General features: G+C 41.5%; 1 pseudogene; it reads left to right on the top strand.

The window, feature by feature from the left end:
* The first annotated feature begins 59,472 nt into the window (after positions 1–59,472).
* Positions 59,473–62,006, top strand: LOC133378771 (ZW10 interactor-like; annotated as a pseudogene).
* Positions 62,007–72,089: the final 10,083 nt, after the last annotated feature.

Genomic DNA, 72,089 nt, shown 5'->3' with positions numbered 1-72,089 from the left:
CACAGTATCTCAGAGAGGAGGTCAGGTCTCCTGCTCCCCTGGTGCATTCACAATAACTGCCCGATTTCCCTACTTTTTAAAGTTTGATAGAAATATCTGTGGGCTATAGGTACATTCTTAAACCACATTTTTTTTGCCTATTAGTGAATATATATTTCATGCTGTCAATAATTATGATCAGAAAAGCAGCCTGCAAATTTCAGTCTGCGAACACTGACACCTGTTTCCCTAGCCTGGATAAGTATCCAGCTGTGATCTGCCCTCAAATATTAATTACAAGCGAAGGCTGCTGCAGCAACTGTGATAAACTATCCTTACACAGCTCCTCATTTTCTGACAGCTAGTAGTTCTTGTTCATAGCAAAGAGCTGAGGGCAGATTCACACAAAGGGTTTATGACTGCAGTCTGCCCCAGAATGAAAACAAAACTCCTCAAATTGGTTATGCTCAAAGTATTTATTAAACTTGGCAGAATGTAACTTTTAGGATACAAAAACAATGATCACACACATATACTGTTCTAACAGTCCACATTTGAAGTCTTTTTCACCCTCTCCCCCTTTTTAATTTCTGCTTGTAGCACTTTGTTGTGTATAAATGAGAGGTCCTAATGAATAGCAACCTGAAACTGAGGGATTTTCATTCTTTAAGGAAATTAACCTTGTTTAAAGGAAATGAGCATTCAGAGACTGAGTGGAAAGCCATAATTTAAATGATATCTGAAGCCAGTTTCTTTATGCAATGTGTTATTAAAACAGTAAGGAGAAAGGCTTTCACAGAGCAGCCTCAGAGAACACTCAGAATCTACAAAGTATATTCACGTGCATGGCTCTAATATATTAATAAATTATGCTAATTAGAAACAAAGGATTAGAGGAAGCAAAGTCAAATAATGGGGCCAAGCCCCAGGCTCTTTCAGCTCTGTCTCCAGTCCGTCACATGTAGGATCTTTGGAGCCAGTTAACTACAATCTTGTCTCCGTTAAAAGAAACAGCATTTCCTTTTTTGCTTCAGAAAATGTGACGTCACTACCGGCCGGATGGAAGACTTTCCATGGACGATGTGCGGGGGGAGGGGAGCGGGATCAAATGTTTTCCAAGCTTTGCAACTGGTCAGCTCTCTAGCATATATTCAACAATAATGTAACAATTACTTTCTGGTTGGTGGGGGAACCTCACAAATGAAACAATAACAGATAAGGAAGAAGAAAACACACCCATATATATTGGGCAGATCTGCCCATAATATTTAATATACACATGCACATGGATATTGTGCTACTTTCCATAACCCGCACTACACAACTATGTGAGTGGTGTGTGTACACTGCATATGTGTATGAGACATCTTATTTAGATGTCTGCCTTTGGTTAGAACAAATACTGTATTATTGCAGTTAATATGGCACTGCCCTTGAAGAGGAAATGACTATTTGAGCTTATAGGCTTTTTGTTCTAGTAATCTCTCTCTCTCTTGTGTGTGTGTGTGTATGTGTGTACACACACACACACACAGAGGGAACTTTGGGAAAGGTGGAGGTGTGGGAGGTACCAGACATTAGCTAGCTTTGGTGGTTGACTGGAAGACTGTACTGACCTTTCCAGGACTGTACATGGTGCTTGTCTTGACCAATAAATGTTGTTTGAGATTAAACGCTACATTTGCTCGAGTGTAACATTTGGGATAGAAAAGGATAACCTAGGGCAGCCTTCCCCAACCCAGGGCACTTCTGATGTTGAACTCAAACTCCCATCAGCCCCAGCCAGCATGGCCAGTGGTCTTGGACAATAGTACAGTGGCAAATGATAGTATAGTGCAGGGTCCCTTCATGATAGTCACGCCACACCCCCTTACAGCCATGCCCCCCTACAACCACACCCTCTTCTAAGATTATACAACCTTCTAAGATTATATAATAAAATGCGTTTTCAGTCTCTTACTTTGTTTGTAGTACTTTCCCTTACTGATGCTTTGCAAAGATCAGTGCAGATCTCCATGTGTTGCCAGATCTACTATTTTCTGTATACATATATTGTTTATAAATGAAGACGCTGTAAGGTAAGGAACTTCCTTTGCTGAGTTTCCCTTCTTGGTTGTCATACTAAGACTAAGAGTGCATTTGGACAGAGCTTATGAGTTTTAGGAGGAAGGTTAAGTGTGGAAATTCCTGATCCTAACCTCTGATGTTGGCTGCCCCCCCCTCTGTGGCATAATCTTTTGTGTTTCACCTTACCATGCACAACACACATATACAGAACATCATTAAAAGCTGAAACACCATCTCTCTCTCTCTCTCTCTCTCTCTCTCTCTCTCTCTCTCTCTCTCTCTCTCTCTCTCTCTTACTTACACACACACACACACACACACACACACACACTCCTCCCACCATGTATTTTTTCTCTTTCCCTCCTCCTTCCCTGCTATTCCCGGCTTTGAACTGAAACAAAACCACACATCTTCACCTCCCCCCTTTTTTTTGCTGCTGGGTTCACAATAAGGTCCTTGTTAACAAACAAACATACTGGAGGTCATGCAGGAGAGAGACAGAGAGACAGAGAGAGACCTCGAGAGAGACCTCTTCAGCCCAAGTTCTCCCCTGCCCTTCTTCCATTTCCACTTTCCCTTGCTTGCTAGCTTGTTCTCCGTCATGGAGTAGAAACACACTCACTGTCCTGCTGGTTCCAGTACATCTCCACCTCTCTCTTTTAAAAATGGGCACACGACACTAGTCAAACCATGCCCCCTTTTACTGTAAAACCTGATGGGAGTACTTTTTTAAAAAAATCAGCTTCAAAGGAATTTCGCAACTGATCAGCAGATAAACGCATTCCCCCTCCAGATGTGGCTAATGGAAATGCTTTGATCTGGTGACTAGTATGTTTACAGCCATAGTCAGGGCTGGCGCCAGAGGGTGGCCAGGTTGGACCCTGACCAAGAGCCCTTGTGGCCCAGAGGGCCCCTGAAGGGCCCCTGCTTAGGGTGCAAGGTGGTGCTCCCATTCCATGATCCACTGCAGCGTCAGGTCCTGCAACCTGACCCGCTCTGGATTGAGAAGAAGGAGCTCCCAGGCACCGCCTCAATACAGACAGTGCAGGCTTCAATAAGCCCACACGCATGCCCCACCTACCTCTCCCATCAGTGTGAATGCTGTGCATGCTGTGCGTGCATGCCTGCCATCACCCATGATGGCAGCAGGGCTTCCCTAACAGGCAATGCCCCCGCCACCATCTTGGTTGATGGCAGGCATGCATGCTATAAGTGCACATCATTCACACAACACGAGAAGTAGGTGGGGCACCCAGGCAGGCTTATTAGCCCTGTGCCACCTGTATCAGGGGGGTGTTGGGCTACGACACCATGGGCCTGGGGCAGGCTGGTGCCCAAGGACCCAGTCATGCCTGGCCCTAGCCCTGGCCATAGTCTCCATACTACTCAGTCCTTCCCATATGTGCCTTCTCCCACAACAACAGATGTCCCTAGGAGCCACTCAGCATGTAAGGAGAGTGTGTTAGTTACTCAGAAGAGTCTTCTCAGTGACTGACTTGCCTCCTTTCACTCTGATTGGCTCCAGTCAGCAGGAAAGGATGCTGGAGACATAGGGACTGGCTGCAAACTATTCAGATCTCCTGACTCCCAACTTAGGAACCTTGAGATCTATAGTTTTGAACATTTAAGAAAGAATTCTTTGTACTTTCACAAAGCAGTTTCATTTTCAGAAAAGCCATTTAAGTGTGCGTGCACACATGGGCTGGCAAGGCCCTGTGACACTCTGGCCCTGCTCCTGCCCTGCCCAGCATCAGGCTAGCAGCAACAAGGAGCTGCTTCCATTTTTTTCCTGCTGCTCTGATTTCTACCCTGACTTCCAGGTGGAGGTGGTCAACAGCATTCCTTCCTCTAATTGCTTTGCCACAGTGACTAAGTGCCTATAGCAACAGCCGCTTAGCAGCCTAATGAGCCTTTGAATGTTGCTTCCATGTTTTGCTTTCTAATTGTCTTTACAATATAGATGTCTGGTTGACTTACCTATTTTTAAAAAATAAAAGTTAAGAGTCTGAGGCCCCTGCTGGCTTAAGACCTGGTATATGTGTACCCTTTGGCAGTTCTGAACCCAATTGTGTGATACAGTGCAGGTGTTTGGGGGATCCAACTTGCACATACAAGAGGACAAATAGGAGGCCAGGCTGCTGTTAGTGCTGCTGCAGCATAATAATAATAATAACAACATTCTGATTTATTATCCATCCTTCACCCTAAGGTCTGTGGCTGAGTCATTACAATTTAAAATACAACATTAAAAACAGTTTAAAACAAACAAACAAATTACATGTAAGATCTATGTGACCTTTTGGTACAAAGGCAAGTCACTCTGACACTGCACAGAGATTCATATATCCTCCAGGGCAGGGTGATTCCCTGGCAGCAAGCAGAACCTACTGTTCATTCTTCACTTCCCAGGAACAGAGTGCTGCTTTAGCCATGACAGAATAGGGAATGGAAGTGGGCTGTCACAGATCTAACAATGACCTTTCAGTCACTGCCTGAATCATGCAGGCTACTCCTGTTGCTACAATGTCAGCCTACAGACAGAAGCAGCTGAGTTTATAGGAAGGAATTTCTGAGAAAAATTCTGATTTTTTATTTTGCCCTCACCCTGAAAAAGAGGGCAATTTTGCAAAATGCCCTTTGCCCCGTGTGTGAGTGTGTGTGGTGGCTGCCACCCCACTCCACAATATCCTGGAATGATGCTAGGCCTGGCGCATTGTGGAAAAGGCACAATGGTAGTCAAGCTGCTAGTGCAGTTGCTGTAGCTGCTGTTTGCAGCAATATTACAAGTCGGGGTTCAAAAAGCTTTTTTCAACCCAAGGGCCACATTTGGACAACCATCTGGGGCTCATGTGCCAGTGGTGAGCCTAATCAGAGGCAAAAAGTGGACAGAGTAACAGATGTGACTCTTACGTTTGTAGACACACTGCACAGAGATTCATATATCCTCCAGGGCAGGGTAATTCCCTGGCAGTGAGCAAAACATACTATTCATTCTTCACTTCTCACGAAAAGAATGCTGCTCTAGCCATGACACAATAGGGAATGAAAATGGGCTGCCCCAGATCTAACAATGACATTTCAGTCATTGCTTGAATCATGCATTCCAGCCACGCAAAAGCAGAGGTTTCCAAACACACATGTACATCCCACAATATTCCATCCAAGCAACCAAGATGAAATATCACAGTTCAAGGACACATTCCCAGCCAGGCAAAAGCATTTGATGGTGCTGATCAGGGCTGGTGAAGGTCATAGCCTAGGAAGAATCCCTAGGCCCAAATAGAGAGGCCCGGAAGGCCAAATTCAGCCTCCAGAATGGAAATTCCCTACTTATGCCAAAATGACAAAGTTGGGACCAGGCGAGCCTCTCTTGGCTCAGACCAGCACCCACAACCAAAAAGGTCCTGGTCATTGTTCGCCTGCCTTCTGATATAGGTGCTTAGTTCCTTTAGTTCGCACACTGTTTTGTAAATATCACACCTCCTTTTGGAAATGAGTTTTTCCAAGTCTAATGAAAATGTGCAAGGACTAAATATCAACCCATCTTGTTACCTGTTCCCTGGATTCCGCATCTTTAAGTGTGTTTCTCTTTGCCTTGAATATGTGAATTCCAGTAATGGAACGCTAAGCATTCCTTTTTGTTGAAATAAGAGAAAAATCATGAAGTGCTGTTTGCAAAGATTTAAGATAGGAAAAATGTATCCCTGCTCCATGTTGGTCCATAATCCAAAGTCACTCAATATGGAGAACTATCACTGCCTTCTTTCACAGGAGGGCACAGATACTCTTGGTGGGAGGGGGAGAGGAAAAGTTAGGCTGGACAACTGGAGATGGAGAAAAATTCATCTCCTCCAGGAAATAAGTTCAAGTGTGAAAAGTCCAATCCAATAGCTTAGAAATTTTGCACAGCAGGACTTAATAGAAAGAGACGTTTAGGTAAGCAAGTGCACTAGCCCAATTCTCTTATTAGAAAATATCTCAAGTGTAAGAAAACCCACTCCCGTAGGTTTAATATCTCTAATAAGTGGCCACCTTTTAGCCCCAGGAAAGGGATAGGTATTCATCTTCTTAAATTACTTTTTAAACCAATTTTTCTTCTTCCCCCTCCCCTCCCCCTCCCCCTTTTTAAGCAAAAGGGGAGGGGGAGGGTGGTGAAAGAAAACAGAGGCAATCCAGATGCCTTTCAGTGCTTTGATCAGTTTCTATGCAGACAGCCAGGCTGCCTCCTAGCACCTCTTTAACTACAGCTTGCCAGTAAGAAAATGAGCTGTTTTAACTCTGCAATTATAGTGCCTGCTGAATGCCTGTCATCACAGCAATAGGAACCTGATCTGAACTGTATATCCACTGGAGAGAGAATTACAGCAACCAGGGCAGAAAGTTAAATACCCCCTATGGCTGTGAGACTCGCATAAACGAAAGAGCCCCCACTCCCCCCCATCTTCCTTAAGCAGAGGAGCAGCAGATATATAAAGCGCAGACAGATGATGATGGGGCCTTTTGAGCTAGTCAGGGGAATAAACACTCTAGAGAGAGAGATGCCGCCCTTTCAATGGAAGAATTCTTAGAGGAGAATCCATTTGAAGTAGAAGAGTTGCCAAGGCATCAATAAAAATATACTCTGTGCAATCCTATACATGTCTATCTAGAAGTAAATTCAACTGAGTTCAATGGGACTTACTCCCAGGTAAGTGTGTATAGGATTGAAACCTAAATTTTAAAAAAATACTGAAGAGGTTCACGTTCAGTAGCAATGGCAGCCTCTCCATGGGGAGGGAGGCATTTAGGATAGTGCTTTTGTTCTTCAGTAGCAGCTCCTTAGGCAGAGTTAGGGAATTGTCATTTCATCAGCCGTAGACGGGCTTGGTAGTGGGTGGTATCCCCTCCCAGAATGTACGTTTGAGACCCTCCTTTAAAGAGGTTTCTTCTCCCATCCCTCAAATATGAAGCCTTTCTACTCCTGCAGAGATGCTTTGACTTCTAACAACATGCAGGGATCTGGGCCAAATGAAATATTGTCCTTCCCAATTTAGAGATGAGAAAAGCAACCAGCCCAGCTGATTAGCAGTTCCTGTGGAATATAAGGGAAAGTCACAGAATAATTAACTTCTCAGTTGTCTGTAAATCCGAAAGGCTTGCAAACTTGGAAAGTTCTCCTCTTGAGCTCCCTTCTGTTTTGACTCACCATCCCACCCACCCCTGCAAAAAACATGCCCCCAAACAGTGTCAGCTCCCTGCACGCTCCAGCACTTATCCATCCTCCTTCCCAGTTCCTGAACAGATTTTCTTTCCTGAACAGCTGTAACCTCAAACACCCCAGTCCAGCCAGCAGAGGATTCGACAGTGGTGGTGGTGACGGCGGAAGAAATGTTCACTTGATTCCTGATTCATTGGGGAAAGGCCATGGCTCGGTGGTAGAGGACTTGCTTTGCAAGCAGAAGGTCCCAGGTTCAATCCTCAGCTTCTCCAGGTAAGGTTGCAAAAGAAAGACTCTGGCCTGAAAAACTGCTGCCAGTCAGTGCAGACAATACTGATCAAGACAGACCAAACATCTCGCATGGTATAAGGCATGTTCCTGTGTTCAGTTACATACTTTGGAGTTGCACTGTGGACTGCTAGGTAGTGACTGAAAGGTGGCAGATCCAATAAGAAGCAGCAGCTAGCGGACCATAGAGCTTAAGAGCATGAGGTGACAGGCAGGAAGTTCTGGGTTCAAATCTCACAACTAATATCAGTTTTAAATACTTGGGAGGTAGAGAAGTGCTGTACTAAGTATCAGGAAGCTAAAGTAGCTCCTTTGGTTCCTCTGTTTTTATACTGCTGTTTCTTTCCATCCAGCAGTTCTTCAAGGCAATAATCCTAAACAAGCATACCAGGAGAGCCAGTGTAGTATAGTGCAGTGCAGTGCAGTGTTGGACTTGGAGTAGGGAGATCCAGGTTCAAATCCTGACTCAGCCATGAAGCTCACTGGGTGATCTTTGGCCAGTCACCAACCCTCAGTTTAGCCAACCTCGCAGAGTTGTTGTGAGGATAAAGTTAGGGGCAAGGAACCATATACACCATCCTGAACTCTATAGAGGAAAGGTGAGTTAAAGATGGGGTAATAAAATAAACAGAAAGTCCTGAGCAACACAGTCCAACTTGTTTCCGAGGTCCAGTTCAGTTACACTGTCCCATTCTTCTATAAGGTTGCATACATGGGCCATCATCATGTGGAGAAGGGACAGTGGTTGGCTGCGTATTTGAAAAACTGGTGGCCACATGACATTCATGATTGCAGCAACATGCAACATTTTTCCTAGCCATGGAGATGGCTGCAGGCTGCCCATGTATATAGACCATTTCACATTAGCTTTTCTTCTCTGTTTGTGTCCCCTTGGCATGATTGGGTCAAGGAGTGTGTCAGTATGAACTGCCACTGAGCAGACATGTAAAACTACCACACTGCACACACATTAGCTATATATATATAAAAGGTAATGGTAAAATCATGGTATAGGCAGCATAAGGCCTAGGAGGCTTTAACCAAGAACTTCACGTCCCATTTTTTCCACACTGCTCCCATTTTAAACATACACATTTAAAAATGGACAGTGAATTAAAACTGGGAACCAAATGGACAGAAGGAGGCAGGAAACTCCAGAAGGTACACCAGTGTGCTTTGGGCCCAGGGCAGGCATTCCAGAAGCTTTCTCTCTCATCACTCAGATCATGAGACAAATATTTATAGATCCAAAGTGGATGGGCCCAAATACAAGTACTAACCCACACATTTATCCCTAACCTAGGTTCAGAGAGGAGTATCACATTTGTGAAGTGTAATTCCAGCACAAAGTTAGATACAATGCAATGTCACTGCACTGTTTGTGTATATCATACAAGGTGTATGTGTGCTTGTGATTAATCAGGATTAAAATAATAACCCCCACCTCTGGTTTGCTATTGTACCCTTAGGCTGGAAACATATTTCACATTTTTACAATCTGGATATATGTGCAATTAGATATTACATTGTGCAAGTCATAGCAGTGTAACACAGAATTCAAACATAATCTTTCACAGTTTACCATATAGTGTTATCAACCTTCAGATCCTTCTTCAAAGTCCATTCCTTAGACAGATCCTTTTCTAATTCTCTCCTCCCATTCCGTTCCACAACAGCATGTGCTTCTAGGAGAAATAAAATGGGGGATTGTACAAAGTCTCATGCCCCAGAACAAGTGATTTGTATAGTCACATCTGACCGCAGTCATCTGTCTTGTGGCCCCCAGTCCAGTAAGGTACACTGTACATTTAGCCCCAGGTGCATGTATTTCCCTCCATGTAGCACACATTTACCTGTGTAATGCCCAATCCAAAGGATGATCCAGAGATAGTAGCCTGTTTCTGTGTAGGGACTACCCTTACTTGATTTGGCAAAGAAGCAGATCCCCAAAATGCTAGGCTGGTCCATGGTGAAATGAATGGAACACTTACCCATGGGTTACTTTGAGGGTCAGGAATTATTTAATATACCTCAAGCTGGCAGTTGTTGTCATATAGATGGTGCTCATCTTGGATTAGAATTTGATCCATAAGTTTTGATGTATAAAATAATGTCCTTTTGTACCTGAAAAATATGTAATTTCTGCATTCCCTTCAAAACACAATGCTAGAATAATTAACTCAGCACACATGCATTTATGTTATAATTTGAGATAGTACCTAGGATAGGCATCTAAATCAAGAGTATATACATATATACACACAAACTTACTGTGTTTGATTTTATTAAATATTGGAAATGGATTCATGAATGAACATTTTTTATTCAAAAAACAAACTGTAAGGTTGCTTCCAGACTTGTTTACACAGCATTCATCCTCTTTGTTTGCACAAAGTTTGCAGGGAGGTTTGATGATGTCAGCTATTTATTGAGTATTGATTCTGATTTGTTTGCAGAGAGGTTAGACAATTTTGCTTCAAACAATCATTTCCCCATACTTTCCAGTGCATTTTCCCATCACTCTATTATTGCAAAAAGCCACATTTTATGGGGAAGATTTGTTGCTCAAGAGCACCAAATCAACTTTAATTGCACAACCTGAATTTGCCAGTATGTGATTGAATCCCACCCCAAAATAGTGATAGTCTGGAAACACCCTAGGAGAATCCAAATTGTTTCAAGAAAGACCTTTAAAAGCATACCATTTTCATGACTGTTTGCTGGTGTTTCTAATGGGCTGGGGACTGAGGCAGAAGAAGGCAAATCAGACATTCTTTTCTCGTTTGGATTTTAATCTGAGTAGAAGATTTGAGGGCCTGTGAACCTCTCCTCTTCTTTGAAATGAGCTTTACAAGCCCTTGAAGCTCATATCTGAACCTGAACTTGGCCAGCCTTCTCTATGCAGCACCCTGCAAATGTGCCCTCCCAAATCACTGAAAGGGGGAGCGACTGCTTTTCACAGAGAGAGAGAAAAAAAGGCAAAAAGAACTCCACACCTTTGGCTTAGTGTTTTACAAGACTTAGAGCAGAATCCTTCTAATGTTTTCTCAGAGGTACGACTCACTGGATTAAATTTAATTTATAATGCATACTTAATAAAGAAAAGCATATTGAAAAGCTGCTTTGACATTTTCGGGTGGAGTCTTGGGAACATAACGCTTTATAAGGCACATGAGTAATTGGACTGATATTCTTAAGTACTGAGCATGCATCAGTTCCTTTGATCTGAGTGGAAACCACAAATATAGATGTGAAAATGTGTGGGCGGGGAGAAAGTGAGCCATAATTTGACAGTAAGTGAGACAGAATTGCTTTTCCCAAGTTTTAAAAGTCCCAAAGAACATTAGATTCTAAATAACATGGAAACATTGAAACCATTGAATTCACTGTATAGTGCTTTCATGTCTTATGAAGCTGGCACAATATTGGTGCATCCTAGAGACACCCAAGGCTAAATTTCATAGGGTGTGCGCTCAGAGAACAAAGGAGATGGAAAATGGATAACGAGTTCATGGCTATCATTCTCTTCACAAAACCAGGACAATTTCCTTGCCACCTGCCTTGCCCTGGAATTACTAAATTCACACTGTATTGACTCAGAGTGGCTTCATATTAGGCTAAAATACAAGCCCAGTTTTGTAATGTGTGGAAATATCTTAATTTGTTTCTACTTCATGTCTATGTGTTTAACAGATCCATGCAGAGTACAGATGAACCATTCCAGTAATGGACTGCATTCCTGCTTTATGGGAATCCTGTCTGACCTCTCCATATTGTGTGCATAGTTACACCACTTCATTTCTCAACCCTTGGTTACTCAGTACTTGCTGGTTCACAGCTGAATGTGGGAGCACATTCCACTGAAAAGCATTGGAATTAGAGGCATTGTCATGCTCGATCTGTGATGGCTCATGAAAGTCATCATTTGATGCTGCATTTGATTTCAAACATTAAGTGATGAGCATGCTTCAGTGAACTAGTTCCTACTGAGCAAGATCATTCTGTCGGTGAGATCAGACAATGCGCACCAGTTATAAGTATTTACTAGGGCAACAAGAGTTAATTTGAAATAGTGTTGAAGCACTAGAGTTCAGACCACTTTTTAAAAAAAAATTATTAGCAGATACAGAAAGAGAAAATAATTACTTTGCAATGATCATACAACCAACTCTCTTTCACATTCCCACAGTCCAGTACCACGACCAGCGTGAATGCATGTTATGTGGTCCCAGAGAGTGGTCTGAAGCCACATGAGGCCACCACCTTGCTGAAACTACACAGGTATGGGATTGGACGGGTGACCACTTGGGAATGATGTGACACTTTGGATTCCATGATGGAAGAAAGGCATATAGTAAAATAAAATAAAAGTATATAACAGTGAATCTTTCTGCATATTTCCTCTAGTCTAGACCCCATTCAGATGAAACATTTTCAACGGCCTATAGGATCATACAAGAGTTATGTGAAGCCCCAGCATCTGGCACTGTGATGATGGAAAGGCAGGAATTACTGATTTGCCATGTATCTTGCTGACTGTTCCAGTATGGGCAATTTCCATCCAACATCTGTCTAATTTGTAGGGTGTTTAACTGGGCTTGTGCACCCAATACTTGAGGTGCTCAGGGAGAGCTTCAGGTGTAGATTATGTCCAGAGCATGGTCAGAAGGCACATAATAGAGCAATCCTACTGAAGCGAATTAATTCATAGTTTGATGAGAACCCTAGGGATGCTGCCTTGAGTTCCATGTAATAAATACACTGGCTCTCCTACACAGCACTGTTTCTAAACTGGGCACTTTTTCCCTGGTAAAATATGTGACCTTATTAAAAGCTTTGCAGATGTATAGAGCAGTGTCAGAGTTGTCAATATCAACTAATCTAACAAAACATACCACCTTGCCTCCTCTTGTAACAGCACCTTGATTCACTGAAATCAGCTGGTGAAGCTTTTCATGGCATGGAGCTAAGCATTGCCATCTTCCAAAGGTGACTCAGCACCACTGGAACTCCCTTCCCCAAGATTGTCACCTAGTCTGTAATTTTCTTAAGCAGGCCCTGAAGCCCTTTTCATTCTGTCAAGCTTTTTCCTGATTTCGTTTATGCAGGCTTATTTGTTTGAAGTATGATTGTGTATTTTAATGTATTGTTTGAATTTCTATTCCTAAGCTGCCTTGTGAGACCTTTATACTAAAACAGGGATGGAGAACCAGTGGCTGAATCCTCAGCCTAATTTCATGCAATATTATCTGTGTTATGTTATGTTATGTCATGGTTTATTTCTGTGCTGCCTTTTGGTTAAAAAGGCCCTCAAGGCAGCTCACAAAAAATAAACACAAATACAAACTACACATCAGAAAAGAATAATACAGTGTACAAAAATTTAAACAAAATATTAACATTGTTAAAAAAGCAACAGCAACATCTTTCAATAACAATACAATAACAATCAGCACTTTCCTAATCTTTTGACGATGTCTACTAGTTCTTACATCAATGCGTTGACATCAAAGCGTGGTGCCACTAGGGTGTCCTGCTGGTACTGCACCTGCCAGTCCTGATACAGAAAAGGGAACAGGAGCAACCCCAGCTTTTTGCCAACAGAGACTGTGTCCACGGCAAAATAGTACTTTAGCTTGATCACGTGGATGAAGTGATCGATGTTCCGGCCCACAGTCTCCTTGCCCATGTGTGTCTGTGTGTCTGTGAGTGTGTGTGTGTGAGAGAGAGACAGAAGCAAGGATCAAATGGTCAAGATAGAGAACACTAAAATCTGAAATTATGCTCTAAAATGTGGATTTTACGAACTTCCGGGAAGGGTGACTTAGCCTGTGCCTGCTTTTGAGACGGGCTCCTGCCTCAAAAGAAGCTTATTCAGATATATCAGTCAGTTTTTTCTTTTTTTTTGACTGATTAAACTTCTCCCGGGTAGGGAGAAACGAAGAGATTAACCTCAAAGCCTATTTTTGTTGGGACGACCAGATCTCATTAATTTATGGGACGAGGTCCAGCCGACGAAGGTGGGACGGATTTTCAACAGCAAGCTCTATCTGATAAAGCGAACGTTCACCTTATCTTCTAAGAGAGAACGCACTAACAGGCAAGCACCCTTCTTTCTATATTTTTCTTTTACTTGACTTAAATTGTTGCTGTTTAAAAGAGATTTGCCAGATTGATCGGTTTTTGACATCTCACTGGGGAGCCATAACTTCTCTCTGCTACGCACTAATTAATAGCTTATCTCTGTTTTTGTTGCAAAAAGCTGTCCTGGATCTGCATTCTAAAGATATACACAGAAGAGGGATTTCTATTCCAGATTTTTATTTTGAAGAATATTATATTGTCTGAGACTACTCTCTTTTTGGTCTATTTTATTTTGACGAATCTGTTTCTTGACGACCGCCATTAATTGTTTCGATCCTGGGAACTGCATTTTGTTTACTTAAGTATGGAGAGATAAGGCTGTCTGCTCTGTTTATACTGTGATGTCACCAAGTTTGGAGTATTAACCCAATTGTTGCTGAAATAAGAAGTGGTTTTCCTATATTTTTCTTTTAAAATGGCAATTAAGAAAGTGGCTGAGAATCTGGAAATAACTATGTTTCAGAAAATAATGGATGAGATTGAGATAACGAAACAAAACCTGCGACAGGGTTGTAAGGAGCTGAAAATTGAATTGAGTAAAATGACGCAGGAGATTAAAGATATAGGGGTCCCTGTGAGAGAGGTGACCCTGGAAGGGGTCCCTGTGAGAGAGGAGACCCCGGAGATTGGAACAAACGTGGAACAGGAAAAAGATTTGGAGTCTATGGACTTTAGAAATAAAATCTATTGTTTGGAGACACAGGAGATTAAAGACATAGGGGTCCTTGTGAGAGAGGAGACCCTGGAGACTGGAACAGGGGTCCCTGTGAGAGAGGAGACCCTGGAGACTGGAACAGGGGTCCCTGTGAGAGAGGAGACCCCGGAGATTGGAACAAACGTGGAACAGGAAAAAGATTTGGAGTCTATGGACTTTAGAAATAAAATCTATTGTTTGGAACTCAATGTTATCTCTGAAGAAATTAATGAAGATTCTAGAGATAAAGTTATCAATGGCATGGATAATCTTCTGGACTGGAATGATGTGATGGAGCCCAATATAGAGAAAATCTATGGAATTAACTGCAGCCATGTGACAATGGAAAAACTTTCAAGAGATGACCCAGTGTATTTTGAAAAAAAGAACAGAGATATGATTTTACAGCAGTATTTCAGCAACCTATTCAGAATGGATGGCAAGAAAATATTTGGGATAGAGGTAATTCCCATCAGACTCTTATTATATGACTATGGCTTTGACAGCAAGATTATTATGGAATATTGATAATGGAAGATTGGATACTGAAATTACTGGACTTAACAAGACTACTGAAGATGGAAGATGGAAAATGGAACTAATAGGGATAATAGAACAATGGCTACTGAAATTACTGAACCTAACAGATTCTGATGTGATGGATTAATTGAAATGTTTATTTTGACTATGGTTATGACAATAAGATTATCATAATTAGTAATGAGATGGATTAATCGATATGCTTATCTGGAAAAAAAAATTGATAGATATATTTCTTAAAGAATTGAAACCTCTCTTTGACTTTTTGTGGAAAGAATAAAGTAATGTTTATGAGATTTGATGATTAAGTAAGATAACTATTGGAGGAAAGTGATTTTATAATATGACTTAAGAGACAGGATTGCTATATATTATAGACTTATAACTGATCTGATCCTTGACAAATGGGAAGTCAATATTTTACTCTTTATTTTTTATTTTTATTTTTATTTATTTTTTTTATTTTTTTGTTTAACTATTTTTGATTTTGTTTTTTGTCTTTGAATGTTTTATGATTTCGTCTTGTATGTTTTATGAAAATTTGAATAAAAATTATTGAAAAAAATAAAATAAAATGTGGATTTTACCTGGGTTTTTTTTTGTTTGACTTTTATTTGTGATGTTTTAAAGATGTTGAGAACTGCTTAGAGATTTTCTTTCAAATATTGTGTGTTAATTTTGTATGGTTTTTAACCCCATCTTTAGTTGTCATTTTTTGAACTGTTTTTAAAGCTGTTTTGGTGGTTTTTATGTAAATTCCCTTGAGACTTATGTGGAAGGTGATTCATAAATTCGTAAGAAAATAAATCAACAGGAAGTGTTATCTAAATTACCGAAATAAATATGGCATTCTGCAAATGCTGCAAACTCCACCTACTCTGGGCTCTCTTTTTGCATATTTGTTTTCTCTGTTAATGCTCAACATTCCATGGTTACTCAACATGTGCTGTTTTGCAATTTAATGCCCCGTTAGATTTTTTCCTTAAAAAACGTTTTTGTACTTCCATAACCTTCATTTTGCTAACTCCATATTTTCCCTAAGCATGCTGATACCTTCCTGATGTTTCTCAATGGCCCCATTTTGATTCCAATTCTATTTGCAGCACTCAACAACCAAGTTCATTATTAGAGGGAGTAAGATCTTCTTTATCCTTTTTCTGTGTTTCCAGATGGGTATCTCTGACAATTTATCCCCAATATATGCCTGGAATCCAGCTTTTAAGATGATAAAAAGAAATTGGCTGGCTTTTGTTCTTATTATGAATATTTCACATGCTCTTATGTACACCCACAGCTCCCGAAGTATCACCATTTCTTTCCCTGCTGAGACGCTAATATCTGAAGCAATGAAACCTGATCTGAAATGTTTGCCTTTGAAATGATGACAGACACTACTAGGGCAGACATAACAGCCTGCGACTAAACACTTCTTTGCTGCAGACTGAGACGCCCTCTACTGAGGAAAGAATTTTTTAAAACCACAAAGAAAATGCGTAATTTTGTAGCATTTCTTGGTGTTTCTTCTCAGGCAATATTTAAATTTTAATGATATAATCCGGGCCTGTGCAACATCTATAGACCACACTGAGAAATGTATATTGAAAGGCAGTGTAAGCATCATATATATATCTACCAGGCCATGTTTAAGGTCTTGTTATTGGCATACAAAGATCTGAACAACATGGGACCTTGTATGCCCAGAAACGCCTTACCATGCATACTCCTGCCTGGTCACTTTGATCCATTGGACAGACCAGAGCTTGGAAAAGTTACTTTTTTGAACTACAGCTCCCATCAGCCCTAGGCAACATAGCCACTGGATTAGGCTGATGGGAGCTGTAGTTCAAAAAAGTAACTTTTCCAAGCTCTGGTCCGACAGACACTGTTTAGTAGTATTGTCCTCCTGAGGTCCACCTTATGTACACTAAGACCAAGGCCTTTAGTGGAACTTCGCTTGCACTTAGGAATACGTTTCCAATGACTATCAGGCAGGCACATACAGTATTCGCATTTAGGTGCCTGCTTAAAACGCATCTGTTCACTCAGGCTTTCCCTGGGATCCAGCTATGTGATGTGTTAGGTTATAATTTTGTTGTTGATTTTATGCTGCTCACCGCTGGGATATTTTCTCTCTCTTAATGTTGGCGGTATAGACAGTTTGGCAAATAAAAATAAAGGGGGGGGGAAGTGACATGCATAATGCAGCTCAGCAGCTGCGTTTGTGTGGCTTGCCAGGTCTCAACATCCCCCTCACTCTGTTTTTGCAGTAACAGGCAATAGCAAAACCATGAGGTTTGTTTTAAACTGTTTTAATATCGTATTTTACATTGTTGTGACCCACCCTGGGACCATACGATGAAGACTGGCTTATAAATTATAACAACAATAATAATAAATGTTAGGTTAGGAAAGGTTGGGTGGTTGTACAGGCCTGCTGTAATCCAAAGAACGATCATGACAAGAACTTAGAACTGTGGCCAAAATGGATTTAATTGATCCTGGTCTGCATTTTCTAAGTTCCATTCCCCTTCCCCCTCCAGCTGCATTCTCAGTGTCAGAAAATGGTGGAGGGGACTTGGTGCTAAAAATAGGAATTGTGGCATCAAAGGGGATGTGAAGGTGGCTTCTTAGGTCATTTAAGGCCAATACATTGGGGGGGGAATCCTTTAGATGACATCAACTTCACACACACATTTAAGTGGAATTAAAATGTGACTAGAAGCAAAATATGCCAAATTTTAGGTCAACATCTGATTTAATACTTTGTTTATGCCCAAATTCCATTTATTTATTTATAGCCCAGCTTTTGACTCCATGGCACTCTCAAGGTGGCTCACAAACAAGCTCTAATATCATGACTGGATGGCATCTGTAGGCAAATGTTCCTCATTTCTCTGTGTTAAGCTAAGTAGGGCCTATGAGACAGTATATTTGGATGTGATGAATATTTGTTATGGATCTTACATACTCATTAAGGTTGTAGTCCTGTACAGTGTATACACACATATCTGAGAGTAAACCCCATTGATCTCAGTAGGGCTTACTTCTGAGTAAAAAGATTAATGAGGTAGACAGGTCTAGTATTACTGTCAGTGGCACTTGTGTTATTTTGCTTGACATCACACCCTCCGAAAGAAACTATAGATATGATCCAACCCAAGTTAAGCATTTGCTTAATTCTTTCATTGAAATCAATGATACATAAAGCACTTAACTGTGGCTAGATTGTTCCCATTGTTTTTGTTCAGGATATATCACTTAGCCCTCCAGTGATCTGGAAGTTATACACCTAAGCTGCATTCTCCTAGCACTTATTGCTGGCATGCAGAGTGCTCTTTGCAAACCACTGATAGGTCCTGCCCAGCCAGTTGGGAATTGCTACTGTATGACATTGTTCAAACCTGAAAATTCAAATAGTGGCATCACACATGGACGAAGAATACAAAAAAATTAATGGGGAAAGTGTGTCCCTTTCTACTAGTACCTCACCTCAGTTGTTTAACTATTTATGATATTTGGCTTATGGGTTTAAGTTCTTTGGAGGAATTAGATCTCCAAAAAGGTCTACTTGAAAACAGATGTTTTGTACTTCCGTTTTCACTACATGGCTCTTTGATGAATAATGGATGATAAGACGGGAAACGCCATATCATTTTAACATTCTTCAAATACAGCCACATTATTCATGAGGTCTCCAAAATCTGGATGCTTTTTCTGCAATTGCTATGTTTGTAGAATGATGGACAATTTCATATAAATATTGCCTTTTGGTCTTTGATGTTGAAAGTGATCACCTATAAAAGGGGGGGGAAAGGGGGGAGATTTCCTGTCTTCCATTTATAGACAGTGAGTGGCTGGATCCATAGTATACTAGGAGTTTGGATATTTTCCCTTTCGCTAACTGAAAATGGAGATGGACCCTATTTTGTGGAGCTTTAGTAGATGATAGTAGAATTTGCAATTGAGAAACTAGATTTCAGTACACAAATTGTTCTTAGGTTTCTTTCTTGCTAATGTTCAGGTCTGTGAAGATTTGTCCCTGGGAAATTATTACAGTCTTGTAGGTATAATTTATTTTACTTGGAAACAGTTTCTTCAGCACTTAGTGTATACAGAACCGGTGTTTCCTTCTTCCTAGCCCCAAGTCAACAGCAAGACAATTCTGATCCTGCGAAGGTCACTCGTTCATACACATTTCTTAAAAAAATTGGTTTTGATGTTATTTTTACACTTCTCCACCAATCAGAGAATTTTTAGTTGATCAGTCCTGTGCCTTTTAACTAGTTACTGAAGCAATTAAATCTAAATGTATTTCCATGTTACCAACATACCAACTCAAACAGCTTCAAGACTAAACAAGTGTACCTCTGACTTTCCACCTCACCAATTAAGACCTGCTCTTACAAAAATTGCCTCCCTCTGATCAATCAACTGAAATATCAGTTGACTAACAGTAAATCCTATGCATGTGTACTCAGAAGTAATACCCATTGAATTCAATGGGGCTTACTCTCAAGGATATGTGGATAGGACAGTAACCTAAGGCCACATATGGTTCCTGGGAGGGTGCCCTAGGGGTCATAGGTAGAGACTGAGGGAGAAATTCAATTCAGTTCATATTTAAAGTCAAACATATCTAATTACACTTTCCAAAACAATACACAATCCAAAACACATCCATCCTTTGAAATTCACATTTCAATGAATTTTGCAATGTAGTTCAGGGTGAAGTAATGTGTACAAAAACACATATACTAAGGTAAGTGTGCATAAAATGCATCTATTTCACTATATTTTGTATATTTCATATACAAAACTGCATTATATATATTTGCAAACAGTTGTATATTAGGCAAAATTGCATACAAAAATGTGTATATTAAAAGAAATTCACAGTAAAATGCTGAAGAGTTTTCATGAGGACTTTAAAACAAAATTTGCAAATAGTGAACTGAATTTGTTTGGAAAAATGAGAAACTGAAATTGACAAGATTTACCCACCCCTAGTCATAGGTGGAGTGGATCTCCTCTTCCCTCTGAGGTCTTCCCCTGAAGGCCCCTTGCTGCAGTCATGTAAACCTCTAAGGCCATTTCCCCGCTGCCATTAGTGCCTGAAATGAGCAAGGGAGGAAAAAAAGAGTATGCCAAAAATGTGCCAGGTGTGGATCAAGTAGGGTTGCCAGATCAGAAGCATCCCAAACCCTGAGATTTCAGGGTCAGTCCCTAGTGATGTCACAGTGGTGGTCCCTATTGTCACAGCAGTGGTCTCTAGTGATGTCATTAAGTATGATACATTAAGCATCAACCACAGTTGCTTGGAGCATACAATTCAAACAAAAACATTTCTCTAATTGGACATTAAAAGATAAATCTTAGCTAAAAGATGGTGTTCCCAGGTCCAGCTGAAGCGACGGAATCATTCCTTCTCACCTGCTTAGGGAGCCTGGGTAGGGAACATTTAATCTAGCCTACTTGCTTCTGGCAAGAACGGTTTAAGTGCCCTCTGGCCAGGCCAGTCACCAGAAGGCCATTGTAGGAAGAAAGCAGCCTAGTGTTGTGGAGATGTTAGATGGGAGCACTCGTGGTAAAGATGGATGCCCATGAAGGCTACAATTCTAAACACTCAAAGGGAATGAGCCCCATAGAACTCAATAGGACCTACGTCTGAGTAGATATAGTTTGGATTGTTCATAAAGCATCACTAGGGATCCTCCACAAAGATATCCATATCCAAACAGGGTTGGCAACCCCCCGCCTGGAATGCCTTGCCCTTGCCTTTTAACATGGCTGCTCCAAACATCTGTATAGACTTGACCCTTCACATCAGAAAGAGGTCTGAGAAATGAGTAAGAGTTAAGAAGATTCTCTACCCTTTTTTGCCTACCCTGTGGTCTACTATAAACTGACTTTGACAGCTGACCCAATTCCAGTGAGTAATAATTGACAGAGAGATAACACACATGGTTTGGTCCAAGTGATGTCATCGGGCGGGCCCAAGTGATGTCATTAAGCATGATACATTAAGCATCAATCACAGTTGCTTGGAGCATACAATTAAAAAAATATCTGATTGGAAGTTAAGCTAGGGTTAGGGTTAGGGTTAGCAAGCTGGTTCATGACAGATGCTCTTGGAGGTCACTGATTCATAAGGTTGCCATAAGTCAAAATTGACTTGAAGGCACATAACAACAACAATGAAGTGGCAGCACCTACGCTTTGGAATTCCTTGCCTATCGACATTAGGCAAATGCCTCTTTTCAGCACCTGCTAAAATCATTTTTGTTTAGGTAAGCCTATCCATGCATGTAGAAGTTAATCTGTTTTTAATCCATTGTTGGTTTTATTAATTTGAATGTTTTTCAATACATGTCTTTAACTGTTTTTGCCAATAATTTTATTGTTTTAATTCTTTCTGTAAACCGCTTTGAGATTTTTTACAATAAAGCAGTATATAAATGTTGTAAATAAAATACAAATAAATTTTGGAGTCACAGCTTTTAAAAATGTTTTTAAAGATGTTTTGTTTTAATATATTTTAAAGTCTGTTTTTATGATTTTTAAAGTGTTTTTAGTGCTTTTGTTTGCCACCCTGGGCTCCTACTGAGGGGAAGGGCAGGATATAAATCAAATAATAAATAAAAATAAATAAATAAACTTCATTCACCCAACCCAAAATTCAGAATAATGCCACTTTAAGCTGTTTTGCAACAGTTTATATTTGTTTTATGGTTATTGGTTTTTAAAGGGATTTATTTCTTATTGTGAGCTGCCTTGGTTTCCAATCACCAACCCTACCTCATAGGGTTGTTGGAAAGACTCCACACACACACACACACACACACACACACACACACACACACACACACACACACACACACACACACACACACACACACACACACACACACACACACACCACATAATAGTTTGTCAAACCAGTTGGTCATTGCAGAACATTTTTTTTAAATCAGTATTAGTTTCCTACATAATAAAAAATGTTATACCTAGGTAAACCCTGCCTAATTGCTTTAAAATAGGATAGGAGAGAGAGGGAAAGATTTACAACACAAACACAATTCTTTGTTATGTTTACTCAAAAGTCCCATTAATTTACAGCACAATCCTAACCATGTCTACTCAAAAGTCAGTCCTAATGAATTCAATGGGGTTTACTTCAGGTACATGGGATTAGCATTGCTTTACTCCCAGAAAAGCAAGCATTGGATTAAATACTTTCATATTGCCAAAGTTTTCAAAGCACTGCCCTCTCCAACAACCCACACAAGAGGAAAAAAACTTTAAGCCATATTTTTACTTACTCAAACTAAAGATCTCAAAGCCACCATTTCCTGACATTGCAATGAAGTCTAGGCACTGCCTGGGTCAACAAATCACAACCCTGGCTTCACTTATTGGCTACAATCCTGAAAGGGCAGGGTTAGAGCTGGGAGCTGCTATACAGATCCGTTAAACTGATTTAACAGTCGCCGGGGGGGCTGACGTTTTAGTGTATATCTCGGGATCCAGACCACCTAGAAACTTATTTTTTAAAAAAATTGAAGCTGAGAGTCTGGACAAATAAAGTGATTTACCCGGAGACCTGCAGGGGACCCCCAAAAACTGGAAACTCCAGCCAAAATCCAGACACCTGGTAACTCTACTCCAGATGCCCTTTTTATTGTGCATTCATGATTAGCTGTGCACGTGATGCACCTGCAAACATTTTGGGGTGATCATATTTCATATCCTGCAACTTTCTGCTGTAATCTCAAAGCTTTTCATACCATAAATGTTCTGGACATTCTAGCCTCTCATATACACAAAACCCAGACTGAAGGAATCTTCCATGGTTATACCTGATTGCTAAGCCACACACATACACCTCTTATGAGCCCAGTTTACAGCCAGAGTTCTCTGGATGCAACCAGAACCATTTATTAATACTGCACCCTGAGTGACCCCCGACATTACACCCACTAAGTGATTTCAAGTTAACCCTAAGCTTGCATGATTGGGTATGCTCCCCAGACATTGCTTTCTGCGCCTGCTTAAAACTTTTATGTTTAGGCAAGCCTTTCCCGACAAATAGATATAGGTTGCTTTATTATTTTTGCTAGTAGCTGTCTTATTTGTTTTAAACATTTTAATTACTTTGTTTTAACTGTTTTGTTGAAATTTTTTAATTGTTTTGGTAACCCACTTAGAGATCTTTATATTCAAGCAGTACATTCACTAATATGCAAGAATGTACCTATAGCCCATAGATATTTCTATCAAACCTTAAAAAGCAGGGAAATTGGGCAGCTATAGTGAATGCACCAGGAGAGCAGGAGACCTGACCTCCTCTCTGAGATATTAGACTGCCCTACAAATTGGTCAAAATGCAAACACAATTTGGGTTGGTCTTTCACAGTCTAATCCACTTCCTGTGTAGCTTGGAAAAATTTGGTAACATGTGCCTCTGAGCATATGGTGAGTAGTGGCAACACCTGCCATCTCCAAAGATAGAGAATTATTTTTGTGTATGTTTGTTGGTGTTCTTCCTTTGCTTCTTTCCTGTGTTACTAATGTTTCTACAGAGAATCTAAACTTGAAAATTTTATTTCCCTCATTATTCATCCTAGAAATCTGTGTCAAATTTATTTTCATTAATTTCAAAGCCTTTTGATTGGTCAGTGACATATGATGGTGAAGACAGCCTTTTGTGTTTCGAATTGGAGGTTATGTTCTATTTCTATTTTGGGTGCATTAACAGTTGAATCTGAAACTGCAGTTTGATGTAAAATCAGACTGATTCCAATATGTTGCTACTTAAGCAATGACTCTAGGTGTTGGGAAAAACAAACTTGGCCTGCCCAAGATGCATGTTTTCAGCCTGTTATGTTTAAACCACTTCATTTAAGACAAGGTGGGTCAATTAAAAACACAGAGCACACCTAGAAGTTTGCTAGAATATATTTTACCTCCCACTGTTTTATCTTGTGCAAACTGAGAAACTCCTGAGGTCCACTGGAGACTATTCTGCAGAAGTCAGTGCCATTATTCCACAATTATGTTTGGAGTTTTTTTAGTGTAAATTTTGCAAAGTGTTGCTGTACTTCACATATTCATAGAAATAAAAGCAAAAGAAAATGATTTCCTGTAGGAAACTTCACTAAAACTGCAAAGTAAATCAAACATATTTAAAGTAACCATCTGAACTATATCAACTGTCTTAATAATGTTGCTTCCTGCCTTCTAAAACAAGATCAGCACAGCACATGTCTTGTCTGTATTATTTGGGCTGATTGCAGGTGTTGCCACCACTCACCATATGCTCAGAGGCACATGTTCCCAAATTCTTCCAAGCTACACAGCAAGTGGATTGGACTGTGAAAGACCAACCCAAATGGTGTTTGCATTTTGACCAATTTGTAGGGCAGTACAACATCTCAGAGAGGAGGTCAGGTCTCCTGCTCCCCTGGTGCATTCACTATAGCTGCCCAATTTCCCTGCTTTTTAAAGTTTGATAGAAATATCTATGGGCTATAGGTACATTCTTAAACTGCAAGGTTTTTTGCCTATTAGTGAATATACTGCTGGAATGTAAAGATCTCTAAGTGATTCCCCACCTTTTTATTCTACAGCAGGCACATGTAGCCTCCCACCCAAATTTAAAACAAAGCTGTCCCTGGCTGCATCCACACCAGGCCTCTATTACACTTTGGACAATCATGGCGTCTCTCAAAGAATTCTGGGAAGTGTAGTTAGTGGAGGGTGCTGAGAGTTGCTAGGAGATGCCCTGTTCCCCTCACAGACATTCAATCAAAGTTTCTTAATTAAAAATCAGCCAGGCATTTTTTAAACTTTTAAACTGCAGAAGATGAAGGGCAGAGTATGGGGCAAGGTCAGTATTAGGATTACAGGTACTCTGTGAATGTGGATGATTTTTAATGAATTTCAACAGATTATGAGAACTCTCAGAGGAAAAAGTCCAAACGGGCTCTGGGTTTTTTTCCTCTCTTTTTAGACTTTGAACTCTCTATTCTCTCTGACTGTTTTGTGTATCACCATGAAAATTAAGAGGGTTGTTTAGCAAGCGTTTCTGAGTTCAGGACTATAAGTTTTGTAAGGTTTTATTTTGAAATGAGCTTATGGGAAGCCTCAGAATGGCATAGGGGGTATTTTCAATGTAACATTGTGGAATGTGAAGAATCCACGCTGGCTATAGTATACAGCCACTCTCATGGCTGTATAATACATTTTAAATAAATTGTTGAATAAATAAAGATTCAATCTGGTATATGCATAGAGTCCTTATATTCACCATCTGAGCACATGCAGCCCGCTGACCCCTGCATTCTTTTCAATTTGTGCATGCGAAGGGGTCACCTGAAGTCCCCCTCTTCTCAATCTCTCACCTTCTCGCTAATCAGCGGTGCGGATTTCTTGTCTTCTTTTCAATCTGCACCCAAAACAGAAGTATGATGGTGCTTCTATTGGTGTCCATCTCTCAGTAAATCTCTACAACAGAAAGGGAGAAAAAGATACTAGGGCTGCAATCCAGTACACACTTACCTGGGAGTAAGTTCCATTGAATCCAGTGGAGCTTACTTCTGAGTAGGCATATATTGGATTGCAGCCTAAGACTAGGAAAAAAGAGTGGGTAAAGTAAAGGAAGTAGCTTAGAATGGAGAGAGAATGCTGGAAATTGACCCATGTGTAAAATAATTTGCTTTCTTCGCTGCCAAGGTCCCCTGAGTGGAGATCCGAAGACTGAAGCCTTGAAACTTTACCTTGAGACCTGGCTCAGCAACCTACTATATGTAAGATCCCATGCCTGTGTGACATCACATCTTTTCACCTGCCTCGTTATATACTGTTAGCATCCTTACAAATTCCAAGAGTGTCAAGCAGATCCTGGCATTCTGTGCAGCTGATGCAAAGGTTGCCTAGCAATTGCCTGCCTCTAATTTCAGATGCAGAAATTCAGCTGTGTTGAAGGCTTTGACCAAGTTTGTATATCTCAGGGAACCATATGTCCTGTTCCCCTAACATTCAGATGAAGATGACTGTGATCCACAGACACTGATGCCATAATAAATTTATTAGCCTTTAAGGTGCTACAAGACTCTTAGTTATTCAGATGAGGTTATAACAGAAGAATTGGCAACACAACTCTAGGGAATTATTGCAAATGTGTCTGCTGAGGAGTCAGGAAGGGCAAAAGGAAACTAGCATCCAGGGCCGGCTCCAGGAATGCGGGGGCCCTTGGGCATTAGCCTGCCCCGGGCCCCTCTACTTCCCTTCCTTGATCCCGTGGATCGCAAGACGAGCTTCCGAACCACCTGCCATCCCCTGCCATCCCCAGCGCTTCACCTACCTTTCTCTGCTGTTCGCGCAGGGTTGCCATCAATAAAGATGGCAGCCGAGGTTTCCGTAAGGGACTGAAGCCTTTGCCGCCATCTTGGTTGATAGCATGCAGCGCGCGCATTGCTGCCATCAACCAAGATGGCGGCAGAGGCTTCAGTTCCTTATGGAAACCTCGGCTGCCATCTTTATTGATGGCAACCCTGCGCGAACAGCAGAGAAAGGTAGGTGAAGCGCAGGGGATGGCGGGCGGCTCAGAAGCTCGTCTTGCAATCCATGGGATCACGGAAGGGGAGTGGAGGGCCCCTCAGGGCCCCCCCAGGGGCTCCTAGAGCTGTAGGGCCCTCGGGCCAGTGCCCAACCTGGCCGCCCTTTGGAACCGGCTGTCAGGATGCAGGATTGGGGCCCTAGCACTTCAGAGGAGGAGGAGGAGGAGCAGATCACTTTCCCAGAGCTGTGTGCATTAGAGGAAGAGGAGGGGGGAGAAGTCCCAGAGACAGGACTGTTTAGCAGTGAAGACCTTGAAGCTCCAGGCACAGACGATTCCCAGGAACTTCCCACGTTCACCCCCCTTACCAGACCAGAACAGTTAGAGGCGAAAGGAGGGGGAATGCAACTCCCTCCTCAGCCAGAGAAAAGCCCGCTTGACAGTTTAAGCCAAGCCCCCCCGCTCTCACCCATCCTCGAGTCTGAACTCTCAGAAGAGGAGGGGGCAGAGCTTCCCCCTTCACCCCGGACTAGGAGACAGCAGAAACGCACAAGGGGGAGAGAGAGAAGGGGCGTGGATGAAAGTATGTTGAGGCGGAGTGAGAGAATTCGCGCCAAAAAGCCCCCTCCTTAAGGGACCGGATGAATGTGAATTCCTTGTTCTGTCAACTCTCTTGCATGTCGCAGGACACGTGTATTGTGTTGCTTCATGAAGAGACGTAGGCTCTGTCTGGATATCACTTTAATAAAAACTGAATTGCTTTCATCAACTAGTCTGATTCCTGAGTCCAGCCCTGGACACGACACCGGCCCTGCTAGCATCAGCTCTTGGATTAATCCAGAGCAAGAGGCAATGGTGGCCTTGAATAAATGTGTATTGCAACAGGGCTGATAAATGTCATACTGGCTATTACAGCAGAGATGGCGAACCCAGATATGTTTGGATTCCAACTCCTATCATCCTTGAACATTGGCTGTGCTGGCTAGGGCTGATGGGAGTCCAACAACATCTGGAGAGCCACAGGTTCTCCACCTCCTCCGTACAGGACTGTTACAAATTAACAAATATGAAATACTTTAAGTATTTATGGGAAGAGTTCAATAGATACTCAATATTAGCAGCAGTAGCTGTGACTTGGTTCAGTCCTACTCTGAAGCAATCATGGTTATATTTCCTGCGTCCCCAGCTTTTCTTTGGTCTGTTCCATTTTGTGTGAAAGCAACACAAATGGAATGAAGTGGGAGGGAAGGGAGACAGGGCTGCTTAAGATGCCTACGCTAGTAGTTGGAGCTGTCAGTTCCAAATAGCATTTGCAGCGGTCAATGCTACATGTCTAGAAATCTAATTCTGTTCAGTCCTTGGATCCTAAAAAGGTGCTGAGATCATTCCTGTCCTTGGCATGAGTCAGCTGTCTGGGAGAATGGCCAAAGCCATATGCTATGGAACTTACTAGAAGCTTAAACAGGGAGCTTCAATAAGGTGCCAGTCAAATCTCATGACTGGCACTTGCAAAGTGGGTGGCTGCAAAACTACAGCTTGGCTGAAATCAGTGACATACTTGCAACAACTTCAAATGTAGTGACATTTTATTTTGTCCTACAGTCAGTTTTGATTAATCCTTTTTAAAGCATTAATAAGATGCACTTCCGGGAAGGATGACTTCGCTTGTGCCTGCTTTTTGAGACGAGCTCTTGTCTCAGAAGAAACTTTTTCAGTATAAATCAGTCAGAACATTCTTTTTTGACTGGTGATGATTTTTTCCCGGGCAGGGAAAAACGTAGAGATTAACCATTAAAGCCTGTTTTTGTTTGGGAGGACTGGATCTCATTAATTTATGAGAGAAGGTTCAGCCAGCAATGCCGGAGGACGTCCATCAAGCTCTAACTGACTAAGTGACACGTTTATCTTTTCTTCAAAGAAAACGAACTTAAACAAGCAAGCATCCTTCTTTCTATATTTTTTTTTCATTTGGTTTAAATCGTTGCAGCAAAAAAGAGATTTGTCAATGAATCGGCTATATAAGAACTGCTGGGTGAGTTAAAAATTTTCTGTTATTCACGAAACTAAGGAGGAAAGAAACTGAAAAAGCCTATCTTAGTTTTTATTGCAAAAAGCTGGCCGGGAAGTGCATTCTAAAGATATAAACGGAAGAGGGATTTCTATTTCGAGGAGGGAAAAGAAATAAATAAATTTGATTTATGAACTTTGGAGCATTATATGTCTGGGACTATTTTTTTTTTGGTCTATTTCATTTTGACGAATCTGCTTGTTCACGACGCTACTAACTCTTTTGAAGCTGGGAACTAAATTTGTTTTGTATTCCTGAATATAAGAGATAAGGCAGGCTGTACTGTCTACACTGTGACTTCATCAAGCCTGGAATATTAACCCAATTGTGACTGAAATAATTTTTGTTTTTGTGGTTTTAAGAATGGCAATCAGGAAAGTGGCTGAGACCATGGAAGAAATTATGTTTCAGAAAATAATGGATGAGATTGAGATAACGAAACAAACCCTGAGACAGGGTAGACAGGAGATGAAAAATGAATTTAGTAAAATGACGCAGGAGTTTAAAGAAATAGTTGATGAGATTAGAGATGAAAAAAGAAAAACTAAAGGGAAGATGCAAGCTCTGGAGATTGGAACAAATGTGAAATTGGAAAAAGATCTGGAGTTTATGGATACTAGAAATAAAGTTTACTGTTTGGAAATCAACGTTGTCTCTGTAGAAATTAATGAAGATAATAGAGATAAAGTAATTAATGTCTTGGATAATTTTTTGGACTGGAATGATGTGATGGAGCTTGACATAGAAAAAATCTATGGAATGGACTACAGATATGTGACAATGGAAAAATTCTTAAGAGATGAGCCAGTGCATTTTGTAAAAAAGAAGAACAGAGATATGACTTTACAACAATATTTTAGCAACATATTCAGAATTGATGGCAAGAAAATATTTGTGATAAAGGAAATTCCCATCAGACTCTTACTATATGACTATGGCTATGACAGCAAGATTAATATGGGATACTAATAATGGAAGAATGGATACTGAAATTACTGGACTGAACAGGACTATTGAAGACGGAAGATGGAATTAATATTGACAATGGAAGAATGGCTATTGAAATTATTGGCTCAAACAGGTTTGGCGAGACGGATTAATCTATATATTTATTTGGATTATGACTATGACAACAAGATTATTATGGGATACTGATAATGGAAGAATGGCTACTGAAATTATTGGATTCAATAGGATTATTGATAATGGAAGAATGGTTACTGAAATTATTGGACTTAATAGGATTATTGAAGATAGAAGATGGAATTAACATTGATAATGAGAATGGCTATTGAAATTATTGGACCTAACAGATTTGAATGAGATGGATTAACCGACATGTTTATTTGGAGAAAAATTGAAAGATATCTCTCTCAAGGAACTGAAACCTCTCTTTGACTTTTTGTGGGAAGAATAAAGTAATGTTTATGAGATTTGATGATTAATTAAGATAACTACTGGAAGAAAGTGATTTTATAATATAATTTAGGAGACAGGATTGTTATATATTGTAGACTTATAACTGATCTGCGACAAATCGGAAGTCAACATTTTATTTTATTGTTTAATTATTTTTGTTTTGTGTTTTTTTTTTGTCTTTGAAAATTTGAATAAAAATTAATAATAATAAAAAAATTAAAGCATTAATAAGATGTGACCAGATAATCGTGTGGGCTGGATAGGGATGGTGTGATGTTTCACCTGTTATGTATTGCTATATGCTGGTAATAAAGTAATGTGCTGTATTTCTGCTGAGACTGACTGTATTAGAGGTAGTATGAAAAATAGAGGAGGAGGGGGAGTGAGTAAGAACATTGAAAGTTGAGGTGTGCTTGAGACTAACTGGCTGAGTGAATGGGAGAATGATGTGTTTAGGAGAAAGTGAAAGCCTTTTTGAGAGTTGAATATTTTTAGATAGAATAGGGATAAGAGTTGATATAGTTTTGGAGATAGATTGGGGAAGAGAGAAGATAGGATTGAGAGTGAGAGGCTTGGCAGAGTGGAGTAGAGTAGGCAGGTCTGAAATATAATTCTCTTAGGAGACATAACTGAGTAACATACAAGAAGTATTTAAGAACTGTATTGAAACCATAAGCTTTTGGGAGGAAAAGAGCTAGTGAGCATGGAGGAAGGAGACAATGAGGATGGCAGTAACACCACTGCTTCCTGGCTCCTGAGTAAGCTGCAGCTAGCCCAGCCATCCCTCCATCAGGAGGGAGAGAACAGGGCAGAAGAGCCTTTCACACTTCATCCCCCTGACCTACTGAGCAGTGGAGCTCTTCTGGGTCCCCTGTTATCAATCCCTGCACCAGTGAGATGCCATGCTGTGGGCGTGTGCCATGGCTGTTAGACTAAGGGAGACGTGCAAAGGATAGTGACCCTTGACCATGGCCCTCTAGTGGGGCCAGCCAGGAGGCTGGAAGCTATTGAAAAACCTAAGTATTTCCCCCTCCTTTTATCTCATCTTCTTTCAATCTCTTACAGTTAGCTTTAGAATAAAACGATTAATATATATGCTGGTGAGCAGTTGAACCTTAATTAATAATTGTGCATGAATTGATTTGAGTGATTTGAGTGTAGCTTGAATAACACCTATGAAGGAGAATTAATCATATTTGTTAGATGGCTATAATTAATTGGAACAAAGGTGTTTAGTAGTAAATTAACATCCAGAAGCCTAAATCAATTCATTGATAATGTTGATGATATATTGAAACATCTATAAATGAACTGATTGTGGAATTAATTGTTGATTTTTGAATTCATTCATAAAAAAACTATACTATGTCATAAAATAGCAAACGTGTCAGAACACAGTCATTATTCTTTCATTCCTTGAAGTCTTTGTCTTTTGTTTAATCACCTTGATGAATTTATTTCCACTAAACAAGATTAAATAACAAAGAATGAAGAGCAGCTGAATAGATTAGATTGCACAACAAATCCAGTACCAATTATATATAAAGGTAAGTATTGAGTATAAAATAGAGGACCAAAAAAGTGCAATAGCATATAAAATCTAAAGAAAGAAGAAAAGGATTAACAAAAGCTAGCTTCACTCCTTTGAAAGTAATGGGGAAGAAATCAGATAAAACTAAGCATGTTCAACAAACCCATATGACTAGGGATCTAAAAGTAACTCAAGACTCCTCCAAACAGATTGATAAAAGAGAGAGAGAGAAAAAATGAGCAAACAATTTCCAACCTACTTTTTTCAATAAGGCAGTTGCTCCTGGAAGAACATACGTTTGACACCAAAATACTGCAAATTCTGGAACAACATTAAACAAAATTTCTGGAAGCTTTAAAGAAGCAGGATCAGAAATTCAAGGAATATTGCCAACAAAGAGATAAGAAATTTGGTGATCAACTTGCTAAAATCACCAGGCAGTTAAATATATTGGAAGAAAATTTAAAACCACAAGATCAGGTAACAAAGAACTTGCAGGTAAAGCAAGAACAGTTCCAAGAAACAATTAGCTCAAGCAGAGTAGTAAATAAATGCTGTATAAAGCAGATGTAAATAAGATAGATGATAAAATACAAGAACTACAAGCAGAATCACGGATACACAATCTTCCTGGAAACAGTGAAAAGGATGACCTACTTGATGTCTGATACTGTTGTCAAATTTCTTAATTTAGAAACTCCAGCAGCTGCAGGAATTGGAACTGTGGTACCCTTAGGAGCTAAAAGGATCTAAAAGATTGGCCAAATTTAGAGACATATTAGTTACCTCTGTAAAGGACTCCATTTTGAGGAACATCTGGGCTACAAAGAAGCTAATTATTCAACAACACCAAAATACTGGTATTTAATGATGTACATGTTGAAACATTAGCAAGAAGACAAGAGCTTCGCCTTCTGTTGGAAAAATATGTGCTGCAGGTATCTGATATAACTGGAGTACTCCTTTAAATTAAACATTCTTATTAAGAATGAGTGAATATGAATAAAAACCCTGAGCTTAAACAATTAGCTCCAGCGTTAGAGGATCTTCATTTTTTTCCCAGTTCTCTCCAACAAGATATTATATGTACATTCTAACTGGTAGCAAAATGTTTAGAGCACTCTTCTGAGATGTTTTTCTCCTTATCACATAATCACATCTTGTCCCTCACGCTATTTAACATCTATATGAAGCCACTAGGAGCAGTCATCAGGAGATTTGCTGAGAGGCAGTGGCTGGCCCAAGGTCGCCCAGTGAGCTTCATGGCTGTGTGGGGATTCAAACCCTGGTCTACCAGGTCGTAGTCCATAGGAGGGGCAGGGAGGGTAGGAGGAGAGGGAGGGGAGGAGATTGGGTGGGTGGGCATTGGGCAGTGGGGAAGACTCTTTCCTTTCCAAAAGGAAAACATTGTGAACAGTATCATTGCTTTTCAGCGTTTCTCCCACCTGTTTATTCTACAGCAGGCACACGTAGCCTCACACCCAAATTTAAACCAAAGCTATCCCTGGCCACATCCACACCAGACCATTATTTCACTTTAGACAGTCATGGCTTCTCCCAAAGAATTCTGGGAAGTGTAGTTAGTGAAGGGTGCTGAGAGTTGCTAGGAAATGCCCTGTTCCCCTCACAGAACTTCAATCAGAGCAGCTGACTGTTAAACCACTCTGGCCACTGGACCTCTGTCGGGAGAATAGCACTCTCTTCTCAGCACCCTTCCCAAACTACACTTCCCAGGATTCTCTGAGGGAAGCCATGACTGTCTCAAGTGAAATCAAAGTCTGGTGTGGGTGTGGCCCTCTGATTAGGCAAGCCAAGCAGCTGTGAGTCTGGCTTTTAGAACACTAACAGTTGGTTCTTACTGAGCATGCCTGACACTATCATTCAGTTCAATGCAAAATTTCTTAAATTAATTAAAAATCAGGAAGGAATTTTTAATTTTTTTTTTAACTTTTAAACTGCAGAAGATGAAGGTCAGAGTATGGGCAAGGTCAGTAACAGGATTACAGGAACTCTGTGAACATGATTGTTTTTTTAATGAATTTCCACAGATTATGAAAACTCTCAGAGAAAAAAGTCCAAAAGGGGACTGTTTTTTCCTCTCTCTCTTTAGACTTTGAACTCTCAATTCTTTCTGACTGTTTTGTTTATCTCCATGAAAATTGAGAGAGTTGTTAAGCAAGCGTTTCTGAGTTCAGGACTATACGTTTTGTAAGGTTTTGTTTTGAAATGAGCTTATGGGAAGCATCAGAATGGCATGGGGCATATTTTCAATTTAACATTGCAGAATGTGACAATCCACGCTGGCTATAGTATAGTAATAACCCCCCTAAAAAGCTGTATAGATTGCTAAAGGGGAAAAAAGTAAAAATGTTAATTCCATTGATTAGGTATGAAGATAAGACAGCTCAAAACTCATAAGAGACAGCAGAAATTTTCCAGAAATATTATCAAGAATTATATAGGTTGCAGAATCCATCAACTATAAAAAATAAAAAAGATTTCTTTCTCCCTAAAGAAGAATATGCCTCTCCCTAAAGTTTCAACTGAGGACTTAAGTGAATTAGAAACTCCAATAAGAGAAGAGGAAATTAGCAAAATAAACTGAATTAAAACAAGATGCCAGGCCCTAATGGGTTTACTAGTGAATTTTATCAGATTTTATCTGAGAAAATAACATCTGTATATAAAATAATGATAAAAGTATATCTCCAACTAAAAGAACTATCTGCAACTTGGGCAGAAGCCACTGTTAAAATTATTTTGAATCCAGGTAAGGACTCTTTATTACCTCAGTCATAATGCCATATATCTCTGTTCAATCAAGATTCTAAAATTTAGTCCCCTATTCTCACCAAAAGCTTAAATAATATAATTGGTAAATATATTCATCAGGATCAAACTAGATTCATCAAGAACAGAAGACTTTAATCCTGATAAAACTGAGGTGCTGCTTGTGGGTGACAGGGGAAGATTGGGTATTGTTGACCTGAAGCTTAATGGGGTGAGACTACCCCTAAAGGATCAGGTCCGCAGCCTCGGGGTTGTTCTTGATTCCAAGCTGTCCATGGAGGCTCAGATTTCAGCAGTGAGCCGGGCAGCTTGGTATCAACTATGCCTCATACGGAGGCTGCAACCCTATCTCCCTATTTATCAGCTCCCACTGGTAGTACATGCCCTGGTCACCTCTCGATTAGACTACTGCAATGCGCTCTACATGGGGCTACCCTTGAAAACGGTCCGGAAACTACAACTGGTGCAGAATGCGGCGGCTCGTTTACTTACAAACAGCCGCCGCCGTGATCACATCACGCCAGTGTTATTTCATCTACATTGGCTTCCAGTTGTTTTCCGGGCCCAATTCAAGGTGTTGGTATTAACCTTTAAAGCCCTATATGGTCTTGGCCCAGTTTACCTGAAGGAGCACCTCCAGCACCACCAATTAAGCCGCCCAACTAGATCAGCAACGTAGGGCCTTCTCTCAGTCCCACCAACAAAAACAGCTAAGTTGGTAGGGACTAGAGAGAGGGCTTTTTCAGTGGCGGCCCCCACTCTCTGGAACTCCCTCCCGTTCGATCTTCGCCATGCCCCTTCCCTAAATACATTTCGCCGAGCCTTAAAAACTTGGCTCTTTGGACAGGCCTTCAGGATCTCCGGGGTTGGCTAATTTTTTATGAGTGTTAATTGTTTATTGATTGCCCTACATTGTCTTATACTGCCGCTATTTTAAAATGATCATTCTTGACTGCATTGTATTTTATTTTGTATTGTATTCTATTTTATTGAATTTTAATGTGTATGTCGCCTAGAGTGGCTTCGGCCAGTTAGGCGACACAAAAATTAATTTTTACTTACTTACTTACTTGCTTTATACCAATGTAAAAAAATTGATAGATTGTATCGAGATTTGGCAGAAACAATAAAGGCAAACTGCTGTTCTGTTTTTAGATGCAGAAATGGCATTTGATAGAGGAGAATGGGATTTTCTGAAAACAGTTTTGCAGGAAATGAATTTAGGAGGGACATTGTTAACATGGATTACCTTCAGTATCAAAATCCAGCATCTAAAATATATGTAAACAACTATCTATCAACCACTGTTAACCTCCAGAGAGGGACTAGACAGGGGTGCCCTGTCTCTACTCCTGTTTGCTATTTTTCTGGAACCCCTGGCAATTTGTCTATGGAACAATGATCAAGTCTTTGGCATTAAATGTGGAAATATAGAACAAAACATTTATCTCAATGCAGATGACATTGCTCTTTCCTTGAAAATCCAGATAAGCCTATTGACACAGTTAATAAGATATTACAGTTATATAGCAAAGTTTTGGGTTATAAGATTAATTTGAACAAGTCATAAGATTTTAAAGTCAATGTATCCCCTTAACAAAAGCAGAAGATTCAAGAACAGATCCACTTAGAGTGGAAAACAACCTCAATAAGGTATCTATCTGGGCATATGGATTCAGTCTAATCAAGATCCAATGAGAGATCATAATTGTAGTTTGTTAACAACACAGATTAATAATAAGTAAATGAATGAGATACCCTTTGTCTTAGTTGGGACAAATATTGGTAATATCAGTGATAACGCTCCCAAATAATTTGGTCCTTTTATTAACATTTCCATTGGATATTGGGTTGAAAACTATAAATGACTGGCAAAAGGAGATAAGGGAGTTCATTTGGAATACCACATAGGATTACTCAAGAAAACTCATATCAGAAAATGGATAAAGGAGGGCTGGGGGTACCTAAAATTGCTCATTCTTATTATATAACAAAGCTGACATCTATTGCAGTACAAACAGAACAAAGTTTATATAAGAAAAGGCTTTGGGAACTTTATGGTACCTCCCTAGAAATAATATCTTACATGAAGTAATGTATAATTCACTAGAACAACATTAAAGATCTGGAACAAATACTCCCCAAAAATTGCTCCAGATTTTCAGCAATCACTTCTGTGCTGACAATGAGTTTGTAGATGAAGAGTTAAATGAGACTATAAGCTATTTAGTCAGTGAGGAATATTGGAAAGTTTTTTTGTATATTTTTATTTCTATAAGTTACCTTAGTTTTCTTGAGCTTAATAAGCATTTAAAATTTGGAGATATGTTGTTCCATTTAATAATCTGTTTTCTCTATTTTTGAACTTTATAATTTAGTTATCAAGAAACAGACATTTGGTTATGTATTTTTTTCTTTTCTACATTTTATTTTTATAGTATTTTATAGTTTTGATGGCTACATGTAATGGCACTTAATAATTTCATACCTTATCACTCTTTTTAAATATTTAGGCACTAAGAAAGGGCAATGATAAGATTTGCTTTATATCTGATATACATGAAAGCACTCTCTGAGCAATCAATAAAAAAGAAACCATAAGCTTCTAGAAAAACATACACTGAGTAATCTTGTTTATATATTTTAATGACATCTTTTGTTTGAATAAATTATATTTATTTGTACACATGCCTTATTCTTGGCTAAGCTATACAAAAGGTACCAATGAAAGGATTAAATGCAAGTATCTGTGGTGCAGCAGAAATCCAGTAGTGAGAAATAGTACAGGTTACAGGAGGTCAGCCTATAGCTGGGTTATTTAAAGGATAAAAAGTATCCACAGGGGGGTTGAGGCTGTTGTGTTACCTGTGCATTAATAGTAAAGGGATGGGGGAATAGGTCAAAGTCCTTATAAACATCATTGCTACACTGTGGTGTGAACAGTAAAAATGTATCTGTACCTCCTCAAGGCAGAGTGTATGCAGCGGTTGTTGTTGTTATGTGCCTTCAAGCTGATTATGACTTATGGCGACCCTATGAATCAGCAACCTCCAATAGCATCTGTCATGAACCACCCTGTTCAGATCATGGAAATTCAGGTCTGTGGCTTCCTTTATGGAACCAATCCATCTCTTGTTTGTATGCAGCAGAGACACTGCCAATGGATGCAGTATGTGGGCTGAAGCCATAGGAACTCTCTTCCCACACACATACCAGACCAATATAATTCTCCACTCTGCCTATTGCTGCAGGGCTTCTCAGTTTTTGTATGGTGCCAGATATTACACTATTTTATTTATTTATTTATTACATTTATATTCTACCCTTCCTCCCAAAGGAGTCCAGGGTGCCAAACACATCATTAATAAAGCTACACAATTAAAAATAAAATAAAAACATATTAAACATCTAAAAACATATTAAAACCACCTACAACAATTAAAATGTCTAAAAACCAATTTTAAACCAATCACATACTCCCATAGCTAATAATTAAGATGTGAAACTGCCTTATATTGAATCAGACCGTTGGCTCATTTACTTCAGCTATTCTTATTGGCATAAACTCTCCAAGACCTTGGTTAGGGGCCTTTTGTAGTCCTCCTAACATAGATCCTTGTAACTGGAGATGCCACCGACTAAACATGGGTTTTTCTACATGTAAATCATATGTCGTTCAATTGTCCTATTTTGTGATCTGCTATATGTGAGCATAACAGTGCAGTGAAGAGGCCTTTCTCCACCTGCATGTTCTCAAGCTGCAATTTTCTGTTGCTGCAGATGAGCTGGTACAGGACCTAAACAATATATTCTGATGGAAGTTATCCTTCACAGGCCTGAGTGGAAGTGCATACACCCTACTTGCCATTGTTGTGCTGATGCCAAGGAAGCATTTCACACTGGCCCTATTAAGCAGGGGCAAAAAACAAAGTGGGAGCTCAGTTCCCACAGTGATGTAGTGGCCTGCACAGATGAACGCTTGGCTTGCATAGTACATTGTTATAAGTAAGCTCTGCTCTTGTAGTAATACCTTCATTGCCAACAATATGGCTTACAACCTATCACTGTAGTGCAGGCAAAACGAGGAATGCCACTGAAATTCACCCTTTTTGCGCATGGTAGATTTCCATGATAGAAAATATATGTGAGGCTCAGGCTCGTAACTGAATGCAGAAATTTAAATAAAATCAATGGCGATATCTCTTGATTTTTCTGTGATATGATTTGGCTATCTAAACTTGCTGGAAGGTGTGACTGGTTCATCCTATTTGATAGGGACAGCCTTTGTGGATTGGATCTTCATAATAAGATATGGTAACCAGCAACCAATCACAACATGGGCATCAGTTTTTAGGTCAGAATAGACAAAATAATTTGGGCCCATTTGAGTTAGTGGTTGCTGAATGATGTAACATAGGCCCTGAATGCAAAAATACAATTATTACACAGATTTTCCTTGGTTTGTGATATCCATTAATTGGCTATGCACAAATTGTATTTTGTAAACACTGTATTTTCATTAGAGCAAGCAAACAACAAAACCACACCACTGCTATACAGGGCCACATTGTCAGCAGAGAGAAGTCCATTGTAAAACTGTTTTAGTATGAAGGAAGGGGAGATGTTTTCCCACTTTGGGTCAGCCCCACTTCTTGGGTCAGCCGCCTCTGTTTTTTACATGGGGCAGCCATGTTTTTTCCCATACATTTCCCTCTGAGAATGATAGAACATCATCAAGTCCCATCTGTCCTAGAGGGACTTGCTCTACTGTATTCAAAGTGTGTGGTGGCAACGAGTCCCATGCGCAAGCCACTCTGGGCTGTCGGGCAGCTGGATGACATGTTCTAGAGCTCTTTAAAAGGAAAAGAAATGTTACCCGCAGCAGTGTAGTGGCAAATTCAGAAGAGCACAGTCTCTTCATATTAGTCACAGCCATGCCCCCTCCCCCCTTTTTGCTGCTGGGTTGAGCAGGGGATTCTTGTTAATGCCTTCTCCCACCACAGACATCCCTAGGAGCCAATAAGCATGAAAGGGGAGAATGTTAGCTATTGAGAAGAGTCTTCTCCATGACTGACTCACCTCCCTTCACTCTGATTGGATCCAATCAGTAGGAAAGGACAAGTAAGGCTCTTTTCAGTGGTGAACACACTCCCCTTTCATGCTGATTATCTTGTAGGAGACTGGACCCTGCTGGGACTCTGCTCCCAAAAAAGTAAGGGGTCTATGACCCCCGAGACCCTAGACAACTACACACCTGGTTACCAGACAAAAGTCAGTGGTGCAGCCCATGGTCTCTCTGTAAAGAGATCTGCAGGACTTTGGATTCAGAACTGGATTTATGAACTGATCTGGATCATGCTCTGCCCTGATTGAATCAGGTGAGTCCACTTTGGAATCTGGCTTCTGTGGATTCCTCCACCATCCCTACCTGCCACCTCTTCAGTTAAATCCAGACAGCTTTCATGAAGAATAACATGGAGTGGTGACTGATTAAGTGACTCATCTTAACTCCACCAGAGGACGCTATTGTTAAATGTATGTGGGGATTAGCGGGAAGAGCATTCTATTATCTCCCTGGGAAAAAACCCTGTTTTGTAATCCCCAGAGCTCAGCCTTTTCTCTGACATCCTCTGCCAAAAAGAAGAGATATCCCATCTGCGAAATGAGCAAGCACCTCCCTGTTTTTATCACAAAGAAGACGCAGATGCCAGGTATTTGGTGGTCAGTCCATTGAATGTGCACCAGTATTTTTGGTCCTTTGAAAACCTAGAGGAGGAAAAGCATTGCATCCAAAGAAAGAAAAGATATTTCTCATGGGAAAGGGGTGGGTGGGATACAAAATATGTAGATGTAATTTCAAGAAAGATTGAACTGTATCTCTGAGGGAAAGAAATACCTACCATATAAAAATAATTACATTGGCAGATATCTTGTGCTTTCAGGGCTCAGCCTTGGGACAGGTTTTTAGTGTCAAGAATGGTTCAGATGTGGAATATCTGATATATATATATTTTAAAAAGGGAAAGGGGCCATACTGCTGTAGAAGAGCATAGGCTCTGCATGAAGTAAATCCCAGATCCAATCCCAGGGATCCCACAGACCCCAGGAATTAGGGCTCCAAAAGAGCTCTGTCTGAGACTCTAGAACAGCTCCCAGAGTGGGCAATATCAACTCTCATCATCCAAACATCTCCACAGAACAACGGGCTTGCAAATGCACTGATCTAAACCCAACTGACCGGTCCATCGCTAAAAAATCCACAGCTATAGACAAATCAAGGATGACCACCTCATATATGTGCATTTAACACAGCTCTCTGCGTATTTTCCATGCCTGACCTATTATCTCCTAGCAACAGAATACCTGGATGTTTGTGGCCTTAGGGGCCAAACCAGGTCCCCTCCACATGCTTAGCCTAGCATATCCCTGACCCATTCCTGTTTATTTTTCTTCCCCCAGTAACCATTGCTTGACTTTCTGGGCACATGGGCTTGGCTGCTGAGGAACAGAGGCTATGGACATAGATGGGAGCAGGGAAGGGAATTGACAGATATTTCAGGCTGGAATCGTGCCACCCATCCATGAGCTACTTGCTCTGCTTGTCACCAGCAGTTGGGGGAAAGCAATCGACTGGAGCCCGGCGTGTGTGAAAGAATCAGAGGGAAGTGCACTAGTCGGCCCAACTGGAGATCCACAGGTGGTTATTTGGCCAGCATTTTCATTTAGTCATTTCTATTTGGCATGCACAAGGAGCTTTTAAACCAAAGATCATACAAATATACAAAGATACAAAGATCATACTATATTAGAAGCTCAACTGGAGTGCATACCGCAGATCAGAAAAGGTACCGACAGGGCCAAGAAGATGCCAGCATGGTTAACGAGCAAAGTCAAGGAAGCTCTTAGAGGCAAAAAGTCTTCCTTCAGAAAATGGAAGTCTTGTCCGAATGAAGAAAATAAAAAAGAACACAAACTCTGGCAAAAGAAATGCAAGAAGACAATAAGGGATGCTAAAAAAGAATTTGAGGAGCACATTGCTAAGAACATAAAAACCAACAACAAAAAAATTCTATAAATACATTCAAAGCAGGAGGCCATGTAGGGAGACGATTGGACCCTTGGATGATAAGGGAGTCAAAGGTGTACTAAAGAACGATAAGGAGATTGCAGAGAAGCTAAATGAATTCTTTGCATCTGTCTTCACAGTGGAAGATATAGGGCAGATCCCTGAACCTGAACTAACATTTGCAGGAAGGGATTCTGAGGAACTGAGACAAATAGTGGTAACGAGAGAGGAAGTTCTAGGCTTAATGGACAATATAAAAACTGACAAATCACCGGGCCCGGATGGCATCCACCCGAGAGTTCTCAAAGAGCTCAAATGTGAAATTGCTGATCTGCTAACTAAAATATGTAACTTGTCCCTCGGGTCCTCCTCCGTGCCTGAGGACTGGAAAGTGGCAAATGTAACGCCAATCTTCAAAAAGGGATCCAGAGGGGATCCCGGAAATTACAGGCCAGTTAGCTTAACTTCTGTTCCTGGAAAACTGGTAGAAAGTATTATTAAAGCTAGATTAACTAAGCACATAGAAGAACAAGCCTTGCTGAAGCAGAGCCAGCATGGCTTCTGCAAGGGAAAGTCCTGTCTCAGTAACCTATTAGAATTCTTTGAGAGTGTCAACAAGCATATAGATAGAGGTGATCCAGTGGACATAGTGTACTTAGACTTTCAAAAAGCTTTTGACAAGGTACCTCACCAAAGACTTCTGAGGAAGCTTAGCAGTCATGGAATAAGAGGAGAGGTCCTCTTGTGGATAAGGAATTGGTTAAGAAGCAGAAAGCAGAGAGTAGGAATAAACGGACAGTTCTCCCAATGGAGGGCTGTAGAAAGTGGAGTCCCTCAAGGATCGGTATTGGGACCTGTACTTTTCAACTTGTTCACTAATGACCTAGAATTAGGAGTGAGCAGTGAAGTGGCCAAGTTTGCTGACGACACTAAATTGTTCAGGGTTGTTAAAACAAAAAGGGATTGCGAAGAACTCCAAAAAGACCTCTCCAAACTGAGTGAATGGGCAGAAAAATGGCAAATGCAATTCAATATAAACAAGTGTAAAATTATGCATATTGGAGCAAAAAATCTTCATTTCACATATACGCTCATGGGGTCTGAACTGGCGGTGACCGACCAGGAGAGAGACCTCGGGGTTGTAGTGGACAGCACGATGAAAATGTCGACCCAGTGTGCGGCAGCTGTGAAAAAGGCAAATTCCATGCTAGCGATAATTAGGAAAGGTATTGAAAATAAAACAGCCGATATCATAATGCCATTGTATAAATCTATGGTGCGGCCGCATTTGGAATACTGTGTACAGTTCTGGTCGCCTCATCTCAAAAAGGATATTATAGAGTTGGAAAAGGTTCAGAAGAGGGCAACCAGAATGATCAAGGGGATGGAGCGACTCCCTTACGAGGAAAGGTTGCAGCATTTGGGGCTTTTTAGTTTAGAGAAAAGGCGGGTCAGAGGAAACATGATAGAAGTGTATAAAATTATGCATGGCATTGAGAAAGTGGATAGAGAAAAGTTCTTCTCCCTCTCTCATAATACTAGAACTCGTGGACATTCAAAGAAGCTGAATGTTGGAAGATTCAGGACAGACAAAAGGAAGTACTTCTTTACTCAGCGCATAGTTAAACTATGGAATTTGCTCCCACAAGATGCAGTAATGGCCACCAGCTTGGACGGCTTTAAAAGAAGATTAGACAAATTCATGGAGGACAGGGCTATCAATGGCTACTAGCCGTGATGGCTGTGCTGTGCCACCCTAGTCAGAGGCAGCATGCTTCTGAAAACCAGTTGCCGGAAGCCTCAGGAGGGGAGAGTGTTCTTGCACTCGGGTCCTGCTTGCGGGCTTCCCCCAGGCACCTGGTTGGCCACTGTGAGAACAGGATGCTGGACTAGATGGGCCACTGGCCTGATCCAGCAGGCTCTTCTTATGTTCTTATGTTCTTATGTTCCCATTACAAGTTTGTTATGAATAAGGTATTCCACAAGGGGGCAATAGAGACATATTTTATATTTCGCTATCTTCTTGCTTTACTTCTGATCCTGTATCTGAAATATATTTTTCTGGTCCTTAAGGATGTAAATGTGTGTTCTAGGAGTGAAAGAGTGAGTGGGAGAAGGGAGAATCCACAATCTGGGTGGTGGATGGAGGGGGAGAATTTAACATGATCTCATTACCTTTTACATTAGGCTATATATGTGACTCTTGTCCTGAATGGAATTAATGGTGCAATCATATACCCACTTACCCTGGTTTAAGCCCCATTGAACTAAACGGGGCTTACTTCTGAGTAGAAAAGCCCTTCAATCTCATGATTTCTCTGGGGGATACAGTATAAACAACAGTAGCATGTCCCTGCATGATGCTGGTGGAGAATTTTCCACATCTAATTTCTGTGGTTCTTCATCTGGTGCACCCCCTCTTGTTGCTGTATTGCAGAACTGGGATTTAGGAAGCATCTGCATAGGAAATGTTGGTTACATATCCAATCTCTCCAAAAAGCTTTGTGCAGGTAAACTCTGGCACTCAAAAGTTATGTGCAGCAGCAATACTGGTTTCTTTGTTTATTAATGGTTGATTTCTAATAATTTTGGGACTGGCATTCAGTGTAATGATTAAAAACAGTCTCTGATAGTTTTGTATGTCAAGTGTATTGGTCACCAGCAGAAACTTGTGTGACAAGCTTAGAACGAGTGTTTCCCTGGTAGGGGATGGGGAGATTTGGCTTGACATCAGATGTCAAGTCTCAATCTCTCATTACGTTGCAGCATAATTTTTGTACATATGCGGTGCCAACTAATTGACATGGTCCAAATGTACAGAACGTAATGTAGCAAACTCTTAGGAGCTAAACTGAACTACCATTTTGCTTTAAGTGCCAAGAAGACCTCGGAGTTTTAAGAATTTACTGAACTCATGCCCCGCCTTTCTCTGCTTTACAGAAGACCCAACATAATTAATGATTTCTCCCTAGAATTATAGAGCAAACAGTCCAGTTTGAATTTCTCATCACAGCTGCCTATTTCCATTTACTCATTTATTAACAGGTATTCAAATGAAACGTGGGATCATCACAAGCAACTGCCTAGCATTCAAGCCAAACTTTTCATAGGTTTTCAGCCTAGTAATGGTGTAGTGGTGTGAGTGTTGGACTATGACCTGGGAGACCAGGGTCCGAACCCCCACATAGCCATGAAGCTCACTGGGTGACCTTGGGCCAGTCACTGCCTGTCAGCTCAGAGGAAGGCTCTGAATACTGCTTACCACGAAAACCCTATTCATAGGGTCTCCATAAGTCGGAAGACTTGGAGGCAGTCCATTTCCATTTTTCAATAACCCAATAGAATGTACACATCACCTTTCCCCAACCTTTGAGTCTCCTGATGCTGCTGGACTACAGCTGTCATCAGTCCCAGCCAGCATGGCCAATGGTCAGGAATGATGGGAACTGTAGTCCAGCAACATCGGGGGACCCAAAGATTGGGAAAGGCTGCTACACATGGATCCTTCTAGTGTTTCCAGTTGGGTGCTGCAGATATTCTAGTAGTCCATTTCAAATGACTAGTGAACACATGGAGGAGGGATTGGGATTGACCCAAGGGTCTCCACTCCTGATCTCCTCACATTAAATCATCGTCTGAACAGAGCCAACATGTGTACAAGCTGCATGCACATAGTTTCTGTTGGGAAGATACAATATATATTTGAAGCTCAGGAATTAGGACAGAATGTGTGATTCCAACTCCCTACCCTCTTCAGTGCCTTCACTGGTTGACTAAAAGGGTTTATACTGTTCACCCAGGACACAACTGATTGATACCCCTGTACAAAATGCAGCACACTGAGTGCAGCCTAGTCTAATTTATGAGTCCCAAGGCAGAAATGGGAAAGCCTATGGGCCTACAAATGCTGTTGGAGTCCAGCTCCCATGAACCCCAGGCATCCAGCATGGCTAATGGTCAGGGATGATGGGAGCTATAGTCCCGCAACATCTGGAGGGCCACAAGTTCCCTATCACTAATCTAACCTAAGGAAAAAAGTTTCACAGAGCATAGACAGAAACTCTTTGGGCAGCATCCAACTTGTGCTGATGCAATGGGATTTTTCCTGTCTTCTCCCCACACACAAGCCCCACACCACCCCCAAATTTGCTCTGGAGGGTTGGGGGAATCCTCAGAGCAGATTTAGGGATGTGCAGGGGAGGAACAGAGGGAGAATGCTTTATTGTGCAAGGAGAAATCCTTGTGTTAATGAAATGTTCACTTAGCACTACAACTCTTTGACTCTATTGCCATATCCCCTTCCCACCCCCAGTAAGAGGGGGGTGGGAAACAATGATCCTTCAACATCTTTTCTGGACTGGCCATACTGTTCGAATGCCTGATCACCATCTTCCAAAGTAGCTACTGTACTCCCAGCTTAAGGATGGAAAATGGAATATCAGTGGACAGCAAAGGAGGTTTAAAGATGTTCTTAAAGCTAATCTAAAACAATGTAACATGAGAATCGAGAACTGAGAAGCTTTAGCCCATGAGAGTCCCAATTGGAGGTCGGCTATTATCAAAGGTGCTATGGACTTTGATGAAGCACGAGTATAGTGCAAAAGGGACAAATGAGCTAAGGGGAAGGCATGTCAAGCAAATCCTCATTGCGACTGTCTTCCATCTGGAAAACTACTTCCTCACTGTGGGAGGCTGTGTGGATCTAGAATTGGCCTCCACAGTCACTTACTGACCCACCGTTAAAGACCTTATCTTGGAAGACAATCTTACATGGCCACGAGTGATAGCCAATGAGTGAATGAATGAATGTAGTAATGCTGAATCTGACTCCTGGCCAGTTGCCAGCTACTTTACACCTGCTTCAGACTGGCCCTATGGCCCTACAAATGCTGTTGGAGTCCTAGCAATGGTCTGTAGTTTTGAATGGAGTGAGAAACCAGAATGGGATCAAAGTCTTACATATATGAGTGGCAACGATCAAACCAACTGAAACTGATCATCAGATTCCTTATCCCTTATATACCCAGTAAGCCACTGCAGTCTCCTTCAAGTTCCAAAGATCTCATAAGCCCACTCTACAGTTACTGGGATCAGGGCTTCTAATGTGGCTCCCCTGTTCTGTGGAATAGCATTCCTGCTGAGATATCACAGTCACCCACTATCTGCACTTTCCAGAAACAATTGAAGACATTTTTGCTCCAACTAGCCTTCCCAGCTGGATGAACAGGCCTCTGCCATGGGTGTCTACTTGGCATTATTTTTTTATCTTCTGCTATTTTCTGTGTTGATTTAAACTGTATTTCAGCTATTTTTATTGCATTTTGTAATCACCTAGAGACGTGCATGGAAGGCAATTAAAGATAAACAAACAAACAATACATGTACCTTTCAAACTACATGAGGGTCTTTGATGGAGCAAAAATGCTCAGTAATAATCACCATTAATAAAGAGTACTGTGGTGCCAGTAATGTACTAAGACACAAGGAACACTTGCTCAGAATGATTAGCATACTCCATCCCATTTGATGGGATACCACACCCATCTGAACAGTGTGTCTGGGTGGGCCTATGTATGTTCAGATGCAGGGTGGTGTGGATTAGAGGGAGCAGATGGAAAGCACTATACTTGGGCAGGTATACAGTAGGGCCCCACTCATACGGCGGGTTATGTTCCGGACCCCTGCTGAAAAGTGGAAACCATTGAAAAGTGGAACTCATTGAATAGAATGGCGTGCGACGCCTTAAAACCACCATAAAAGCGGAACAAGCGCCATATGAGTGGGGCATTAGTCTAATTGTGTCTAATTGAGACTGCCGCATTAGCGAAGTGCAGTAAAGCAAAGCGCAGTAAAGCGGGGCCCTACCGTATTGTGCGGTATGCTTAGGCCTGGAGATAAAGACTACTGTTTCTAAAAGGTAAAATGCCCCCAAAGGAGTTGATTTCAAAACATTTTGGTGTTGGCATTTTTCTTTCCAAGAACTGATAAGGCTGTAAATAAGTGACTATATTTTCTTGTAATTGATTAGAGTTCATTGTCCTATTTGAACCTGCTTCCTCATCTCCTATAAATCATTGCTTCATCATCAACTGCACCCATTTTTTGGCTCGGGGTGCTTAACTGCCTGGCAATTTATGAGGCTTCGCAATGGATAGACAAGGAATATTTAAAGAAAGAAAGACCCTAAGGAGATTGCATTCCTCTGTGAACCATGAGCCCTCGAAGCGAACTCATTCTAGGTTATGTGTAAATGTGTGAGTGTATCAATAATATACAGAGTTACACACATCTAGCTGGGCAGGAGGTCGTAATTCCTCAGAGAGGCTGTCTTGCCTTCATAAAGCGCAAGAGCCAAGGTATCTACAATTTCTACAGCACAGAGCTCCTCAGATCCCTGAGATGCCAAATGTTGCTGTCTGTACAGCAAGCAATTACAGATAGCACACAAAAGAGTAAAAGAAGACCAAGCATTAGTTCTCTCATTGCACATTCCCAGCTTCCCCCACGTCTTCTGCTTGTCACGTCTCTCTTCTTCAAGGCGCCAGGGATTTCCAGAGAAACACAGTTCAACCCACACAAGTAAAGAGCAGATCATCTGACATGGCTCAAGAAGACATCTGGAGGCCATTAATTGATTAGCCAATACACTTCATTGACCAGTGGCTTGATCACAGTCCAGTTGCTCAGTGGAGATATGGTGGTGGAGGGGCGGTATTGTGTACCTGGCTTCCAGACACCGAGCATTGCTGCCGCTTACTGAGAGGGGGGAGGATGAAGCACAGTGTGGGTGCAGTAGCAGAGCCAGTCTGACGCTTCTGCCACCACCCCTCGCCTTTCTACCTCTCAGTAAGTGGAAGTGATGCTCAGTGTCCAGAAGCCAGGTATGCAATGCTTCACTGACTCACCGACCACTCCTGCCATTACTAACAGATTAGAGGAAATCCAAAGGGAAGGTTTACATGTGCCCTTAACACATAGGGATTGCCAGAAGAGCAGAAATGAAGGAGGGCACAGATTTGCATAAGATCTGTATATGCTAATGTATATGTATAGGTGCAAATTTAGAAATATTTCCATAATTTAAATGGAAATTAAAATACATCTCGCCATAGCAGTTAAGACTGTGACCCAGTGACCTGTGCACTCCCTCTGTGTACGTGTTGAGGAGCAAGATGCCTGCTTTTCCTTCTGATTATTTTTTATCTTTCAACAAGACTCAGGCCAAGCAACCCTTCAAATAGAGGATTGCCCTCTGACAGCCTTTCAAATAGAGGACTTCTTTAAATAGAGGACTGTCCTCTGTAATGTATAGAACACATTGCCACCCTGTTAACCCCCAACAAGCTCAGTAGGAACATAAGCGCTGCCAGATCAAGCCAAAGGCTCATTAGCATTCTTTTCCCACAGTAGCCAACCAAATGCCTATGGGAAGCTCAAAAGCAGGACATGAATGCAACAGCACTCATCATATAGGGCCAGCCCTGTTATTAGGCAGAGTGAGGTGGCCATCTCAGGCAGGGGTGCTGAGGGGAAGCTCTGTGTGTCATGTGGCCTGTCCTGCAGTAGCAGATGCTGGGGGGGTGGAATTGCCTGACCTCCCAACAGGTGGGCTGCTGCTGCTTACTGGGAGGGAGAGTGGGAGGGGCAAGGTGGCAGGGAGGTCAGTGCTGTGAAAATGCACTGGCAGGAACACCTTATTTATTTAAAAGTATTTATATACCACCCTCTCATAAAATTTCAGGGCGGTACAGAGCAATATAAAAATGCTAAAAACCATTAAAAGCAGCACAAAGCAATCATTAAAATGATTGGCTCTGCCAATATGTTTGCACAGCTTTGACCTTCCTGTCCCCTTGCCCCTCCCACTCTCCCTCCCATGTGAGCAGCTGAGGTCATTTTGCCTCCCAGCAATGATCAGTATTTGTAACTAAACACCAGGATTGTTCTGGCTGTGTTGAATGGCTGGTTGATGCATTTTGAGGGGTCCCCCCCCCCGCCCGCAGTTTAGCTCACCTGGTTGAGATTTCCTGCTGGTGTTTGCAAGTGAAAGGAAGAGTGGCTTCTGCTCTCCATCCCTCTTCCCCAATGACAGAGATTTTCAAATATAAATCATGTTAAAATATAGCCTGGTCTTAGGAAAAGCAGGGTCTTTAATTCATGCTCTAAGAAGTATCAGTGTGATGCCTGCTTCTTTTCCTTGGTCCCCTTACCTCATTAGGGTGAACTCAGTGAGGATAATGTGGGTGGTATTCAGTGCTAGTCCTACTCAGAGTAGACCCATTGAAGTTAATAGAAATGAATAACAGATTCATTAATTTCAATGGGTCTACTCTGAGTAGCTGAATACAACCTCATGTTTTCCCTCACATTTATGTTTCATAAATTGTTGGTAAGTCCATATACTCTAGTATACACAAGAGACAACTACAACAAGCATTTTAGCATAAATTAATGTTAGCATTAAAAATTATTCTTTGATTACAATATTGGACAGGAAAGCTTAGACGTTTATTAATTGCCCCGAACAGTAGGCAACATTGATTACACCCTGACTTCCTTGAGCCCCCACCCCCAACTTTAAAAGTATTTCTGGAGTCTCCTATCATATATGTAGGCATATATAGTGAGGAGCTCATATACAGAGATACCACCTCCACCACTGTGAAATGTCCCACAGCTGCTCTTTATGATCTTGCACACACACAAAAAATCCAGTTCCTAGGAATGGGTCTTTCCTGTGCCAAGTTAAAAATAAATTGCAGAAACATGGACTTCGGCATGTTACAGGCAATCCAGTAGTGAATGTTGAGCTTAATCATTGGGTAAAATGTGGTCTTGTGCAGATCACAAAGATGAACATTTTGAAATAAGGAAGGCTGCAATCGGATGCACACAGAACAAGTCCCATGGAAAGCCGTGGAGCTGAGATATGATTGAGTTCTATCTATATCAATAGGACAGGTTGATAGGACAAATATGACAGCTCATGTAAAATGTCAGGAGGTTTCCATACAGGGGGTCATTATTGTAAACAAGTTGTCCAGATATCACAACCAGGTTGCTGCTAACAGGTTATTGTTTTTAACTTATGAGACTTTTCCACAAAAATTGTAAATCCAGATAAAATGGGGGGAGGACAATACAAACTGGTATTTTGATGCTGATGACACCACGTGGATGCTGCAAAAAACCTGCATGCATGAGTAGCACTAATCCCACAATAAACACCTGTCTGAAAGCACCCTCAGTCACCCTGGGGAGGAACCATCAATCCGAATCAACTACAGGTGGAAGCCAACTTTGCCACTTGTCAGTATGTCTCTTCTGATAATCATTGTGAAATCTGAAATGGAAACATGTGTCCTGCTCTGTGGTGCTGCAAAGCAAGTCAAAGCCCAACCAGGATGTAAGACAAGGTGAGGCAGGGTTCAGTCAAGGGACAAGGCAGGTCTCTGGGGAACACAGAGTTCTGAAGTTGCTCCAGCAAGGAACAAGCTGAAACTGAGCCCTTATACAGTAGTGGCCAGGGCTGGATTAAGACCTGATGAGTCCAGAAGCTATGTCAAGTTTAATAGGCCCCATAGCCAGAAGAGACTGCTGGCTCCAAAGTCAGTGGGGCGGTGAATCCACTCGGAGTTTCAGCCTGAACTTTCCAGGAGGTGCCCAAGGTGCTGAACCTATTTTGGGAATAGGTTTAAGCACCTTGAACAGCTCCTGGAAAGTTTGGACTAAAACCTGGAGTGGATACACTGCCCATTGCATTACAAAAAGGAAGTGTATTCTACTAACAGAAAGGACAATGAAAATAGAAACAATAAAGCTGTATATTTGCATAGGTGAGGATGCAACTAAAGCCTAACAGTCTAACAAACGTAAGTTTTTTTTATTCATTTAGAGGCTGTTGTTCTTTTTTACCCTTCTCCTTAGCAGCTCAGATTTTTAGGTTCAGGAGTCAAATGAACCATACTTACTTTGCTGATCAGTTGGATGACAGGAAAATCACACTTTAAAGTTATAAATAGAGTCACTATAATTTGAAGAGGAAAGAGAGGTGGGGGCATTTTTCTTTTAGAGTAAAGCAGCACTTCAACTGGTGGATGCCAGAACAAGTCTTCTAGTCTTCTTTGTGAGGCCTGTGAGCAAGCCTTTATGGGTATGTGAGCAGAATTGAACAAATACTTCTTTTTGCCTTTTCTGGAAAAGTTGCTTTCTGTACATTCTTCTGCGCACCCAATCCCAGGCTCTTTCCTCACATATGTCAGCTCAAGTAAACACATGTGTATGTTCCAGTTATATCATTTGGCTTTCAGGGTCGGGGTGGGGATTATCATCCTTTTTAATTTTCCTAGGGCTGTTTGAAATGCCACATGGAAAGGGGACTGCCCATATGCACTTTTAACAACCAAAGAAATATAAAAAATGCATTGTGTGCTTTTCGGGGAGCAGTACCAGATTAAAAGCTGGATGTCCTGCAATACCAGAGATAGCTAAATATAGCTATAGGACATTGGATAATTTGGTCTGGCGATGGAGCAGGGGATATTGTTATCTCAAGGCTTTGAAGGGCAAGTGCTGCAGGCACACACAGTATTTAAGCAGCCGCTATAAGAGAGGGTGAGAGAGAATTTTTTTGACATGCACTCATGGCAAAATAAAACATTTATGCTGCACTTAGCAATAACAGTGCTGGCTTATCCATTCTTCTCCTCATCAGCACAACTTTTAAAATCAATTAAATCGCTCCAATTCATTCCCCACAATTCTGGAGGCTTATTAAGTGCCAGAGTGGTGATGAGGAGAATAGTGGTCGTTTTTATGATACAAGATGAACAGTTCCAGGAAAACAGTAAAAAAAAATCACAGAGAGTGAAACCTTCAGAGTTAAACCCTGGCCACTTTTAGATTGGATTATCATAAGGCACTCTGTGGTCGCCTCCAGACTCTCAATATTTTGCAGGAGAGGTTCAAGTACATACTGGAAATTTAGGTTTACACAATTAAAGTGGTTGAAAGTGCACTGAAGCCCTGGTGCAACAATTCCACTTTTGTTTTTCAAAATGGGCTTTTTGCAGTTATGAAAATGACAGGGAATATCCATTGGAAAATTTGGAATTAACATATTGGGGTTAACAAATGATTAAAGGGAACACGTGTAAGCTCCACACAGGCAAATCATAGTGAATGTTCATTGTCAGATAATCTCCCTGCAAGCATATCAGGACAAATGCTCAATAAAGGCCAGGCATAGTCTAACTTCCACATAAGCTTTCTGCAAGCAAATCAGGATGAATGCTAAAAAAAAAAAAAGGTCATCTGGACTAGGGATGTAAGAAGGCAGTGATTTCCATTCCAACCAGTCTTCATCACAATCAGTGCTCTTTCCTTCACTGCAGTTTGGTATCTGCCAAATAACAGGTTATTTGTTTTGCTGATTTTAGTCTTATGTATTTTTCTTAATTTACAAACGTAATGTAATTAATGACCTAATTATTTCCATATAATTTCAATATACAGGAAATGTCAAAACAATGTAAAAAATATGTTGTAGGCTTTTTTTTAAAAAAAACAAGAATGTTGTGAGTGAATTCTAATTATATTCACTGGATTGATTCCAAGCGTGTTTGCTGGACAGATTTCCATTCCCAACCTGGAACAAGAACACAAACAGCATCAATTTCCATTTCCATCTCCGACAGAATTCTGCGGCATTCCTAGTCTGATGGAGCTCAGTATGGAGCTTGCTCTTAAAGACAGCTCAAGAACTTCAGCTGGTCCAGGACATGCAGGTTTTTGCAGAGGGCCAAGAAATCTAAAGTATATGACACCAGTAAACAATTTATTTCTTTTATGTTCACCGCCCAGAGAGCTATTGCTAGTCGGGCGGTATATAAATTTAATAAATAAATAAATATAAATAAATTTATTTCTAAGCTCAATTCAAGCTTAAGGTTCTGACTCTGGCTTTTCAAGGTTTGAATGGGTACCTTCAGAATTGCTTCCTCCCACATGAGCTCCACTGCACTATGGAAGTCCTCTTGGAGACAGGAGAGGGAGGTTGTGACACCCAGATTTTGGACCAGCTTTGCAAGAGAAGTATGTCTGCCCTCCTCACGGTCCAGCACTGAAAACAGGTTCCTTCCAGCATGCTTTTAACCCATGTTTGCATCTCCTAAGCAATGTTTTAATGGCAGATATTTATTATGTTTTATTCTTTTGTTTTGTACTCATTACTTTGAGAACCATCTTGAGGGCACTAAGAGAAAAAGCATGTACAGTATGTAGCTGCAGGCTATGTGTTAAATACAAGGTGGAGTTGGACCCTTAGAATCTTTCTCTTGTGAATTATCAGTGCTGCATTTTTATAGGTGTGTGACTTCCCCCAATTGCTCCACATATCTTGGGACTGACATTATTAAAAACATCCATTAATCATTTGCTTCCAATTGAACTTGCAGCCTCCATTTGGAAGAGTTAACGATGATCTACCTCCTCAGTGCCACATGATGTGAGCCTATTTAAACTCTCTGTAATCTTTTTTTTCCTTCTATGTCTCTCTTATTCCTTCCCCTTTCTAATAAACATAAACAGAAAATATTGCATGGCTGGACTAAGGTGACAAGTGTTCTCACGCGAAAGAAGAAACAGGCATGGCTTGAAGCAGCCACTGTAAAACAAACTTCCTTGAAAGACATTTTGCACAAACACTACTGACCAACTGCAAGAGACTACTGGATGTATCTTAGGACACAGTTTGGCTTCACAGGGCTGAGGACTAGAGATGGGGGGGGGATTCAATTCAGTTCTCATTTAAAAGAAAATCTATCAAAGTTGCACTTTCCAAACCAATATATGAACTGAAACACAACTATTCACTGAAATTTGCACTTTTCTGAATTTTCCAACCAATGCTTACAAAAAATGCATATATTGGGGGGAAATGTGCATAAAAATGAATATAAGGGGAAAACATACAACATGTATTGTATTAGGAAAAAGTGCTTGTGAAAATGAATGTGAGTCAAAACAGCATACAAAGATGTGTTCATTAGAAGAAATTATTTTAGTGAATTAAATGCTGATGAATTTTCATGAGCATTTTTGTTAAAAAATAATAATTGCAAATCGTTGCACTAATATGGAGAACTGAATAAGAAAGTGAAAAAACCAAAACTGACAGATCCTTCCATCACTACTGAGGACCAACAGGTCTATCTAATGCCAGATGTGAAAATCATCATGTGAATATGGAAAAGGTTTCCCACAGACAAATGTTTGGAAAGCACTGATTTAATAGAATCGGCTGGAGAGAATCAAGAGCAACAATAGGGAGGATTTCTAAGGTTCTTCCCACAAAGTTCAAGCCCATAGGTTTCCAGAAAAGCCAAGCTGAAATATTGGACTGTTAAACTTCCTACTTCTGTTACCATAAGAAAAAAACACAATCCACATTCCAGGCTCTCCAGAATGAAATTTGTTGTTCAGAGGCTCAGAGCACATACAGCATTATTCTTTCTGAGGCAGCATTAACAATGAACTTAAACTTTCAAGCACAGCCGTATCTTTTATTACAGAGCATTTTCCAGAGCTCTCAGAGTATAATTCTGTCTTCATCCATCTGATTTGTAACAAAGCGCCTCAGTGACGTGAAATAAATCAAAGAGGTAGAAACAAGATCACTATTTTCAACACTATTGATGAGGTTCTGAGATATCTTTATGAACATTTCTACAAATGTAGTCACGAAAGGCCAGTTCCCAGAGCTGTTTTCTAATCATGGGGAAATGATTGGAAAATTGCCTCTTTACTTTCCAACAGTTGTCTTGTGAATTAATAACCCCCACTTCATGTCCTATGGTCATTCTATCTCATGCCTATGACTATGGCCTGGTTTAGAAACTTAGGTTGCATTCAGACAGCATTTTCTTCTGTTTTCCTGTTAATTTTCAAGTTTTATGTGATCTTTCACATAAATAAATAAATAATAATAATAATAATAAATTTAATTTATATGTCGCCTATCTGGCCGATGGCCACTCTAGGCGACGTACATAAAAGAATTAAAATACAATACAGTAAAATGCAATAATACAAATAAAACAGTGCAGCAGCAAGTAATAATAATGCAGGGTACGAGGCATTTAATCATAAGAGGTAACCCTCCCCGGAGGTCCCAAAGGCCTGTTGAAAGAGCCAGGTCTTTAAGGCTTTGCAAAATGCATTTAGGGAAGAGGCGTGCCGTAGATCTTGTGAGAGGGAGTTCCAAAGAGTGGGGGCCGCCACTGAGAATGCCCTCTCTCTAGTTCCCGCCAATCTAGCTGTTTTTGTCAGCAGGATTGAGAGAAGGCCCTGTGTGGCTGATCGTGTCGGGCGACATAATTGGTGGCGTTGCAGGAGCTCCTTTAGATAGACTGGGCTGAAACCATATAGGGATTTGAAGGTTAATACCAACACCTTGAATTGGGCCCGGAAAACAACTGGAAGCCAGTGTAGATCGAACAACACAGGTGTGATGTGATCCCGGCGGTGACTATTCATAAGTAATCGAGCTGCCGCGTTTTGTATGAGTTGTAGTTTCCGGACCGTTTTCAAGGGTAACCCCACGTAGAGCGCGTTACAGTAATCCAATCGAGAGGTGACCAGGGCATGTACTACCAGTGGAAGCTGATGAGCAGGAAGGTAGGGTTGCAGCCTTCGTATGAGGTGTAGTTGATACCAGGCTGCCCGGCTCACTGCCGAAATCTGAGCCTCCATGGACAGCCTGGAATCAAGTACAACCCCAAGGCTACGGACCTGGTCCTTCAGGGGTAGACTCACTCCGTTGAACTTCAGGTCAACATCTCCCAACCTTCTCTTGTCCCCCACGAGTAGCACCTCAGTCTTATCGGGGTTCAACTTCAGCCTGTTCCTTCCCATCCATCCACTCACGGATTCCAGGCACTTGGACAAGGTCTCCACAGCCGACTCTGGTGAAGATTTAAATGAGAGATAGAGCTGAGTGTCATCTGCATATTGGTGACACTGCAGCCCAAATCTCCTGATGATTGTCCCCAGCGGCTTTATATAAATGTTAAATAGCATGGGAGAGAGGCCCACACCACAATTGAGAGGCCAAGGGTCTGAAACCTCCTTCCCCAATGCTACCTGTTGGTACCTATCGGAGAGAAAGGAACGGAACCACTGCAATACAGTACCTCCAATTCCCAATCCCTCCAGGCGATGTAAAAGGATACTGTGGTCGACAGTATCAAAAGCCGCTGAGAGATCCAGGAGGACAAGAAAGGTGAATTCTCCCCCATCTAATGCCCTCCTCATATCATCTACCAGAGCGACCAAGGCTGTTTCAGTTCCGTGACCAGTCCTGAAGCCCGATTGGTATGGATCCAAGTAATCCGTTTCATCCAAGTGTGCTGACAACTGGTTGGCCACCACTCGCTCGATGACCTTGCCCAAGAATGGAAGATTCGAAATTGGGCGAAAGTTATTAAAAACTTGGGGATCCAAGGAGGACTTCTTCAAGATGGGCTTTACAATTGCCTCCTTGAAAGCTGATGGCATCACACCCTCTTGCAAGGATGCGTTTACCACCACTTTAATCCCATGCCCAATTTCTCTTTGCAGCTCACAAGGAGCCATGATGGGCAAGGATCATTCAGGCAAGTGGTAGGCTTCACAGCTGAGAGCACCTTGTCCACATCCTCAGAAGGGAGAAGCTGAAACCGATCCCAATTTACCAGCTTGCAACTGGCCAACTCTGGTTCATTTACTGTGTCCATGGCGCACGGGATCGAGCTCCGTAAGTGTTCGATTTTATTGGCGAAGTGCTTTGCCAATATGTCAGAGGAGGCCTTTGACTGTTCCAAGGGTTCCTGAGCAACTGGACCGACCAGGCTTCGGACCACCTGGAACAGCCTCCTGGGACAGCACTCCGCAGACGCAATAGAGGCAGCAAAGAAGGCCTTCTTTCCTGCCCTTATTGCCACTTGGTAGGCAGCTACTGCTGCTCTAACCTGTGTCCGGACATCTTCGGAGTGGGATTTCCGCTACCGGCGTTCTAGTCGTCTCACCTCCTGTCTCAGCGAACGCAACCGCGGTGTATACCATGGTGCTAACTGAGTTCTATTCAGGGGGAGAGGACGTTTCGGAGCCACCCGGTCTAATGCCCTGGTGATCCCATCATTCCACTCCCTCACCAGGGTTTCGACCGGGCGACCTTCAGCAGGTTCCAATTCCCCAAGCGCAGTTAGGAATCCTTTTGGATCCATCAGGCGCCTGGGGCGGACCATTCTAATAGGTCCTTCACCCCTGTGGAGGGGGTGCGGCATTGAGAAGTCTATGTTTACCAGGTAGTGATCTGACCATGACACAGGGGTGGAATAAACCACTCCCAACTTCAGAACACTTTTCTCCTCTTCCAGGACAAACACAAGGTCGAGAGCATGACCGGCTACATGGGTGGGACCCCTATTACTAAGGCGCAGTTCCCAGGAAGCCATGGTTTCCAGGAAATCCCGAGGGGCTCCAGTGAGAGTGGACTTGGCATGCACGTTGAAGTCACCCAGCACTAACAGTTCTGGGGACAATGCCCATACAGCCGAGACCACCTCCAGCACCTCGGTCAGGGAGTCTGCTGTGCAGCGGGGTGGGCGGTACACTAGCAGGATCCCTAGACTGCCCTTCGGGCCCAACCTCCAGTACATGCAATCAACACATTGAGTCCTATGGAGAGGGAGTCTGGCAAAAACCAAAGACTCTCAATAGATGACTGCCACACCCTCTCCCCGCCTGCCCACCCTCGGCTGCTGTGCATAATGGAAACCTGGTGGACACATGGCCTCAAGAATGGGAGCAGAGGCCTCGTCCAACCAAGTTTCCGTAATACATGCCAGGTCTGCACGCTCATCCAAGATCATATCATGGATGAGCGAAGTTTTTTGTGCCACAGACCTGGAATTACACAACAACAGTCGAAGGTCGGTAGGAACCTTGCGTCCCCCAGTTTTTGTCTGGTTCTGGACAGACCCGGAACAGGGGATGGGTATAACACATCTATCCCCTGTTCCCCTATTCTGGCGTGGTCTGCCAGCAGCACCCTTCCAGCGCCTGCCGCCCAATCTTCCAATAACTTGGTCCCCCACCTCCCTCCCTGACTTGCACATGCCTCTATCCCTATCTATCAATCAACAGGCCACCCACCCTAAAAACAGTATTGGTCCAGAGACCCGCCTCCGTACCCTATGGCAACTATAAATTAATTAATTAAATAAAATTAAATTAAACAAATCAATATAATAACACCCCAGTTTCACATTCATACATTCAGACATTTACATATTCATACACACCCCAACCAGCACAACCAGCACAACCTCCTCCACGCTACACAACCAGCAGTAATCCAAGCACTTCTGGAAATTTAGCAGAATCAAGTGGACGTTTAGTGCTCATTTCTGTGTTAATTGCTTCCAGAAAAAAATCTGTTTGCAGCCCGGTTGATCTGGAAAATCATAGGAGGTTGGTGTTTTATTTTTCCTGTGGTTTTCTTGAGATCATGCCACCACTGCTCACGTAATGAAATTTAGGGCAATATTCCAGCATACAGAAGTGTGCATGCACATAAAGGGGGATGGGGTGGCAACATGCCCACTGACATCTGCTGTAGTTGTGTCACACCATGCTCATTGGTGTGAATTAAATTTAGTGTGACATAGTGATATATTGATATAAAAAACAATTCCCTAATGCAATAGGTACTGCAGTATGAAAGGAACTTTAGAAATCAGGACAGAACATTAACATTACAATCAAGAAAAATAATGCAATAAATCTCACATCTGAATGCAGCCTTTCTGGAACCAAAGGTCAGGTTTCTGAGATGTTGAGTGAGACTCAGTTTTGTAAGCTTAGTTCTTCCAGTTTTCTGTGCACTGATGGCTGCTTCAGATTCTACATTTTCCTTTCTAGAAAGGATGTGGGTAGTGAATGCAAAAATATGCGTAGACATCATAACATCTGATGGGTCAGATCTACAGATCGGAGAGTAGAGGTCTGCAAAATTATGCCTGCCCTTTCAAAATATCTAACCAAAACATGCATTGGGTATTTTATTATTATTATTAAGATGAATGGGTGAATATGGTGGTGGAAGTGGCAGCCTTGGAGCTCCTTGCTCAGCTGAAGGATGAACTAACCTTTGAGAGCTAAACCAAAGGTGAGGTGAAGGCTCAGCTACTGGCCCAGATCTTGGCTGAGCATGCAGTGAGCACCAGGAAGACTCACAAGTTGATGTACAGCCAGTTGTAAGTGGTGAAGTTCCTTCTGGATTTCCTTGACTCTGCCCCTTGCATCCAGGACGTCCAAGTCTGCCGTTAGGCGGGAGGTGGCTGAAGTGAAACAGCAGTGGAAGGTACTCAAAGCTGAGTACCAGCAACAGGTGGAGAGGATCAAGGAAGCTGTGCCACAAAGGCTGCTTTAGCTGGAGGAAGCACGGAACTGGGCTCAGCTCTTGGAAGAAGCTCTGCAGCGCTACCAAGACAAGAAAAGTGAGATGGAGGAGGCAATGACAAATGTTCAAAACAGGAATCAGAAGGAACATGAGGCCTTATGCGAGTAGCAGCGGCAACTGGAAGAGTGGGTGGCAGAGCTGCTAGACAGGCTGCAATTGCACTGTGTGGAGTTGCAGTGCCTGCAAGGGGAGCTAGCGGAACAAGAGCACCAGACCTTTGATTGGAGGGAGAAGGTTTGGAGGATCTCTGACTTCCAGTGCTTCTTGGAGACTTTGCAGGGTGTCAAATTGATTTCTGCATACGAGAGTGACCTGGAGGTTGAGCTGACCTCCCATTCCCAGCTGGTGGCCTCTACTCCCCACCACCTGAAGCTGCGCTTACACTGGAGGGACAATGGCAGTGTCATGCTGCAGAGTGACAGCCCTTTCTTCCTTCTATCGTCCCAGAGTGCAGGACACGGAATAATGGGCTCAAGTTGCAGGAAGCCAGATTTCAACTGGACATCAGGAAAAACTTCCTAACTGTTGGAGCCATACGACAATGGAACCAATTACCTAGAGAGGTAGTGGGCTCTCCGACACTGGAGGCATTCAAGAGGCAGCTGGACAGCCATCTGTCGGGAATGCTTTGATTTGGATTCCTGCATTGAGCAGGGGGTTGGACTTGATGGCCTTATAGGCCACATCCAACTCTACTATTCTATGATTCTATGATTCTCTCTGCAGTGCTTCCCATGGGTACCTGCAGCCCCATTAAAGGCATCATCCTGGAGTTACAGCATAGCTACTCCCAGCAAGCACAACTTCTGGCAGAGATTGAGTCACTGCAGAACTGTTTTGCCATTAATTGGCAGCAAGAGAAGAGGATGCTGAGTTACCTACCAAACAGCAGGAAAGAACAAGGAAGCATGTTAGAAGACTTCTCAGTGGCCAACACACTCCCCTTTCATGCTGATTGGGTTGTAGAATGCTGGAAGCATAGGGACTCTGCTCCCAAAAAAGTAAGGGATCTAAGACCCCGGACTATTACACCCCTGGAACTATGTATTTACATTTACATTTTATATAGGAGTTTTTTGTTTTTTGTTTAAAGGCAAATTATTCCAAAAACAGAGTAGAATGTTGCCTACAGAATAGCTGTTGCTTACTGGGAGGGAGAGGGGCAAGGCTGTGGGAAGGTCAGCAGAGTGCAAATCCACTAGTGGTGCCAATCCAGCACTCTTGCTGATGTGTTGCACCATGCTAACCTCCGCAACACCTTTCCCCTCCTCCTCTTCTGTCAAGACCCAGGGGACCCAGGGGGTCCTGGATCCAGGGCTGGGGGAGCCCCAGGATCCCTTCCCAGCGCAGAGTGACTCTGGGGGGGAGTGCACACATCCAGCTCTGCAGATGGGAGAGATGTCAGATGGGAGAGATGTCAGATGGGGAGGATGCTCCTTAAGATCTGGTGGGAGGAGACATGGCCAACTGCTCTCCAATTCCCACGGGAATGTCGCCCACTCATGTGGAGACCCCTCCTTTGCCCAGCATCCCAGGAGAGCCGTTGGAGCAAGAATTTGCACGCGTGGCAACTCTACCCCCCCAGGAGTCCTTGGCTGGCCTTTCAAACACCTCCCCACCAGAAACGTCTCCTCCCCCTGCAATGGAGCTGGCACCTGAGGAGTCTAGACTGTCTGATGAACAGACGTGTGCATGTCCTCTGTCACCCCGTGCGTGACGCCGAGAAAAGAGGCTTGGTCAGAAGGAGGCACTGCACAGGAGTCAGAGGTTGCGAGCGAAAACCTTTCCTATATAAGCCCGCGTGCCCCTGTTGTGGGTGCTGAGTCAACTTCCCTTACATGCTGCAGAGTAAGCCTGAGTAGTTAGTTAGGGATTACAGTGAGCTAGTTAGGCACCTCTATGAGACACCTTGCCTTTCATGTTACTTTAATAAAACAAGAATTGATTCCAGTCTCTCCTTCATTTCATGATTCTTACTCTGGGCAGGATATCTTCAGAGGCTACGTTAGTGTCTATGTGGAGCAGGGTGTTTTCTGTTGTGGCTCCTTGAGTCTGAAATTCTCACCCAGCCCACCGAGCCCCCAGCCCCAAGGATGCCCTCAGGATCAACGCTGAAGCAGTTTCCAAAAAAATATGTGAAAATCTTTTGTTCCTGCCAGGCTAATCATTAACTGAATGACTCTAGAGAGTGTTAGCTATACTACTGCTGTGCTTGTCACTATTATGATTGTATTATTTGTGCCATAGAATTTTAATGATCAGTGTTAATTGTCTTGATGTGTTTATTATTAAGACGTTTGCTGCCTCATGAGCCAAAAAGCAAGCTAGAAATAAAATAAATAAATGTAAATGAGTAGAAAAACTTGTCCAATGCCATGTAGGAAGCCTGTGTCTCAAATGCAGAGTCCCCCAATATACTAACAACTGAACCACATCTGCTTTTTGGATCACCAGTGACACAGCTGCTACAAAATTTATAATGATGTTAGACCGGTTAGATTCATATAACATATAGACAATGCACATTTTAGTTGGCAATACATCACTTGCAATTAGAGAGAGATGGATCTGTCAGTTTTGGTTCTTTTAGTTTCTCGTTTTTCCAATCTTAAATCCCGTTCTCCACATTTCTGCAGCAATTTGCAATTTTTTAAAAAAAGCAATTCTCATGAAAATTGGCCAGCATTTTAGAGTGGATTTCTCCTATTGAACACATTTTATATGCAATTTTGCCTAATATAATGCCATTTTGCATGTTTTTCTCACTAAAATATGAATTTTTATGCACACTTTAGTATATGCATTTTTGTGCACATTATTTGGCTGGAGAACTGTATTGCAAAATTTGGAAAAGTGTAAATTTTGAAAGATAGCTGCGTTTCAGTTCTTGTAATGTTTCGGAAAATTCAAATTTGGTAGATTAGCCTTTAAATGCTAATAACTTAATCAGTTTTCCACCTGTCCCTATTCACAATATATCAGTGGCCCAGTCTTTTCTGGAAGCTGACTTCTACATCACACTGTTCTGTTTTCTATACCCTTGAGTGGCAAGAGTAGTGTTTTATTCAACACTGCCCTTTGTTTTCCTTTGCAACACCCTTTTGTGGGGGTCCACCCTTTCAGTGGCTAAGATTCATTCAGCCAGTTTACACTAACAAATTCAAGTCAACGTGGAAATTAGAAATGCACTACTGTCCTTGGCATAACTAGAGCTCCAGTTAGAATGAAAACATTAATTCAGATTACAGCTGAATCAGACAACAATTCATTAATTTTGTAGGGAAGCATTTGAATTTCATCTCTACACATGATTTGACTGGTTAATGAAATGCTACCACCTATGGTTCCTAAAACTGGATTTGTCAGCACTAAGTATAGCACAAGGTTGTGTATGGAAAGGAAGCATCATCTAGTGAATACAGCAGAGCATATTATAAAGAAATGTCAGGTTAATTGGCATGCCATTGATTAACTATGCAAGCTGATTAACTCCCCCTTTTTGCACTTGATCTTAGTGATGTTATTTATTAATTAATTTTAATTTCTGTGTTGTTAATTATACAGTAGGAGTTTATAGAGTTGGTTTCAATTATAGAAGTAGAGCAGAGGTTCCCAAACTGTGGTCTTTGGACAACTGCTTCATTCAGGTGAACTGTGGCATATCAGCAATAAATATTCATATTGATTTTAATTGTCTTTTAATTGCTTCTTTTATTTCTCTCATTGTATTTTATTGTATTACAATTTGAATTCTACTATGGAGTTTCAGGCTGTAATAATTCCACCAACAGCCAGTGGAACACAGCTAAGAACATTATTAGAGGCAAGGCACTTCTAGTATCTACCTGGGCATAACTAACAGATATGAATAACAGAACATTAAACCAAACTAAGGAGCAATGCCAGAATTCCTAAACATTGTGGTTAGGGACCATCCTCAAATTCCCAAATGTCAACAACAGTTAGTGATATCTCATGATATAACACAGGGCCACCTCTGGCTCTGCACCATTCTACAATTTGCTTCCAGTTGGTTCCAAGCACCTGCATGAGAAACAGTTTTCATTTCTTCCTTTCTACCAGAAGCAGATGACGTTCTGCCTGCTTGGTGTAATGTATTCTGATAGCATTAAAATGTCTCCTGGTAGCATAGATCAGATGATCTGGTTGGCTGAGTAGGGTTTTTAAGAGCAAAAATTCCTTTCCCAAATGCAAAGAACAGTGTTGGGGAACTTTTGGCCCTCCAGATGTTGCCGAACTACAACTCCCATCAGTCGCAGGAAGTATGGCCAATGGCCAGGAATGATGGCAGTTGTAGTTTAGCAACCAGAAATTTAGGCTCATGCAATAGAGTCAGTCCTCTGTTGCTCTCATGCAGCAATTTTTTTTAAAAAAGAACACTTTTTGCAATTAGGAAAGTGATGTTGTTGTTGTTGTTATGTGCCTTCAAGTTGATCATGACTTATTTTTATTTATTATTAAATTTATTTATTTATTTATTAAATTTATATACCGCCCGACTAGCAATAGCTCTCTGGGCGGTGAACATAAAAATAAAATAAAAATAAAAATAAAATAAAAATACACACACACTCACAACATACAGTCATACAAACATCCACTCATTCCATTCAGGTCTACACAACAACCACAATCCCGTGCTCCATGCGCACCAACGCAGCTCTCAAACCGTTCTTCTACCCGGGAAAAGCACCACCTGGGGCCTGGTCCTGCAAGGTGCCCACGTGCAGAGCAGGAGCCCAAGAAGGAGAGAGCAGAGATGTTGGCCAAGCAGCAGCAGCAAAGCAGGCAGATGGCTCTCCCTCCCTGGGCGGTGATGGTCCTCTTCCCTTGCAGGCACTGGATCTCCCAAGCCCCCTCAGCCAGCCGGTTTATATATCCCCTCCAGAGAAGGGACAGGTGGAACAGTATCAGGCACAGCTGGCTGAGTACCTGGAGCCTGGTCCTGCGAGGTGCCCATGTGCAGAGCAGGAGCCCAAGAAGGAGAGAGCAGAGATGTTGGCCAAGCAGCAGCAGCAGCAAAGCAGGCAGATGGCTCTCCCTCCCTGGGCGGTGATGGTCCTCCTCCCTTGCAGGCACTGCAACCCTACGAATCAGCGACCTACAAGAGCATCTGTCATGAACCACCCTGTTCAGATCCTGTAAGTTCAGGTCTGTGGCTTCCTTTATGGAATCAATCCATCTCTTGTTTGGCCTTCCTCTTTTTCTACTCCCTTCTGTTTTTCCCAGCATTATTGTCTTTTCTAGTGAATCATGTCTTCTCATTATGTGTCCAAAGTATGATAATGTGTCCAAAGTATGATAGGAAAGTGATAGGGAAATACAATGAAAAGTGTGGGATGAGCAAACGATTAATGGGAAGACTTCTGAAAACCCTGCAAGCAAATCAGGATGAATGCTCATGTTGTACACCCTCCCTACAAATAAATCAGAATAAATTCTCAATAAAAACCTGACAGTCTAACCTCAGTATAGGCAAATCAGGATGAGAGCTCAATAAACAGGCTGTCTGGTGGAGCCTGGCTTTAAAGAGCTTTAAAATTTAAAAAATGAAATATTCTTTTTGTGAAGCAGTTTCTGTTAGTCATGCATACTTAAGCAAGATTCTTAAGTACACTTGACTAACAGAAAGTGCTTTACAGAGAATATTTGGGTTTTTTTAATTACAAAGCTTTTTAAAACCAACTAGCAGAAATTAGTCTAAGATTTTTGTTCTTTAGAATTTGGAGTGATTCTGGGGGACACTCAAAACAATAATATAAACTAACAGAATCTCTTCCCCCTCCCTGCAAGAAAGGAAACTGAGCGACAATATGTAGCATAACGAGAGCTCATCATTTTGACTAATTAGTTTGAAACATGCTCTTGCTCCATTTAGCTATTCTGTAGTCCCCTAACTTTGCAGCACAAACAACTCCTTAATAACAGCAGGTGGCTTGTTCTTATACATTTTAATAGGATGTTGCTAAAATATTTATTCTTTCATTGGGTTAGTTTATACCACAGTCAGCTGGGAACTTGCAGTAACGTTTCTGACTGTTGGCCCCTTTCCAAAGGGCCTTGGAGAGAAATAAATTAGTAAAGGCGATTGGATTTCTTTGTTTCAATATTTGGACAATGCAATGGTACATCATTCAGACTTCTATCTATATCTATTTTCAGTTTTGTTAATGTAATACATTCAATTATATGGCAATTTAGTGATAATTATGGGTAATTTAGTATGGTATGCAGGGTTGCCAGGTCAGAAGCATCACAAACCCTGAGATTTCAGGGGTAGGCCCTAATGATATCATGGGGTGGGGCTCTACTGATGCCATTGAGGATGATATGTTAAGCGTCAACCACAGTTGCTTGGAGCATACCACTCAAACAAAAAAATTCTCTGATTGGAAATTAAGAAATCTTAGCTATATGAGGTTGTTCCCAGGTCCAGCTGAAGTGACGGGATCATTCCTTCTCACTTGTTTAGGGAGCTTGGGTAGGGAACATTTAATCTAGCCTACTTGCTTCTGGCAAGAAGGTTTAAGTGCGCTCAGGCTAGGCCAGTCTCCAGGAGGCCACTGTAGAAAGAAAGTAGCCTAGTGTTGTGGAGATGTTATATGGGAGCACTCAGGAATAAAGATGGATGCCTCTGAAGGCTGCAATTCTAAACACATTTACTAAGGGACTAAGCCCAATAGAACTCAACAGGACTCACTTCTGAGCAGATATGGTTAGGATTGTGCTGTTGGTAAGGCTTGACTAGGGATCCTCTGCAAAGATATTCATATCAAAGCAAGGTTGGCAAGCCCCTGCCTGGAATGCCCTGCCTGCCTTTTAACGTGGCTGCTCCAAACTTCTTTTCAACCTTGACCCTTCACTGTTATTACTTTTATGGATGTAAGGGAGTGAGGTCAGAGGTAAATGAAATGCAAATAGAAAAGCAAAAAAAAGAACAGTGATTTCCTAACTGCAATACCATAACAACCACAACAAGATTCCTATGAGTAAGGCAGAAAACTTAGCATCCCACAACCAGTCAGGTTTCCTAACCAAAAGTCCAAACTAAAAAACCTAGCAGCAAGTCAGCCTTCATTCTACTCTTTTTGACACCTGCTAAAAACATTTTTTCATTTAGGCAAGCCATTTTTTTCACTGTCCAACATTCACATCCATACATGGTCTGAATGATCCTGACTTTAGTGTTCAGTGATACATCATTGCATTTGAGGACCTTCTCTAGTTCTCTCATAGCAGTCCTTCCCAGTCCTAGCCTTCTTCTGATTTCTGGACTACTGTCTCCATTTTGGTTAATAACTATACCGAGGTATTGATAATGCTTGACAAGTTCAATCTCCTCATTGTCAACTGTAAAGTTCCATAAATCTTCTGTTGTCATTACTTTAGCTTTCTTGACGTTCAGCTGTAGTCCTGCTTTTGCTTTCCTCTTAACTTTCATCAGCATTTGTTTCAAATTATTACTGGTTTCTGCTAGAAGTATGGTATCGTCTGCATATTAAATTATTGATATTTCTCCCTCCAATTTTCACACCTCCTCCATCTTGGGCCAATCCCGCTTTCCATATGATATGTTCTGCGTATAGATTAAACAAATAGGGTGATAAAGTGCACCCCTGTCTCACAACCTTTCTGATTGGAAACCAATCGGTTTCTCCATATTCTGTCTTGTCCAGTAGGTTGCTCATCAGGACAATCAGATGCTGTGGCACCCCCATTTATTTTAAAGCATTCCCTAGTTTTTCATGATCTACACATTAAAAGGCTTTGCTGTAATCTATAAAGCACAGGATGATATTCTTCTGAAATTCCTTGGTCCATTCCATTATCCGATGTATGTTTGTGATATGATCTCTGGTGCCTCTTCCCTTTCTAAATCCAGCTTGGATGTCTGGCATTTCTCACTCCATATATGGTAAGAGCCTTTGTTGTAGAATCTTGAACATTACTTTACTTGCATGAGATATTAAGGCAATAATTCGATAATTACTGTATTCCCTAGGATCCCCTTTCTTTGGAATTGGGATGTATATTGAAAGCTTCCAGTCTGTGGGCCATTGTTTAGTTTTCCGTATTTGTTGACAATTTTTTGTCAAAATTTGGACAGATTCAGTCTCAGTAGCTTGTAGCAACTCTATTGGTATGCCATCTGTTCCTGGTGATTTGTTTCTTCCTGCATATAGATCATTTTAATTCGTTTTGAAAATGGAAAGAAGCCACCAAGCTTGCTTGGTAACCATGGGCTACTCACCATCTCTCAGACTAATCTGGCTCTCAGGGTGAAAACAATGGAGGGGTACCATGACCACCCCAAGCAAGAAGGGCACACTTAAATGTAGATAAAATAATAATGTACAACCATAGTGTGAAATCAGATACATATTGAGACATAATATGAAGAAATATTTATATAAGCATGCAACCCAAACCCAAAATTCAGAATCATGCCACTAAGCTGTTTTGCAACTGCTTATACTTTTTTATGGTTATTGGACTTTAAATTGATTTATTTCTTGTTGTAAGCTGCTTGGTTTTCAACCCTACCTCACAGGGCTGTTGGAAATATTCCATATACACACACACTGGAGATGTAAAAATACATACACCCTATATAATACTTTATTGTCAAAACCAATTAGTCATTGCAGAACATTTTTTTAAAAAAATCATTATTAGTTTCCTACCAAATAAAAGCATTGACCTTTGAGTGAAGGGCCAGTAATAAATTCTAATTCTAATAATAATTGTAAGTAAGCCCTACCTTGTTGCTTTAAAAAAAGGATTGGAGTGGGAGAGAAAGAACCTTTGATATGTTCACTCAAAAGTCCCATTGATTGACAGCACAATCCTAACCATGTCTACTCAAAAGTTAGCCCTACGGAATTCAATGGGGTTTACTCCCAGGTCCGTGGGTTTAGCATTGCAGCTTTACTCCTAGAAAAGCGGATAATGAATTGAAATTTCATATTGAGAAGGTTCTCAAAACAGGCTATGAGTTAGGCAAATAAACTGCACTCTTCAACAGCCCAGTAAAATTTAAACTTGTTTGACTTCTTATAATTAGAAAAGTATAACATGTTATACACTCATACAACTTCTGATATGCAGACAAACAGGAAAATGGAACTGTTTTCAAGATTTGCAATGGGTTCTAGCTCTTACCTGGAGGCCAGCAACTCTCTTGTCAATCACAACCCTGACTTCACTTATTGGCTAAAAACCTGAAAGGGCAGGGATTAGAGGAGCCAGCTTCTGTTGGGGAAGATGGCTGAAGTTTTGGTGGATATCTCTTGAGCCAGACCACATAGAAACTTAATTATTGTTTTTAAATGAAAGCTAAGACTCCAGAGATTAAGGTGACTCACCCGGAGACCTGGACAGGACTCCTAAAAACCAGAATCTCTGGGTGAAAACCAGAGACCTGGCAACTCTACATATGGATAATTTAGCAATAACTGATAGCCAGTAGATAACCATTAAATACTGGTAACAATCAGTAGAAGATGGTATGGTTTCACTCCTCCATCCTTTCCCTCCCCCCATCCTTCAGTCTTTTCAGGTTCCATAGTAAGGCATATAAGCACACACACATAGCTTCCCCAAGGGGCTTATCAGTAGCTGGAAGAGTTTTCATTTTGTATAAGATCATTAATTCCATTCTTAGCTTTTATTTTTAGGAAATGCCCATTTCCAGTAATGATGAGCAAGCTCCCTCAGTTTAGTAATAAATTATTTTTTCTCCCAAACTCTCTGAGAACTCTGAGGGGAAAAAAACTCAGGATCTTTCCATAACAGGACACACAGAAAGACAAAGCCTAAGGGAGCAGTGCCCTTCCTTAACAAATGTGCCTTTTGTAGGAGGGGTAGACACAAGGAGGGCACTGTTGACAGCAGAGGCCTTGTAGGCCTCATCTTTAAGGCCTGGATACTTCTAAGTATGTCAAGAATTCCTTCACTCTTCAGTTTACCAGAATGTATCACTAGATGACTGCTAGAAATATTGGGTTGCAGCATCCAACGAAGTAATCTCATTAGCACAAGAAGTTCTATCTGTGCAACAGCATGTCCTTTCCCTCTCCCCTCCCCATGTGCACTTCTACATCAGCTCCAGAGGATTAGGGGAAATCCTGAACAGATAGGGAGCATGGGGGTGTCATGGAAGAAGAGAAGGAGAGGAAGTCCTATTGTGCAGGCAGAACTCCTTCCACTAATGTGACAACTTCATTGGATACAACCTTTTCTGTACAGCTGAGATTGGGAACCACTGCCATCGTTGTTGACTACTGGCTACTGCTGCTGGTGTGATTTAGAGCTCTATAGAAGCTGGAGGGCCAGAGGTTTCTCATCTCTGCTATATTGTTTGTAAATACTGTATGTTGAATTTAATACTGCACCATTTAGGAGGTTAGCTGGAAAATATATGGCCAGCATGAGCTGGAAAGAGATAATCTATGAGCATCCAGTACAGTTCTACATATCAAAGAGCATAATGCTTGCCTGTGCTGTCAAAGAAAATTTAGGTTTATTATTGCAATGCAAAGAAAGACAAGCCCAGCCACCATATTGAATAATTATGATCTCATACTCCAACACAGCATCATTATAGTCCTTGGTTCGAATGGAAACTGAATCACACTTACCAAACCAGCAGTTTTCCCTGGGAGGGTTCCCATCAAACATCATTGAGCTCATATGCTGCCTAACTCATGAAATCTATGGAGAATTTGCCCAGAGGTTAAATGCAAATAACATTTTTATGTGCAATAAAGCTGTCCTATTCTCTCAAGGTGAGAGGCTGAGTATGTTACATGAGGTCCCAGTGACCCTCTTCACTCCAAAACAAATGTCAGCAGATGGACATATAGAAAGCAGAATCAAGGTGCTTCTCAGAATGGCTCTCTTTACAAATTTAAACATTGTGCACTGAAGCCCAGTCTTATTACCAGCCAGTGGTATTTAAAGCATTATCCAGCTTGACAGCTCCAGACCTCCAGGCAGACCTTCCAAATGCCACTGTTGATTTGCAGCAAATGTTAAGCAAGCAGACACTGCAATTATTTGTCAGCAATATAACTTTCCCCTCTTGCCCCCTGGTCATCAGACACATATGGTGATGTATGAGCTTCATTTGAAAGGATGCAGTCTTGAACCAGGAAACAGAGAGCTCCAATAGCCCAAGAATGAGTAATTAGATAGCACACAAGCATTAGCAAGAGGCGATTGCCCATCAAGGAAGCTCTCCATCTGGTGGTGTATGCAATTGCAATTTCCCAGCTTCATCTTTATGGCTGGCATTGGTATCTGTCCTCAGCCACATTTGTTTCTGCTTTGGCTGTAAATCATTAATTCTTCAGGAAGAGCTGGATCACTTCCTAGATAGATGGGGCTCTCATTTAAGGCAATGGGTGTGTGCTGGGTTAGAGAGGTGGGTGCATGGAAAGCTACTGCCTATAGTCGCTAAGAAATTGCTCCTTTAGGGAAAAAATGATGAGGCTTGAAAATTAAGGTGTGGATAGCACTGGCCCAAGTCACTTTGCTGCCTAAGATGAAGGACAAGATGGTTCCCCTTCCCATTCTATGTACAGAAGCCAACTGGACTGGCAATTGAATCTTGATTTCACTTAAAATTGGCTTTGCTCATATGCTCATATCTCTCAACTAATAAACTAACAGAGCAATCCTAGATACCAGGAATTGGGGTTGGGGTTGGGTGTGGTGAGGGCAGATTTGTGGTACAGCATCCAACACATCCATAGCCCTGCCAGCTCAGTGCCACCAGGGTGGGACACTTGCTGTCCTTTGTTTGTCCTTGTAGTCAATGGGAGGGAATTTGCCATGGCAGCTCCAGGACTGGCACCGTTATGGGACTCTTTTTGTGGTGTGTTGGGAAAATGGAGGAACTATGTATACAAGCCCATCCCACGTACACACTCAGGATGCCTCAGAACACCTTGTTGGGGTCCTATTGACAGCAAGACCTCTATGCCTACAGAGATTGCTGCAGGAGTGCTGGGGGGCCTTGAAGGCAAAAGTGCTGACTCACCAATAGACCTCACTCTTCACATGCAGAACAGCATTTTTTTGCTGCATCTTATGACCCCTGAGCCTGCCTTAAGGGGAGCTTCAGGCTGGTTGCTAAAACTCATATGTCTCCAATTAGATTGCAGCCCACCTAATTTCAATTTAGAAAGAAACAGAGGAAAACTCAAGGAAAATTCCATAGAAC

This window comes from Rhineura floridana, chromosome 3 (genome assembly GCF_030035675.1).
Source record: "Rhineura floridana isolate rRhiFlo1 chromosome 3, rRhiFlo1.hap2, whole genome shotgun sequence".
Taxonomy (NCBI): domain Eukaryota; kingdom Metazoa; phylum Chordata; class Lepidosauria; order Squamata; family Rhineuridae; genus Rhineura; species Rhineura floridana.
The sequence above is the reverse complement of the archived record's forward strand: the minus strand, read 5'-3'. Positions and strand labels throughout refer to the sequence as shown.